The sequence below is a fragment of the Sinohyriopsis cumingii genome, chromosome 5 (genome assembly GCF_028554795.1).
Source record: "Sinohyriopsis cumingii isolate HCF-2022 chromosome 5, ASM2855479v2, whole genome shotgun sequence".
NCBI classification, from domain to species: Eukaryota; Metazoa; Mollusca; class Bivalvia; order Unionida; family Unionidae; genus Sinohyriopsis; species Sinohyriopsis cumingii.
Window position 1 is genome coordinate 29,903,128 of NC_142965.1, and position 72,089 is coordinate 29,975,216.

The 72,089-nt window shown below is 35.6% G+C and overlaps 2 protein-coding genes across 3 annotated transcripts in view; both read right to left on the minus strand.

Annotated features, from left to right (window-relative positions):
• Positions 1 to 9,451: 9,451 nt before the first annotated feature.
• LOC149798869 (uncharacterized) lies at positions 9,452 to 48,256 on the minus strand. Of its 2 annotated transcripts, XM_089957783.1 has the most exons (14): positions 48,144 to 48,256; positions 43,929 to 44,014; positions 43,585 to 43,632; positions 42,909 to 43,046; positions 42,286 to 42,416; positions 40,757 to 40,844; positions 38,321 to 38,411; positions 26,081 to 26,169; positions 23,723 to 23,779; positions 18,475 to 20,239; positions 17,115 to 18,098; positions 13,681 to 13,772; positions 11,006 to 11,095; positions 9,452 to 10,399 (listed from the first exon to the last, which is right to left on the minus strand). In XM_089957783.1, the coding sequence occupies exons 1-14, from the start codon at positions 48,208 to 48,210 to the stop codon at positions 10,040 to 10,042; spliced, it is 4,086 nt and encodes a 1,361-aa protein (XP_089813909.1). In that variant the 5' UTR covers positions 48,211 to 48,256; the 3' UTR covers positions 9,452 to 10,039. The 2 variants fall into 2 exon arrangements, with proteins under 2 accessions (XP_089813909.1, XP_089813910.1); XM_089957784.1 differs by lacking the exon at positions 43,585 to 43,632.
• Positions 48,257 to 70,222: 21,966 nt separating this feature from the next.
• The window catches only part of LOC149798870 (uncharacterized), a 6,317-nt gene continuing 4,450 nt past the window's right edge, over positions 70,223 to 72,089 (minus strand). Inside the window, exon 4 of the mRNA XM_089958098.1 lies at positions 70,223 to 70,231. Coding sequence (XP_089814224.1) covers positions 70,223 to 70,231 — 9 coding nt within the window. The remainder of the gene's footprint in view (positions 70,232 to 72,089) is intronic.

Below are 72,089 nucleotides of genomic sequence, written 5' to 3' on the forward strand. Positions count from 1 at the left end.
ACAGAAAGACTTAAAGTGAGACTCCCTTATATAATATGAATCACATACATGTACAGAAAGACTTCCAGAGAGACTCATTACTATAACATGAATCACAGACATGTACAGAAAGACTTCCAGTGAGACTCCCTTATATAATACGAATCACATGTACATAACGACTTGTGAGAATCTCATTAACAAGAATCACGGGCACACAGAAAGACTTCCAGTTAGGCTCCCTTCTCTAACAAAGATCTGAGCATTACAGAAAGATCCAGAAAAAATCCCTAAACAGTGCAAATATCTGTAAAAACTACTTTCAGCAAAATTATAATGCCTATTTCCCACGCTTTTTAGCTATACTAGTCGTAGACCAGAAGAGCTGATGTGATCATCTGTTGTCCGTTGTCCATGCGTATCCTGTCATCCATTCATCCGTTAGCACAAGTTTGTTATCGCAACTTCTAACTACTTGGAAGATTGCCATGATACTTTAAACACACTTGTCCCAATGTCTAGTTCTAAATAAAAATGATGCCGCTCGGACATTCATTATAGGCACCAGTGTGTCTATCTTGAAAACTCTGTAATCGCTGCTCTTTTTGAATAGATGGTTATATCAACATGGGATTTTCACTGGAAGACTTCACATGATGTCTAGTTGGGCCTAAATGAAAATGTTGCCAATATGATGACACATCTGGCCACCACAGTGGCCATCTTGAAAATCCTTCTGAATGAAAACTAATATTGTCATGAAGTTTTCACCAGAAGACTTCTAACGTATAGTTGGTCAAAAATGATGTCGATCTGATGTCCGATATGATCACTACAGTAACCATCTTGTCCGATATGGTCACTACAGTAACCATCTTGAAAATATTGTTAACACTACTCTTAAATGAATGTTTGTATCAGCATGAGTGTTTTTACTGAATAATTTCTTGTGCAGTCTACTCGGTCCTAATGATGCCATTCAGGCGTTAAATATGCCTGCCAGAGTTACCATCTTTAAAAGTTTGCTATCACTATTTCTCCAGAATGAATGGCCACATCAACATGGGGTTTTCACTCCTCATGGTATCTAGTGGATCAAGGCGAAATTTTGTCAATCTGACTTCAAATATAACTGCCACAATGGTCATCTTTAAAATCTTATTATCGCTGAAGAACAGAAAGATGCTTTCAACACTCCACAGCTAAAAGGAAGAAATAGTCTTATCTCGAATTCCTACAGATTCTTTTCAGCCAGTAGAGTGATTGTCCCTTCGAGGGACTCTTGCTTATTACTGCAGCCGAAAAGGAACGTCTTTGTACTTCATCGCAACATACCACACCATCATTACAACCACAATTGTCTCATGGGTCAAACCAAGGAATCTCAAAAGGATACTAGGTCTTTCCTTGACCAGAATACAGATGCACTGAATTCTTGTCATCACAAGCTTGCAAGAACAAAGATAGTAACTGAAGTTTTCTCTTATCTCATCAATTCTCCCTATTTGTCTCTGTTGATCTCGAGTGACTGATGACCCACAATCATAACTCAATTGACAACACAGACTATGACTCAATTTACTCAGTAACCCAGATTGAACACCCAGTCAACAACTCATTTGGCAACCCAGAAGGATGGCCCCATTGACAACTGTGACTCGGTGATCCAGAAGAACTACCTAGTGGACTACAAAGTTGGCGACCTAGGCGAAAACCCAGCAACTTAGTCTGCGACTCATAAGACAACCAAGTAAAGGACTCAGTGACCCATTTGACAGTGTAGTTGGCAACACAGTACATGACCAGTCTGCGACCAAGAAGACTGTCCAGGTGACAACTAGTTGGTGACAAGGCGGCAACAAGAAGCCAGGAATATGACTGTATCCTGCTTGTGCACAAACCTGTCACACAATGGAGTGCCATTCCTCAGGCAGATTCAGAGGAGTATCACTCCAATATAGAAACCTATCCAAAAGAACACGAGATAACGAGACTCAGGGTGTGCAGCCGAGTGAATTCCTCTACATTACTTTATCCCATTCTTTTCCCTGCCCTCCAATTGATTGTATCAACTGACTGTATCATACCAGTACTCCAGTTTCTTCATGGTTTATGTAAAAAAAAATTATTAAGACCAATCATTCAAAATTTAACTGTAGTGCTCGTGGATCAATGCGGCTTACTTAAGTGGAAGGGATTTTAGAAACGAGGCTATGTTATGTAAATGTCTGCACAATATGTAAGTAATGTAAGTAAAATGTACGGAATGTATATTTTCAGATTGGACAGGGTGAATACAAAAAGAACTATGCATTGCTAGCGATCCTACGGGCTGCTATTATTTCAAAGATTTTTGTCAGACAAGATACTATTCCATTATTCAAGGATGAATGAAACCAACAGTGGCAAAATGGAAACGTTTATATGGTCATTATGCCTAATATTGATTATATTCATTCCAATATATGTTAGCATCTAACCTCTTTCGATCAAAAATCACAATAACACACAATAAAATTTCACAACAAACTAGAAATGTGTTAACAACAGTATCTGAAAAATGACTTGACACAACAGTTAGCTGGGCAGATATGCAAAGAATTATAATACTTTAATGTCGTTACTACATTTGTGCTGGGATATAAAAATTAATAAGTAAAATATTTAAAATCTGATATGTTGTACATAAATATGCTTGCATTGACTTAATATGAGATCCTCAATGGTGAACAGTCTCTGACAAATTAAGTCACCCACTATATTATTATTACATTATATTTTATGTTGTTATTATTATCAGTATCATTATTATTATTATTACACGTATTATTATTAATACAGTATTTCTCCTCATATGATCCAGTAACTGCCATAACAAATGTTTACAAAGTTCGGATTGAGCTTATTAAAACACATATTTACTAAGCATTGGAGGGGCCCTGAGTGGTCTAAAGTGCTCTCCATTATGGATCACTGCCATCTCACCTCTTTCTGGGTCAGATCGAGTCTCAGGTTCAGTCAATGTGGGTATGTGAGAAAGCTTGCCATTAGCTTCTTGAGGGTCAGTGGTTCTTTCCAGGGTTTTCCTGGGTTCTTATTCCACCATTAATACTGGCCACCATGTATGGCCTATCATGTGCTGAAAAACGGCGTTAAACCCCACAACAACAAGTAGGCATTGGCCAACATTAAGCATATGTTTATCATAGTATAATTATGGTATCATTGTTATTATTATTATTATTATTATTATTATTATTATTATGCCACAACATGTACTGATGGACTGTTATTTGCACAAGACTGACAACCTTTCATAGGCTGTACTATAGACTTGGGAAATCATGCTTCCATTCTAATGTAATACCAGTCTTTCTTAATTTTGGAGAAGGTGGTATGGAAATTGTATGCAGTCATCTGGATTAACTGGTGAAGCATTAAAATCCTAAGTTTCCAGACAAATCTCATTCTAAGATTTGTGGATTTTATAAATTTGAGGTAAATTCAGCACCATTTCAAGTATATATTAGCAAATAAGTCACCAAGTATGGGGTGTTGGGTTGGCGGGAGTTGATGGTGGTTGGAAGCATCCATAGGCAGTGAAAATAGTAAAATATTTGCCTTTTAAAATATTAATGAAATCCAATATAGAAGCTTCAGATGGAGACAAGTTGATGTCATCAACATACAAAGCATAATCATATCAAAATTTATGACAATCTTATGTAAAGTGGATGAGTACTACACAAGATAGGTATTTGCTACACCTGTTGCATGGATGTCTATTGGCCATGTACATTTTGATATTTCATTACACTAACTGTTCATACCATTTTGACTTTGACTGTAGGTGAATTAAAAACTTAAAACCCAAACCTAATTGCTGCTGTTGCTGTCAGAATAGTGACTGCTATATTATTAACACTGGCTTGAAAAAGGGGTGGGGGATGGATGGCACACTAGTAAAGCACATCATTAGCATCTTTAAGTCAAAGTTCAATCCCAGGTGAACAAGACATGTACAACATTGAGTAATTGCTCATCAGTATTTTCCTTCTGAATTCACCAATTTCGTCCATCTTAACAACTACATCACACTATGATCTCTGCCACTGAGAAAACTGAACTTATATAATAAATGTAAACTAAAATTAAATTTATGTGACAATGCAAATTATGGCATGAAAATACCAACACAGCAGAAAACTTAATAACAGCTAGCATGGCAACAAACAAATAAGTTGTCAAAAATCATGGCATACATACGCATTTGTGTTCGCTCACACTGATGTGCCTACACACACACAAACACAAACACACACACAGCAACACAGTATTTACACAAATGATAATTTATTTCTTTTAATTCACCTTGCCATCAATAAAAATATAATGGCCACATAGTAAATATGTAATACACTTTCAATTACAAGAAAACAGGGACTTGCATCACAGTTATCTTTATTTCACTGACTTGATAATATTATCTTGGAATTAGTATACAAATGGTACACTAACGTGATGACACAGCTTTCTTGGAATCAGCAGCACAAATCATACACTGACTTAATGAAAAAGCTGCCTTGGAATTGGCAATACAAACAGTTCTTATCTGATAAAAATATCTGCATTTACCCATGAAATCAACACAAAACTAAAATTACATATGCTGTAAATTGTGACTACTTTTTTAAAAAAAGAAATCAAAAAAATCTACAACTAAATTCAAAATAATTCTGAAAGCAACCACATAATCCATTGAGAGGTAAGCATTTATTTTAGTACCATAGAATTGCACTTGAAAATTATCAAGAAGGGTACCTCTCCAAAGAACGGTTTTGTGTATCACAGTGCAAGACAATGTACATAAAACATAAACAAGTCATAATTCATTTGTATGACAGTATTTTCAAGAAAATTGTCAACATATATCAATCAAATCATCATTAGAAAATAACTACATGATTTCACAACTGTCTACTTGTAAAATGAAATATAACTTCACAATATATATAAATATATATATAATGTCACAAAAGTATAGTAAAGTTCAAATGGTAAAGTAATAATAATGGTTCATGGAAAAAACAGTTACTGCAGACGAATTGATCAACATTGTCACATCATGCAAGTAATTTAACAAGCACTAAATTTAGTGCATATTTACACTGTTTTATGAAGCAAAGGAACCATTTTGTTCAGTTTTTAATGCAATTTTTAAAAGTAAACCTAGCAAAATCACTAGATTTTCTTTAAATACTGTATCAAAAATGACCCCTAACAATTTAATAAATTTAGATTTTTTTATATATTATTTTTAACAAAAGAACAGTTGGTTGAAATTAGCCATTTACTTCCAGGCATTGTCTTTGAATACCATAGTTCAAAATCCATAATTTCATGAACACATGAATAGTTTTTTTCCCCACAAAAAAGTCAGTAATTTCATCAATTACAGTGAAGCTGTTGTATAGTTAATCTGATCCAGAAGAGATTTATGTTTTCATCTTTTTTAAAAATGTGTTCTTGTAATCCAAAGATGCATTAATGTCCATTTCTGCATACATAACTCCATTACGAATTTCTGAATTTTTTAAAACTTAATAGAAAAAGAGTCCTTCTTGATCTCCTATATTTGTATTGGCTTTCTTTGACACCTGTTTCCATGGAGTGAATTTAATTGTTCCAAAGTTGCATTTAACCTACACAGCCTATCAAATCTACAGTTCTTGTAAACATTATCTGCATGCCCTAGTACACATGCAGTTCTTGTAAACCTTGGTGGAAACAAAATGTCTCCAGATGACTATGCCAGGAATGAGTTTATGAATACTTAAAATGAACAAATAACTTTGTAATATAAAGTCACTTTCTTTAACATTAGTTTTTATGTTTGGAGAAAATAATGACAACATATCTTTTAGTATGAGCTAATGATACATGCAGCCATTATATATAAGCAAATGTTGATGGACAAGTGACTAGGAAGCACAATGACCTTGACCTTTGGACTGCAAAACTGAAGTGCTCCATCTTGATTATATGTGCAAGCATTCCACAAGGTTCATTAAGTACAGCTGGACAACTCTAAATCAGAATAGAAAGAGAAAAGAACAAAGGGAGAAACACCTATAAATGTATCCATTATCATACGTACAAGACACACAAAAAGTTTGGTAACTACAGCTGGTACACAACTCGAATTTGTGTGTAAAAACAAAATTGGTAACAGACAGATGAACAACATTGTAGCATAATATGATTTGTGGCAGACATAAAACTGAAATGAGACATGACAGAGTACGGAGAAATGTAGAAAAAATGGGTCATAGAGCAAAAGAAATTGAGAGAAAGAGAAAAGTACCAAAAGTGAGTGAAATGAAGATGTGAAAGAAAGAATTCCCTACAATTCAGCCGTAAGCAACTGATGTCGGGAGCAGGTAGGAAAGAACATGAAGAGATGTGAAAAATGGGATAGATGAGGAATGAATAACTGAAGGTAAGAGATGGGATAGATGAGGAATGAATAACTGAAGGTAAGAGATGGAAAAGAAGAAGAAAAAAGTAACATGGGATAGGGTTGGGAGAAATGTACAAGAACTGGGTAAGTGAGAGAGAAATTCAAGGAGACGAAGAGAGATAGGCAGAAGATGGGAATAAGAATGCATGGAAGAGAAAAGAACAAAGGAGGAAACAGATATGTGTTCATATGGCACTGATGTCCCAACCAATATAATGCAATATTGGGGTGTAGTTTTGAATTAAACAGGGCCATACTTCCATATAACTTTGGCAGAAAATGGATAAAATCAAATGTGACTTATAACTTCCTAATATAAAGCTTTGTACCAAATTTTGTCTTGTTTGACTTCAGAAAGATGAAATAACTGTTTACAAATTACACATCTGCCTGGACAATCCAATGAAAATGTGACTGACCTAATTTCAAACTGACATACACACCTGTGTAAACTGTAGATTATCCATATATCACAGTGTAGGTGAAACACGACTGTTGCAAAAGCAATGCTCACCCAATGGAACTGGTGTCATAAGAGATCAATGAAAATATAGGTGATTATGAAGCAAACTTTTAACACAAGGTTTTAAAGTTTTCGAAATCTGAAATGGAATTATGTATACCAGAAAGAACTTTAATGACAGTATTGATCGAATTGGACTGAAATGGAGTTATGCATGGCAGTATTCATTGATGGACTAAAATGAAGTTATGTATACCAATAAGAACTCTAAGGACAGTATTCATCAATGGACTGAAAGGGAGTGTTGTATACCAATAAGAACTCTAAGGACAGTATTCATCAATGGACTGAAAGGGAGTGTTGTATACCAATAAGAACTCTAAGGACAGTATTCATTGATTGACTGAAAGGGAGTGTTGTATACCAATAAGAACTCTAAGGACAGTATTCATCAATGGATTGAAAGGGAGTGTTGTATACCAATAAGGACAGTATTCATCAATGGACTGAAAGGGAGTGTTGTATACCAATAAGAACTCTAAGGACAGTATTCACTGATTGACTGAAAGGGAGTGTTGCATACCAATAAGAACTTCTAAGGACAGTATTCATCAGTGGACTGAAAGGGAGTGTTGTATACCAATAAGAACTCTAAGGACAGTATTCAATGATTGACTGAAAGGGAGTGTTGCATACCAGTAAGAACTTCTAAGGACAGTATTCATCAATGGACTGAAAGGGAGTGTTGTATATCAATAAGAACTCTAAGGACAGTATTCATTGATTGACTGAAAGGGAGTGTTGTATACCAATAAGAACTTCTAAGGACAGTATTCATCAATGGATTGAAAGGGTGTTGTATACCAATAAGAACTCTAAGGACAGTATTCATCAATGGATTGAAAGGGAGTGTTGTATACCAATAAGAACTTCTAAGGACAGTATTCATCAATGGACTGAAAGGGAGTTATGTATACCAATAAGAACTCTAAAGACAGTATTCATCAATGGACTGAAAGGGAGTTATGTATACCAATAAGAACTCTAAGGACAGTATTCATTGATTGACTGAAAGGGAGTAATGTATACCAATAAGAACTTTCATGACAGGATTCATCAATGGACTGAGTGAACATATTCTTTAAAAACAATTGCTTTGCTTTTTTAACCTCTATTCTCTCTCTTTATTGGCCTGCAAATGAACTGGGAGAATGCACTTTTATTTTCATTGCCTTTTGAAATTGCAAAATATACCCTATATACCTGCTTATAAGTCAAGTCCAACTGCTAACTGCACAGACTCAGATCTGCCAATACGTAATGAACCAGCATATCTAACTCCATGCAGTTTATTAGGAGCAATCAGCAAAACAAACCCCGATTTGATGGCACATTATGCAAAGAAGATCATGATCTATGTTGCTTGCTATTTGACTTGATTTATGGGCAACTATGAAGGGTAGTGAAGTGAAGATGAAATTCTAATGTCAGCAGTAATTGTTTGGTGTCGATGATGTATTTCCAATATTTTTCTCACGAATGTCCACATTTCGTTCTGAACTGATAATATATGTACAACATTTACTGACATGTCATCCTGACCTAAATGAAATTGAAAAACCACTCATGACTACCACGTGTTTACAAATGAAGTATAGACTTTTAAATAAACAGAATTATTGAAAATAGAGATTTTTAAATACACATAAACATTGAAAGCCTAGATTTTTAAATACATCTAATTATTGAAAGCATAGACTTTTAAATACACAGAATTACTGAAAGCATCAACTTTTAAATACAATGAATTATATTATTGAAAGCATAGACTTTTAAATACATAGAATTATTGAAAGCATAGAGTATTAAATACAAAGAATTATTAAAAGCACAGAGTTTAAAATACACAGAATTATTGAAAGCATAGACTTTTAAACACACTGAATTATATTATTAAAAGCATAGACTTTTAAATACATAGAATCATGGAAAGTTGTATGTACTTATTTTTAAAATCTGTGATGACTGTATGTTTATTTTTAAAATCTGTGAAAGTTGTATGTTTATTTCCATTAGGCATTTATTGTTAGGGAAAGATTTGGAGATAAAATTATTCCTAAAGTTTTGATATTTACACTTAGCAATTAATTTTGACATATTATTATTATTATTATTTGTTTTTGTTGGTTTTAACTGCATTTTTAACACATTACTGCAACATAAATGAATCCATCTTAATGAAGCTTAAGTCTATTTTTAATGCAAAATGCATCAACCTGACGATCTCAACTTAATCTGGATTTTAAACTCTGTATATAAGTACATGTACTGATTGAGTAACTGATGTTGTTGATCAAATCCTAAATCGACTGGTTGTTTGAGTAATTATATATATATATATATATATATATATATATATATATATATATATATATATATATATATATATATATATATATAATCAAGACCCAATATAAAGATGTGCTATAAGGAATTGTCCTTCCTTTAAAGTAAATAAATCAAATACTGTAAAATACAATAAAGGTACATGTAAATACTTGTCATTTACATTAATGAAAGCCAAATACACTTATCAGGACAAATCTCCAAAGTATAAAGAACAGACTGCTGATGTTTTTAACATATAAAATGAAACTTCAGGTCTTTTCATGAAATATTTCAACAAAGAACAATATCCAGTTATTTAAAAAAATGGATACTTTTTCTCTATTAGACAAGAAGGAATTTCAAAGAAATGAGATTACTTATTTTCATATATTACATATATACTTATATTTGCTACAGATATAAAAAGGCATATATGTACATATATTTTTCTAGGCTTATTTTTACATAGGTACCTGTTATCCTGATTTTACTGTAATTTCTTTGTTCCTGAGATAAAATGTGATGCTTATACACAATACAGCACATGCATAAAAAATTCTTTCTTAACAACTATAATTTTCTTTATTCCATAAAATCACATGAATAAAATAAGCAAAATTATAATACTTCATTATTAAACTAAACTAAAACATTCTATCATCAACAATCAACTAAATTCAATTGAATCTCTAATATATTCTTTCATAAAATAACATATATGCCTGTGCATGTTTGACAGTGGCTTCTGTTACTTTGCCAACATGGTCATCACTGATGTGGAACCACTGGCCTGGTGGTACCATGATCTCACTAACATTATCTTCTTCCATCTCTTCTACCATCTTATCACCCATTTGGAGGACATTCTCTGTGTACTGGTCGAGGTATTCCTTAACAGAAACCTGATTAGTATTGAGGAAGTTGGTCAGGGAGTTGATACTGGGCCGGACTTTAACATATGCTGTGTAGTGGCCACCCTTCAAACCTCCTTCGTGTTCAACCACACCGTAAAGAGAATACAAGATTTTCTTCTGGCCTGGTTTTACATTCTGCAAGAAGACACAGCCAGAGCTGAAATCCTACTTTTAAAATTGAAGGTTACAAGAATTTATGAAGCTATAAATGAACAAATCAAGGAAAGAGAAAAGATTTTTTTCTATGTTTATATGTATTTCATATGAGTGACATCTTTCAGAAAAAAAGAATTCTGCTGAGTTACATCATTTGTGCTCTGCTAGGCAAAACCTCTCAAAAGCCAAATAATATATAAACCTTCAGCTGGGATTTCCTTGTCTCGCTTTCATCTGTAAAAGAGATTCCAATAATCTTCCATATTTATACATGTGAAACAAAAATGTACAGCATTTGCCTAGGTCAAGTCATATTGGTAAACCCAGGCAAAGGTTTTGACCAGAATGTCTATGTATCAAATTCAAATAATTGATTCAAATAATGCAACAGTTATTTAAGTGGCTCAAATTGTTAAACATCTCACATAAATATGCACACAAATCCACATCAACTGGTTTTTACTTCAACATGTTAACTGGTTACTAGCATAAAAAGAATGTGTGAGAATGTGTATAAATGAACATTTTAAAATGCCTCTGCCATACTTGCAGTGAGGACATAAAAAGCCACAACCCCCTACTTACCTGGCAAAGAGCACTACAATATGGAGCCAGATCCAGGACAATAGGAAAATCCACATGGCAGTCCAGCTTGCTGAAGTTCTTGATTTCAAGCTACAATCACAAAATGATACAGGTATTGCTTAGAAACTGCCAAATAAACAAGACCTCTGCTGAGCACAATGTCTTGCCTTTATTTTTGTTTAACTAATAAGCTGATGCTGCCAGATCCACGAGCCCAGCACTAATGTATATATTTTGATAAACACAATATTTTAGCACCAATAAATTCGTGGCAAATCAGTAAACTGCAGAGTATTTAAATTAGTCATTTTCTCACTGGCAATACACAAACTGAATTTCTGAAGAAATAGAATGCATATTCAATCAACTTAGATATCGCTGAGTCAGCAAATACCCCCCTCTAATAATACTAAGCTGTATTGATAATTTGAATCTCAAGTGTGATACATTATTGTCTAAGTCCCATGTGTGTTACACTATTCTCATCATCTCAAGTGTGATACATTTTTGTCTAAGTCCCATGTGTGTTACACTATTATTAGAATCTCAAGTGTGATACATTATTGTCTATGTCCCATGTGTGTTACACTATTGTTGGAATTTCAAGTGTGATACACTGTTGTCTAAGTCCCATGTGTGTTACACTATTATTAGAATCTCAAGTGTGATACACTATTGTCTAAGTTCCATGTGTGTTACACTATTATTGGAATCTCAAGTGTGATACATTTTTGTCTAAGTCCCATGTGTGTTACACTATTCTCATCATCTCAAGTGTGATACACTATTATCCGAGTCTCAAGTGTGATAAACTACTGCATGAATCTCAAGTGTGATACACTATTATCCGAGTCTCAAGTGTGATACATTATTGTCTAAGTTCCATATGTGTTACACTGTTATTGGAATCTCAAGTGTGACACAATATTATCCGAGTCTCAAGTGTGATAAAACTACTGCCTGAATCTCAAGTGTGATAAACTACTGAGTCTCAAGTGTTATACACTATTGTCTGAGTCTCAAGTGTGATAAACTACTGTCTGAGTCTCACATGTGATACACTATTGTCTGAGTTTTAAGTGTGATACACGATTGTCTGAGTCTTAAATGTGATACACTATTGTCTGTCTCAAGTGTGATAAACTACTGCCTGAATCTCAGATGTGATACATTATTGTCTAAGTCTCATGTGTGTTACACTATTCTCATAATCTCAAGTGTGATACACTATTATCTGAGTCTCAAGTGTGATAAACTACTGCCTGAATCTCAAGTGTGATACACTATTTTCTGAGTCTCACATGTGATACACTATTGTCAGAGTCTGACTCTCAAGTGTGATACACTACTGTCTGATAAACTAATGTCTGAATCTCAAATATTATACACTATTATCTGAGTCTCAAGTGTGATAAACTATGAGTCTCAAATGTGATACACTACTGAGTCTCAAATGTGATGCACAATTGGCTGAGTCTCACATGTGATACACCATTTTCTGAGTCTTAAGTGTTATACAGTATTGTCTGAGTCTCAAATGTGATACACTGTCTGAGTCTCACATGTGATACACAATTGTCTGAGTCTTAAGTGTGATTCACTATTGTCTCGATCTCACATGTGAGACACTATTGTCTCAGTCTCAAGTGTGAAACACTACTGTCTCAGTCTCACATGTGATACACCACTGCCCATATCTCACATATGATACACTATTGTCTCAGTCTCAAGTGTGAAACACTACCGAGTCTCAAGTGTGATACACTATTATATGAGTCTCAAGTGTGATACACTATTATCTGAATCTCATATATAATACATTATTGTCTGAGTCTCACATGTGGTACATAATTGTCTGAGTCTCAAGTTTGATACACTATTGTCTGAGTCTCAAGTGTGATATGCTATTGTCTGAGTCTCAGATGTGATATAATATTGTCTGAGTCTCAAGTGTAATACACTTTTGTCTGAGTCTCAGATGATACACAACTGTTTGAGTCACACATGTGATGCACTATAGTCTAAGTCTAACGTGTGATACACTACTGTCTGAGTCTTAAGTGAAATTGACACAACACAATTCATATAGAATTGATTTACACATACTGGGCCTCTCACCACACAACAGGAATGTCACAAACTACCTCAAAATAAGAACAAGGTTTACCAACTTTAATCACCTCACATGCAGAAAATACATGTACTAATTTCTTCTAATCTTAACCCAAGTGCAAACCATCCACAAACTTTGGAAGAAGTCTGCAATGTAGAACTGACATTATTATACATAAGCCATTTTTCTTCTTTTGTAGCCTTTTGATGTTAAGATGATAAGGCTTTTTTCCAAACCCCAAATACAAGCCATTCACAAAGTCTGCACCAGGTCTGTGATATAAAACTATTATTAATGAAGAAACAACTTCTTTTCTTTCATCCTGTGACCTGGATTTGTTGACATTTTACCCCAAAACCAATATTATTCTTTCTTCATCAAGAAAAACTTTCCTGTTAACTTACACAGGTAGGTGCTGCATAACTTAAGCCATCATGTGAAAAAAGAAAAGTTAATGGACAGATGCATGGACATTCAGGTTCTGCCAAAAGCATGTGATAGAATGATGAATAGACAAAGGATTTTAAAATATCTCCACTGCCTTTTAGAGTCAGCAACCTACCTGTTCAAAGCGTTTCAAATGCAGGGTCAGTACAGCTGGTGGCTGGATTATTAGGTACTTCTTGCTGGCATCAGAGTAGACTGTTTTTATCTCTGTATAAAGAAAATTAAAAACGTCTTTGATCCAATTTTGAATAATCTAATTAAATTAATTCTTTTAAAAAATGGCATATAGTTTTGGGAAAAGTTAGCATGTAGTAGGAAGCAAGAGCAGCATGTCTGCATGCAATGGTAATCCTCATGATATTCAAATTATTTACAACACTTTCCTGACAACACAAGCATGGAATTTGTATTCATTTCAACCCCCTATACATCTGCCCTTTCATCATGGTGGAGAGTTTAAAATTACTGGAATATGGTGCACATCTACAAACATTTCCAAATATACCCCATGGGTACAACACACAATGTTGTTGCCTGCCCGCTGGTCCAATGCCAGCCAATTTCACAGCATATTGGTGCAAACAATGAGCAGCCAGTCTGTCTGTTGAAACGTTTAGGCATACCAAGTGAAAAATAAATAACAGTGAATTGTTTTTGAGGACCACTCATGAATCTTGGTGATATGAGAAAATAAATAACTCGTGTTTAATCTATGTTTGCTAGATGCTTATAACTCCAAATAAAGTCTCTTCTGCATCTATGTGATGTTTCATGACACCTTACTACTTTTAATTCGCTATGTGAACATGTTAAGGTATGCCTTGATGCTGACAGAGGCCAAAAGACCAAATAAAAACAAAGGGGAAAAAAATATTCAAAAGTAACAGAACACTGTGAAATGAAAACGATAGTTGAGTAACATAATTCACACGGAATATGTAAACAGAATGCATGTTGAATCCACAATAATATTATGGTTTGTTTACCTCAAGATCGCGAATGATATCTGAGACTGTAGCTCAATGAAGTTTCCTGCAAGTCTCTCTGAATGTAGCTAAAATTACCAGTTGTGTTTTGCACATGAATGATTTCAACACCATTTGTATTAACACACAGAAAAACACTTTTTGTTTAATGTATCCTAAAACAGAATGGTCTGTGTACATGTAATCAGCCATGTTGCTGCTGGAATTACAGAAATGTTCATTTACTGCTCAGGACTATCCAGTTATGGGAGCCATTGTATGCCACAGGTAAAATAACATGGCCTCTTATCAGACAAATTATATCACAAACATAATATTATGAAATAACAATGTAAATTAGTTTCAAGAAAATTAGATGATGCAGATGATGTCTGAATTAGATAAATTTATCTACATTTCAAGGCAATGATGTTAACTACAAACACAGATATCATTCAAGATGCTGAGTTAAACAAACCATAAGCTGCAGTCTACAGAATTGGATGCATTTAATACAGTTCCTCTTCCTGCAATATACTGCTGAAACATAGCTTTCCGCAGACCCAATTTCATGGGCAGCTGTACATTAAAAGGATGGGTCTAGTTCTGATAAATGTCCCCAATGACAAGTCAATAAAAGAGGATCCTGCTTTTTATTCGGACTATATTCAGACTGGCCATCAATGGTCAAATTCTGATGACTCTAAATAACTTGTGTATTGACCTACATCAGTTGGATAGTGAGCATCATCATCCTGGACAGTAAATAGTGGCCATGTTGTACTAATTTAATAAAATGTAATACATTTTATATACGATATCAATATTCTGTGTTTTTCATCATACTCCATGTTTCATTATATAAAGGTCCTTACTAAAGGCTAATATTCATGCCTACCTGAATTTACCATTGAGTCAGTGACTACACTGTCTGATGAAATGAAGGACCATGCAGTTACTTACTGAAAGGACCATTAGTATTTTCAGGTTACTGGTCCTGTGGGATTGCAGGATCTTTTGGCAAGTTTCATACACTGCATGGGTATCAAGTCTCTATATCCCATGGGTATCAGGTCTCTATATCCCATGGGTAACAAGTCTCTATATCCCATGGGCATCAAGTCCCTATATCCCATGGGTATCAAGTCTCTATATCCCATGGGCATCAGGTCTCTATATTCCATGGGTATCAAGTCTCTATATCCCATGGGTATCAAATCTCTATATCCCATGGGTATCAAGTCTCTATATCCCATGGGTATCAGGTCTCTATATCCTGTGGGCATCAAGTCTCTATATCCCATGGGTATCAAGTCTCTATATCCCATGTGTATCAAGTCTCTATATCCCATGGATATCTTGTCTCTATATCCTGTGGGCATCAAGTCTCTATATCCCATGGGTATCAGGTCTCTATATCCCATGGGTATCAAGTCTCTATATCCCATGGGTATTGAGTCTCTATATCCCTTGGGTATCAGGTTTCTGTATCTCATATGTATCAGGTTTCTATATCCCATATGTATGAGGTCTCTATATCACACATGTATCAGGTCTCTATATCCCATACATATCAGGTCTCTATATCCCATGGGTATCAAGTCTCTATATCCCATGGGTATTGAGTCTCTATATTCCTTGGGTATCAGGTTTCTGTATCTCATATGTATCAGGTTTCTATATCCCATATGTATGAGGTCTCTATATCACACATGTATCAGGTCTCTATATCCCATACATATCAGGTCTCTATATCCCATATGTATCAGGTATCTATACTGCATATGTATCAGGTCCTTCTATCCCATCCCATGGGTATCAAGTCTCCATATCTCACAGGTATCAGGTCTCTACATCCCATGGTTATCAAGTCTTCATATCCCATAAGTATCAGACCACTATCTCTGACAAATATCATGTCTCTAAGTTACTGAGTTAAGAAAACATGAAGTGATTTTATGTATGTATATGGACACCACAGACAGGTCATGATCACAAAGTCCCATGTTCTTTTTCAAAACTTACAACAAAGATGAAAGCTATCAAAAATGTCCAAATTTCTGAACTTTTTTACACACCCTTCCAACTACCACCCACTCCCACCCCACCTACCTGGGTGACATTCAAGGTTTTAATCCTTCAGTGTCATTTAATGATCCCCCTGAAACTCCATACCAACATCGTACCAGAATACATCACCCTCAATGAAGTGGTGTACATGAAGTTTAAGTTACAAGGCAAAGTGAATACTACCTCTGAGAATGTAACCTATGACACCATCCCCACCTATTTTAAAAGGTTGCATCCAGGATCTCATACCATCACTGTCACCTACTCAATCAGCCTTCCAAAGCATTCAACCAATCCATCTTCAACTGGTGTGAAAGAGTTCAGTTAGAAGGAGAAATGGGTAATGGACACTCCTCTGGATCTCTAATACAATAAACATTTGTAAACAACTCTGAATATGAAAAACTGGGGATGGGGTAAGGATAAAACAAGTACATTTATTTAAAAAAGGTGGAGATGGGAAATAAAAGAAAAGAAGACAAAATCTCATGGTAGGTGGGAGAAGAACACTTACCTGCATTAGGATTTAACTTCTTCTTAAGCTCTGTGCAATTCTTGCAGCCAAACTTATTGTTTCCAGTCAAAACTTCTGGAGAAGTGAACAGATTGAGACAAGACTCAAGTGAATATTCACTGGAAGTTGAGTGATATCTTGGTGCTAGAGTTGAGATAGATTTTCTCTGCCCCTCTCTCCAGATCTCTTTACGTGACCTTACTGGCTGTGGATCCTCAAACTCTGATGGTTTCATGTACTGCACATTGAATGAAGTAGATATATCTTCATCATTTCCAGCTTTAAGTGGAATTTCATTGTTTCCTACAGTGGCTGAGTCCATACTTCCAGTTCCTTGTGTAGATATTCCTGTATCATCTGAAACATTGGACTGACTAGAGTTGACTGGTACATCTAAATCTTTAACTTTCTCAGACTCTTCACTGGAATGGTACAGCATATTCTGAGACAAGTCTTGTGAAAAACCTGAAGAACCAGTCTCACTGACACTTGAGGTGTTAGTTCCAGATGTAACATCTGAAATGACCTGTTCCCCAGTACCTAAATGTTTGTAACTAGAAGAAGACAACAGAATGCTGCTGGCAGCTGCCTCCAGTTCCAGTGGCTCCTTGGAGCTTGTATCGCCACTTCCAAGATAACCATTGGCAATTGGTCCATTCATATATTCTACATGTACAGTAACTTTTGATTTATGCATCTCTCCATTAGCAACATGACTCTCCTTGCTTGACCCATCAGTATCCTCTGTCTCCCATACTGCAACACCACTGGGAATCAAGTTGTAGATTACACTTGCATCTTTTGTTGGTGTATTTTCAGCTAGTGCAGATAAGTTGATGTGAGGTGAAATGTGGACAGGACTTTGGGATGGTTCCACACCATTTTCTGCACTGCTAACCGATCCAGAATCACTGGTCATGGAAGCTTCAAGAGAATGGCTATACTTGTTTATGTCCCTCTCCAAGTTATCTTCTATATCAGCATCTGTTCAGATACAGAATAATGAAAACATGATACAAATATTGCCTGCAAACCATGAAGTGATGCATCATACAACAGTAAAACAAGCATTTAACATGAAAATTACACATTTTTATGATGACAAAACATGATAACATTGGCGAAAAGAAAGGGAGAATGCACTAAAGTTAGGTAAAAATAAAAGCATTTCCAAGTTACTTGGCACTCTATGACATCCTCTACCCACAGATAAAACCATTTCCAAGTTATCTGGCACTCTATGACATTCTCTTCCCACAGATAAAAGCATTGCCAAGTTACTTGGCACTCTGTGACATTTTCTACCCACATATAATAGCATTTCCATGTTATCTGGCACTCTATGGCATTCTCTACTCACCAGATGATGATTTTTCTTCCTTCATATCTTTGGTATCCTCCATATCTTCCTCCATGTTTCCTTCCTCCTCCTTGCCTAACTTCTCCCATTCCCGAGGGACCATATCCTCCTTCACATCCTCATCCATGTCTCCTTGCTCCTCCTTGCCTTCATACTCCCCTTCCACATGGACAATATCCTCCCTCATATATTCCTCCCAGTCTACTTCCTCCTCCTCATATTCCCTCTCAACTTCCATAGGGACAATATCCTCTTTCACATCCTCATCCCTGTCTCCTTCCTCTTTGCCTTCCTTCTTCCTTTCTGCTGGGACCATTTGCTCCTTCACATCCTCCCCCATGTGTCCTTCCTCCTCCTCAACTTCCCTCTCACCTTCCACAGGAACCAGATCCTCCCTCATATCTTCCTCCCTATTTCCTTTCTCCTCCTCACCTACATACTCCAGTACAACTGGGACAATATCCTCCCTGATTTCTTCCATGTCTCCTTTCTCCTCCTCACCTTCCTTCTCCCATTCCACAGGGACCATATCCTCCATCACATCCTCATCCATGTCTCCTTCCTCCTCCTTGCTTTCATGCTCCCCTTCCAAAGGGACTATATCCACTTTCACATTCTCCTCCCTGTCTCCTTCCTCCATGCCTTCCTTCTCCCCTTCCACAGGGACCACATCCTCATTTAAATCCTCCACTTTGTCTCCTTCCTCCTCCTTGCTTTCATAGTCCCCTTTCAAAGGGACAATATCCACTTTCACATTCTCCTCCCTCCTGTCTCCTTCATTCTTGCCTTCCTTCTCCCCTTCCTTAGGGACCATATCTTCATTCAGATCATCTACTTTGTCTCCTTCTTCCTCATCTTCCTTCTCCCATTCCACAGGGACCATATCCTCTATCACATCCTCCTTCCTGTCTCCTTCCTCCTTCTTGCCTTCTTTCTCCCCTTCCACAGGGACTATATCTTCATTCAGACAATCCACCTTGTCTCCTTTCTCCTTATCACCTACATACTCCCCTTCCACAAAGACAATATCCTCCCTCATAACTTCCTCCCTGTGTCTTTCCTCCTCCTTGCCATTCTTCTCCTCTTCCAAAGTGACAATGTCATTTTTCACATTCTCCTCCCTGTCTTCTTCTTTTATGCCTTCTGTCTCCTCTTCTTTAGGGACCATATCCTTATTTTGATCCTCCACCTTGTCTCCTTCTTCATTCTCATCTTCCTTCTCCCATTCCACAGGGAGAATATCTTCCTTCACATCTTCCTCCCTGTCTCCTTCCTCTTCCTTGCCTTCCATTTCCCATTCCACAGGGACCACATATTCCTTCACAGCCTCTTCCCTGTCTCCTTCCTCCATTCCTTCCTTCTCCCCTTCCACAGGGGCCACATCCTCATTTAAATCCTCCACTTTGTCTCCTTCTTCCTCATTTTCCTTCTCCCATTCCACTGGGACTATATCCTCTATCACATCTGCCTTCCTGTTTCCTTCCTCCTCCTCCTTGCCTTCATAATCTCCTTCCTCAAGGACTTTATCCTCATTCAGATCATCCACATTGTCTCCTTCCTCCTCTGTGACTATCTTCTCCACTTCCTCTGGGACCATATTCTCATTCAGATCATCTACTTTGTCTCCTTCCTCCTCATCTTCCTTCTCCCATTCCACAGGGACCACCTCCTCCATCACATCTGCCTCCCTGTCTCCTTCCTCCTCATTGCCTTCCTTCTCCCCTTCCACAGGGACTATATTATAAAGAGATGCTATACTAGATCTCTGAAATGAAAAAGCAAAGCTTAATACTAATGTACTGTCAGTGGGACTAAGAAAACAGCAGAGCATAACCTCAGTATTTTCTCTGCTTTACACAGAAATTAGCAAGAGAAGATTCAAATGAATATAATCAATACTAGTGTAGTCATATTACATGGCTTCCAGAACCAACATACATGTATTGCATTCCAAATGAAAGATCATTTTATTTAGTTAAATATGTTTCTCCAAGAATACATACCTGATCACACTAACATGGTCTCTGCATGATAGATCTAAAGGTTGACCATGCATAACAGCTAATAGTTTCTATTAAATCTCTGAATTGTAATGGGATTTCTCTGAGAAGATCTATCATAAGACTGAAAATATCATTCTCCCATAAGTTGTCTATGACTTGTTCATCTGAGAGAGGTTACCAGAATAACTTTGCAAGTCTAGTTCCTGATTTTCTGAATAACTCTGAATCAGAACAGGTGAAGGGAAATTGTAGGCCCTAATCCCATTGCAGCTGACTGCTAGAGAATCCATGGCTCAAGCCTCTGGATATGGGACTGGAGAGAAAAAGGTTAGCAGCTTGTCCCCAAAGTGCATAAATAAACTGAAGGAGTTACAGCTAAAGTGATCTATTGACTGGCAACATCTGACCTCTTCCTGAGAAAGAATTGACCAAAACATTCAGTTTGCCCAGAATGTGTCTTATCTAGACTAGATCCTGTGCAAGAAACACCAGCATAAAAACCTCCTTGACCAAGATACTTATATTGGACTATTTGGTCATCCTCCCCCCACCCCAAACTGAGGTGGTCAGCAACTATTACATTACCAAGATCAATTTCCCACACAGGCGATCACTGCAGCAATGATTGGCTTTCATTACAGCCTTCATTTTTAAAAGGTCTATATGAAGTGCTTTCTCCTCTGGGCTCCAGTTGTCACTTACCATTGTCAAGTGAAGCAACAGGTGTCCCCCCCCCCATCCATTTCTGCCAGCTGAATGAACTGATGTTCATACAAACCATACCATCAGATTTAGGCTTCTCCAGAAGAATTCCAACGATATGACATTACATGTCTTACCACTGTCGCCAGAATTATTTTATTTTTGGTCAGGTCCTGGATGGCCAAGTCGTCAAAAGTGCTAGCCTTTATCAATTGCCGATATCTCACCTATGTAAATGTGGATTAGTCTCAGGCTAGGCCAATGTGGGGATGTGAAAAATCTTGCCAGTAGCTTCCACTTAGTTGTTGGCTGTTACCAACATTTTCCAGGTGTAACAGCCAATTCTTTCCCTGCTACAAGGGGTAAATTTGGCTACTACACCAGGTTCCTCCACCACCAGTTATACTGGGCACCATGTATAGCCTATTTTGTGCAGAGAAATGGCATTAAATCTAAAAACAACAACAGCAAAACTGTTGGTCAAGATCAGAATGTGCTTATCTAAAAGTCCAGAAAAGGAAGGCCAGCATTGCTATTGGGAGAGGGCACAAGAGAAATCATATCTGCCACTGCTTTTAGTAAACCAAGGTACTACAGAAATATCTCACAAAAACCCACTTCCTGTTTGAGATCAGAAATAAAAGCTCTATAATCCATGCAATTCATATTTGAGGGATACAAATGACATTTAGAAGGGTTAGTAATTCCATACCCACAGAGTATGGTACAACTTAACATTTAAAAAAACTGAAGATCACAAACTTTGAAAAATATGAAAAATTATTCACTAAATAAAAAACAAAGGTTACCATTCCTTTTACAGAAACTTTAAAACACAATTTTATACCACACTTATTGATGAATAGATTAAAATGAAGATCTTTTAGGAACTTTATAGGCAATGTAGGACAATTTTATGGATAGGTTTAAATGGCAAAGAAAATGTGGATGAGTAACCACCTTATGGTTGTAAGTTGAGGGATTAGGTGAGAGTTTTTTCCTTTCTGTACATGACATTTATATGGGGAAGAAAAAAGTTTTTTTTTTTCAAAGACTGTTGGATTTGAGACATGGCAGAGTTTATTTCCTAAGAATAATGTTATTTGGAATGTATTCAAAGGAGAAATATCACTAATGGTATGCAGTAAACATTGATTTGTTATAGTCAAGGCAGAATGTTATATTCAACACTGATAGACCAAAATAATGTGCTTAGTAATATGTTCAATATTTCATGAAATCTGGCTGAATTAAAAACAGTGTTTACTGTATTAAGGCAAAACAGCAGATTCAAAAACAGCAGTAAGTGTAGCTTTCACATTTAAATGTATAATGGTTATACTTGAATGATACAACATAAAGTTGCTGCATTATGCAAAATGAATATAACAGGTGTAAACAAAAGGAAAGATAGAAACATGTTATGTAAGTCATATACAGTTGTTAAATTATTCAGAATCATTACTGTTAAAGAAGGAGGAGAGCAAGAAAAAGTGCAAACTAAGTAGAGTGACTATTTTAAGTAAATAGAGAGTACCAAGGTAAGAGAAGGACGAAAGATAGGTGAAGCTAAGCAAGCACTGCACAAGAGAGCCATATCTGATACCTTCACCAGCTTTTTGCTTGCCTCCTCTTTCTCCTGTCCAATTATATCCACTGGCAAATGATTTTCAAATTCTATCCAAGTTAATTGAAGCTGACTGGACAGCAAGTTCTTGCTAGCTGTATGATTATACTTGCAACTGTATAATTACACTTGCAACAGCTCAGCTGTTGGCCCAATTTGGTCTATGGATACAGAAAGTAAAATGAGGAATATTGGATTTCGAAGCCAAGTGGCTACCATCCAGATTCTACATAATTCATTTAACTGTAAAGGATCTTTTTAACATATTGAATACATTGGACCTTTAACCAAATAAATGTCAATCAGCAAAGCTAATGAGACTCTGGTATCTCACACACATTTACCCTGTGCATGACTTACAAATACTTGAACACCGAATATTAACACTGTTGACACCATTATGGCCATGAAAGAAGAGATTACTTGTGTCCCATTATGCTTGCACAGGCGAGACAAATATGAGGATCTCAATAATAAGATTACTCTTGAGTGTAATAAAAAATTCTTTTTATAATTTTAAGTTTTTGAAAAGGAATTAAAAAGATTCATTAACCATGTCAAATTCTATACTAAAAATTCATTTAATATATTTTTGCATCAATCTTCTTCACATTTATCCCAAATATGTCATTTTTTTGTAGTTCATAAATTTGTGGATTTGGTGTAGATTCATATTGTTTTGAAAGACGGATCACTGTTTGCTAAGTCCTCAAATTCATATTTTCTAGCAACTATAAATTACAAATAAAAATTGGTTCTCCATGAAAAACAGTGAATTACAAGAAAATTGGTTCTCCATGAAAAATAGTGAATTACAAGAAAATTTTTACTGTATGAAAAATAGTGAATTTAAAGAAAATTGGTTCTCCATTAAAAATAGTGAATTAACTGCAGTTTTTACTGTAACAAATCTCACCTTTTCTTCCTGAACAGGTAAAGACAAATCCAGAAATGGTTCTAAAGTCTGGGAGATCTAGAAAACAAAACAAAGTTACAAAGATTTTAAAAAATTCAACTTCAGAAGAAATACAACTACATTTATATGCAGCTGCCTGAAGAATTGGGACTCCACTGGTAAACATGATAAAATTAATTAATGAGAAAATCCAGGGTAAGAATGTATTTAAAAAAATTATTGGATAGAGTTCACATTATTACATATAAACAATCTGAGTACAGTTGGTCCACCAGTTTAGGAGAAAATCAACTTTTAATACCTCAATTTTCCAGACAAAGCAGACAGTTTTGCCATTCTCTTGCATTTGGCACTGTGTAATGACATTAAAGCAGCACTTTCAGCAATTTCTCTGTTATCATCCTCTGTACTGAACTCAAACTAAGATAGGTATTGCTGTGATAGTGTCGTCCTCTGTGTTGAACTCAACCTGCCTTCGAGAGATATTGCTGTGTTCACATCCTCCTCCCTGACTCCTTCTTTCTCCTTTACTTGTATACTTTTATTAAGGTTTGTAAAGTGGTGTGAATTTATCGTTATTTTCTAATCTGACCTGTTTTTAAGTTTGATAAGGTTCATCTGCTCAAACATTTCCTGTCAAATAATATCCACAACTGACATTGTAAACATTTCACTTAACATCTGGCGCCATTTTCTTTAAAAGTACAGACTGGTTCACAATGTCCCTAGCTTATCAGTAAAATGAATCTGTGAAGGAAAGTTCACATTTGAAGAAACCCATCTGTTTTCTTGGAAATGGTCATATACAGTTGCTCTATACAGTTGCTATAAAGAGCAAATAAGGAAAGTACTTTTATATCAGTGGAATTAAAGAGATGATAATAAAAATGACAAAAACAACTTTTTTATTGCCAAAAGCGTAATGGTTGGCATGTAAGCTAGAGCAAGAAATATGTAAATACCATAAATCAATTTAGTTTACTTTAAAGCTGATGCAATGCATGTCATGAGCTTCCAATAAAAAGACATTCTTTTTTCAATGATCACAACCAGCAGTACTTTCTACCCCTAAAAAGCTGTTATATTAGCCAAACAAGAGTCCCATGAAGGGACTAATGCTCTACTCTCTGAAATGAATGTCCATGTATCCTAGATAAAACTGTTTCTTCTGTTTAACTGTAAAGTGCTGAAATGATCTCTGATATTCTTCTGTGAAAACAAGATTTGCAAGATGGCCACTGTGGTGGCCACATGAGATGTAAAATTGGCCCGATTTTCATTTAGGACCAACTGTTCATCATAAGAGGTTTTTGGTGTAATCCCATGTCAGTATGACCATTCATTTATGAGGAATAGCAATACCAAGATTTTCATTGTGGCAGCCATTTTGGAATGTAAGATTGGAACCATGTTGATTGAGGAAAATCTAGACATCTTAAGAGTTAATTGTCAATATGATCATCCAGTCTGGGAAAGTAACGATAACAAGATTTTCAACATGGTCACTGTGGTCATATTGGATGTCATGTCAGCATAATTTTCATTAATGATCAACTAGTGAAAACACCATGTTCAGATAACTTTCTTTTTAGTAGGTGTAGCACTATTATCGGCATGACTGAACTGTGGCTATATTAAACGTCAGATCATTTAGGACTAACCAGACATCATATGAAGTGAAAAACCCTTGTCAATATGACCTGCATCAAGACACTTTAAGTTGCACTAACAACATTTTCATGATGGCCATTATTGTGGCCATATTGGAAGTCAAATCAAGATATTTTTATTTAGGAGCTCAAGACCTCAAAAAAGCATTTTGATGAAAACCTAAAGTTGATGTAACCATAAATGCAGGTGTAGCAACAACAAGATTTTCAAGATGGCCACAAATGCAGCTATCGTGGAGATCAGATCAACATTTTTAATTTACAAACAACTTGATAGATTCTTAAATCTTCGGGTGAAAACTTCATACTGAAAGTTTAGTGACAACAAGAGTTTTTGATAGACTGTTGCAATGTTAGCCATTTTAGATCTCAGATCAGCCCCATCTTCATTTGGAAACAACTAGACATTATACAAAGTATTTTGGTCAATGAAAACCATGTCAAGGAGAAGTAACAGTAACAAAATATTCAAGATGGTCACTATCATGGTGACTGTAGTGTGGTACCATTTTACTTTAGGACCAGCTTATACCATGGGATGAATGTGTGTGTATAGTTTTCATGGCAACCCTCCATGTGGTTCAGGAGTTGCTATAACAAACTTGTGCTAACAGAAGGTCAGTCAAATGACCATGAATAACCATAAGCTTTTCTAGTCTATGACCAGTAAAGCTAAATATATACTTACATACTGGCATTCTTCACACATTACAGTGCTAACAAGACAGCCTCCAAACAAAGCATCCACAAATGTGTAATTAACCTGACGACCATATTCTGCAATAGAAAACAGATTAGGTACATTTATATACTGTATTGAATCAATTTTGTCCGGAATATACAGGTGTGCAACTCAGACCAGTAATGTAGCTTTTAAATGTTGGCTAAAATTATTTTAGCAGTTAGAAAGCCAGAGTAAATTATGTAAGGTCACAAATTTTTATGGAATTTATTTTTACATTCTCATTCATCACAAACATCTCTCTACCACTAAAAGCCCTCCTTATACAGTATATGAATTTATATACCACTAAAAATAACCCCTATACAGTGTATGATTTTATATCCACTAAAAATGACCCCTATACAGTATATGATTTCATGTCCACTAAAAATGTCCCCTATACAGTGTGTGATTTTAAACCACTAAAAATGTCCCCAATAGAGTATGTGATTTTATATGTAACTAAAAATGCCCCCTATACAGTATGTGATTTTATATACCACTAAAAATGCTCCCTATACAGTGTATGATTTTATAACCACTAAGAATGCCCCCTATACAGTATGTGATTTTATAACCATTAAAATGCCCCTATACAGTATGTGATTTTAAACCACTAAAAATGACCCCTATACAGTATATGATTTTATAACCATTAAAAATGCCCCATATACAGTATGTGATTTTAAACCACTAAAAATGACCCCTATACAGTATGTGATTTTATAACCATTAAAAATGCCCCTATACAGCATGTGATTTTAAACCACTAAAAATTACCCCTATGCAGTAAATTATAACCATTAAAAATTACCCCTATACAATATGTGATTTATCACCACTAAAAATGACCCCTATACAGTATATTATTGTATATACCACTAAAAATAACCCCTATACAGTATGTGATTTTATAACCATTAAAACTGACCCCTATGTAGTACATTATCACCATTAAAAATTCCCCCCCATACTGTATGTGATTTATCACAACTAAAAATGCCTCCCTATACAGTATGATTTATTATCATTGGCATTATTTACAACAAGTAATCAAATGTGAACTGTACCAGCCTCGACAAATGATACATTGTCAATGGGGCCATGGTAGCTCAATTGGAACAGTGTTGTTGAGCTTGTATTCAATGCGCTGGATACTCTTCCAAGTCAACTATCTCAAAGAACTTTGGGAAAGGCACATAGATCACATTTCCTTGGCATTTAATAGCCAATAATGTGTTTAAAAGTACCTCAGAAAACAACTGGCCAATATTTGTCAAACATTCTATAATTGAAACCATAAAAACATTTCTCCCTATAATCTTCGACATATATTTTCTACTAATTCAAGTCAAAATTTGGTTGCCAATTTCTAAGGATATCATGAAATGAAAGATTATATTGGAAACAGATGCTGATGCAGAAGGCATTTCTCAATCAAAATATGAAAATGTCCATGTTTACACAAAATATGACGTCATCTCATCATCACAGTATTGTATCACATTATCTCATTTCATCACCAAATCAAATCGCTTTTTCATCAACCAATCAAATTACTTTTCCAAATTTTGGGAAAACCTTGCTTTGGTATTACAAGGAAAGATCACCTTTTTTAACAAGACCTCTGTTTGGCAAATATCTCAAGGAGCAAACATAAGATCTGGTTGAAAGAGACCATTGAATTTCAAAGAGCAACATGTCTGATCTGGTTGAAAGAGACCATTGAATTTCAAAGAGCAACATGTCAGATCTGGTTGAATGAGACTAATGAATTTCAAAGAGCAACATGTCAGATCTGGTTGAATGAGACCAATGAATTTCAAAGAGCAACATGTCAGATCTGGTTGAATGAGACCAATGAATTTCAAAGAGCAACATGTCAGATCTGGTTGAATGAGACCAATGAATTTCAAAGAGCAACATGTCAGATCTGGTTGAATGAGACCAATGAATTTCAAAGAGCAACAAGAGATCTGGTTAAATGAGACTACTGAAGCTCAAAAGGCAACACATGAGATCTTGCTGAACAGGACTATTGAATCTCAAGGAGTGACACATAACAGAGCCTCATCTGCTGGTGCATTATGCAATGGCAGATCTGGATCTATGCTGTTTGTTACAACCAGTTGCAAGTACAGTATGGTCAACATGGATCTCTGATGGAGCATATCTGCTCTTTCATTTCTAATTTAAGACACATGAATTCGATACAAGGTATCATAGGAGATAGTCCATTTCACAAAGATCCTTGATAAATGGAGTACTGCACCCTATCCAAATTTTAACAATGATGATATTGTAATACACAATTAAAAAAATTAAAAATGGGCTAGAATTAATTATATAAATGGGCATCAACTGTAAATTTACATGAAGTAGAAATTCATCAGAATGTAATAATACCTTATTAAAATACTGTTTATAAAATATAAGTCAAGCAGGTTTTAGTAATTATAACCAAATAGATATCATATAAATTCTATTGATTAAAATCCATGTTGATAAGACTAACAATATAGAAGGAGTATTGATAAAATGATTTTCAGATGGCTGCCACTGTGCCGTATAAGAAGTCAGATCAGCACCATTTGCATTTAGCACCAACTGGACACTATAATAAGTCTTATGGTGAAATGTTCATCTGACAGATTTTCCATTTAGAAGGAGTATCAACAAGATTTTCAAGATGGCTGCCATTGGAACTATTTTCATTTATAACCACATATATATCATAAAAAGTTTTTGGTGTGTGTGTGTGTGTGTGTGTGTGAATTGGATTTTTAACGTAACTTTAAAAATGGTTTAGTCATATTGCTATGATGTCTGCAGTGTGGCAGGTTATAGTAATATCTAGCACTGGGGCTTGATGCCGCAGACATGTAGCATCATGTCCCACCCAGTCATATTGTCCTGACACCAGGCTGATCAGTCCTAACACTCACCTCTTAATATTGAGAGCAAAGTGAGACAGCTGCAGGTACCATTTTTATAAGTCTTGGGTATGATTCAGCTGGGGTTCAAACCTGCAAATACCCACATCTAAGGCAGATGCTCTAACCACTTAGGCCACTGGAGTTGTCTCAGTCTTTTGGTAAAAAGCCATGTTGATATGACTATCAGTTTAGAAGGAGTATTGATAAAAAGATTTTCAGATGCCTGCCACTGTTGCCATACTATCAGTTTACAAGGAGTATTGATAAAAAGATTTTAAGATGCCTGCCACTGTTGCCATACTAGAAGTTTAGAAGGAGTATTGATAAAAAGATTTTCAGATGCCTGCCACTGTTGCCATACTATCAGTTTACAAGGAGTATTGATAAAAAGATTTTCAGATGCCTGCCACTGTTGCCATACTATCAGTTTACAAGGAGTATTGATAAAAAGATTTTCAGATGCCTGCCACTGTTGCCATACTAGAAGTTTAAAAGGAGTTATGATAAAAAGATTTTCAGATGCCTGCCACTGTTGCCATACTATCAGTTTACAAGGAGTACTGGTAAAAAGATTTCAGATCCCTGCCACTGTTGCCATACTATCAGTTTACAAGGAGTATTGATAAAAAGATTTTCAGATGCCTGCCACTGTTGCCATACTATCAGTTTACAAGGAGTATTGATAAAAAGATTTTCAGATGCCTGTCACTGTTGCCAGACTATCAGTTTACAAGGGGTATTGATAAAAAGATTTTCAGATGCCTGCCACTGTTGCCATACTATCAGTTTAGAAGGAGTACTGGTAAAAAGATTTTCAGATGCCTGCCACTGTTGCCATACTAGAAGTTTACAAGGAGTATTGATAAAAAGATTTTCAGATGCCTGCCACTGTTGCCATACTATCAGTTTACAAGGAGTATTGATAAAAAGATTTTCAGATGCCTGCCACTGTTGCCATACTAGAAGTTTACAAGGAGTATTGATAAAAAGATTTTCAGATGCCTGCCACTGTTGCCATACTATCAGTTTACAAGGAGTACCGATAAAAAGATTTCCAGATGCCTGCCACTGTTGCCATACTATCAGTTTACAAGGAGTATTGATAAAAAGATTTTCAGATGCCTGCCACTGTTGCCATACTAGAAGTTTACAAGGAGTACTGATAAAAAGATTTCGAGATGCCTGCTACTGTTGCCATACTATCAGTTTAGAAGGAGTATTGATAAAAATATTTCCAGATGCCTGCTACTGTTGCCATACTAGAAGTTTAGAAGGAGTATTGATAAAAAGATTTTCAGATGCCTGCCACTGTTGCCATACTATCAGTTTACAAGGAGTATTGATAAAAAGATTTTCAGATGCCTGCCACTATTGCCATACTAGAAGTTTACAAGGAGTACTGATAAAAAGATTTCCAGATGCCTGCTACTGTTGCCATACTAGAAGTTTAGAAGCAGTATTGATAAAATGATTTTCAGATGCCTGCCACTGTTGCCATACTATCACTTTTAAAGCAGTATTGATAAAAAGATTTTCAGATGCATGCTACTGTTGCCATACTATCAGTTTACAAGGAGTATTGATAAAAAGATTTTCAGATGCCTGCCACTGTTGCCATACTAGAAGTTTAGAAGTACTGATAACAAGATTTTCAGATGCCTACCACTGTTACCATACTAGAAGTTTAGAAGTACTGATAAAAAGATTTTCAGATGCCTGCCACTGTTGCCATGCTATTAGTTTACAAGAAGTACTGGTAAAAAGATTTTCAGATGCCTGCCACTGTTGCCATACTATCAGTTTACAAGGAGTATTGATAAAAAGATTTTCAGATGCCTGCCACTGTTGCCATACTAGAAGTTTAAAAGGAGTATTGATAAAAAGATTTTCAGATACCTGCCACTGTTGCCATACTATCAGTTTACAAGGAGTATTGATAAAAAGATTTTCAGATGCCTGTCATTGTTGCCATACTAGAAGTTTACAAGGAGTATTGATAAAAAGATTTTCAGATGCCTGCCACTGTTGCCATACTAGAAGTTTACAAGGAGTATTGATAAAAGGATTTTCAGATGCCTGCCACTGTTGCCATACTAGAAGTTTACAAGGAGTATTGATAAAAAGATTTTCAGATGCCTGTCACTGTTGCCAGACTATCAGTTTACAAGGAGTATTGATAAAAAGATTTTTAGATGCCTGCCACTGTTGCCATACTAGAAGTTTACAAGGAGTATTGATAAAAAGATTTCCAGATGCCTGCCACTGTTGCCATACTAGAAGTTTAAAAGGAGTTATGATAAAAAGATTTTCAGATGCCTGCCACTGTTGCCATACTATTAGTTTACAAGAAGTACTGGTAAAAAGATTTTCAGATGCCTGCCACTGTTGCCATACTATCAGTTTACAAGGAGTATTGATAAAAAGATTTTCAGATGCCTGCCACTGTTGCCATACTAGAAGTTTAAAAGGAGTATTAATAAAAAGATTTTCAGATACCTGCCACTGTTGCCATACTAGAAGTTTACAAGGAGTATTGATAAAAAGATTTTCAGATGCCTGTCATTGTTGCCATACTATCAGTTTACAAGGAGTATTGATAAAAAGATTTTCAGATGCCTGTCATTGTTGCCATACTATCAGTTTACAAGGAGTATTGATAAAAAGATTTTCAGATGCCTGCCACTGTTGCCATACTATCAGTTTACAAGGAGTACTGGTAAAAAGATTTTCAGATGCCTGCCACTGTTGCCATACTATCAGTTTACAAGGAGTATTGATAAAAGGATTTTCAGATGCCTGCCACTGTTGCCATACTATCAGTTTACAAGGAGTATTGATAAAAAGATTTTCAGATGCCTGTCACTGTTGCCAGACTATCAGTTTACAAGGAGTATTGATAAAAAGATTTTCAGATGCCTGCCACTGTTGCCATACTAGAAGTTTACAAGGAGTATTGATAAAAAGATTTCCAGATGCCTGCCACTGTTGCCATACTAGAAGTTTACAAGGAGTATTGATAAAAGGATTTTCAGATGCCTGCCACTGTTGCCATACTAGAAGTTTACAAGGAGTATTGATAAAAAGATTTTCAGATGCCTGTCACTGTTGCCAGACTATCAGTTTACAAGGAGTATTGATAAAAAGATTTTCAGATGCCTGCCACTGTTGCCATACTAGAAGTTTACAAGGAGTATTGATAAAAAGATTTCCAGATGCCTGCCACTGTTGCCATACTAGAAGTTTAAAAGGAGTTATGATAAAAAGATTTTCAGATGCCTGCCACTGTTGCCATACTATTAGTTTACAAGAAGTACTGGTAAAAAGATTTTCAGATGCCTGCCACTGTTGCCATACTATCAGTTTACAAGGAGTATTGATAAAAAGATTTTCAGATGCCTGCCACTGTTGCCATACTAGAAGTTTAAAAGGAGTATTAATAAAAAGATTTTCAGATACCTGCCACTGTTGCCATACTAGAAGTTTACAAGGAGTATTGATAAAAAGATTTTCAGATGCCTGTCATTGTTGCCATACTATCAGTTTACAAGGAGTATTGATAAAAAGATTTTCAGATGCCTGTCATTGTTGCCATACTATCAGTTTACAAGGAGTATTGATAAAAAGATTTTCAGATGCCTGCCACTGTTGCCATACTATCAGTTTACAAGGAGTACTGATAAAAAGATTTCCAGATGCCTGCTACTGTTGCCATACTATCAGTTTACAAGGAGTATTGATAAAAATATTTTCAGATGCCTGCCACTGTTGCCATACTAGAAGTCAGATCAGCATCATATACATGATAAGAAGTCTTCTTGTGAAAATCCAATGTCAATATGACTTCCCATCAAGAGGAAGTAGTGATAACAAGGTATTTAAGATGGCCATTGTCAGAGCTGTACAATTTTCATTTAAAATTAACCACCAGAACTAGAACAATTAAGTGTTATGACACTCTCTCAAATCAAAGGCACACAGTTTACAGCTTTGTAATTTTATTCTTTGTCACTTAAAATAAATCACTTCTTTTATAGCACTACAATAGCAACCTACATGAAAATAATGCAACTTCAAAATACAAATATTTGGAGCAAAATGTTTCTTGAATAACACTTACCTGATCATAATACATTAGGAGTATAGTCACTATCTTGCAATCCAGCCCTCCAAGGTCAGGTTTAGCAAATGAAGTGCTCAAATGTAACCTGACTGCCAAGGTGGAAGTCAGACAAGAGTGGTCTCCCCTGAGATATGGGACCAGATCACATACATTTCTCACTGTCTATTAATGGCAGCAATGGTCTGCTGCTGCTGAGATATAGAGGGTATTTAAAAAGTTCTGAAAGTTTCATTAAAACCTTTTTAGTTTCCAAAACCCATCAATAAATTTGATGCAGATCAATAGACAAAATAATGGTCTTTAAAATCATCTGCTGTTGCATGCATGTTATGCAACATATTTAACAGCAACATTAAAATGTCAGATACAGAAAACAATTTTTCTACTGAACAAAGTGCATACTATAAAATCTGGGTGTTCTTAGGCTACTCATCTCTGAAAACAAGGCCAACTTGAATAAAGTTTATGAATGCAGTTCTCTCCATTATATTCTACAATTCAGAGGTTGTTGTTGTTGATGTTCTAGGGTTTAATGCCATTTTTCAGAACAAGATAGGCTATACATGGCGGCCAGTATAACTGGTGGAGGAAGAACCCTGGAAAACCCAGGGAAGAACCACTGACCCACAAGAAGCTAATGGCAGGCTTTCCCATATACCCACGCTAGCCGAGACTGAGACTTGAACTCACGCAGGCAGAGGTGAGATGGCAGTGATCTGGAACAGTGAGCACTTTAGACCACTCAGCCACTCTGGGCCCCGCAATTCTGAGGTAGAAGAAGATGACCCACATTCTGGAAGATCACTGTCAGTGACTGGTGAGAGAGAAATGGCAGTTGTCAAAGGGCATGAGTACAAGGTGGAAGATATTACTATTTTCAAAAGGTATCTTTAATATACTGAAGAATCAATTGAAGCTCCATGAAGTTTGCACAAGATGGGTCCAGTATTTGTTGATGGCTCATCGAAATAGGCTCAGGCTGAAATTGCCAAACAGCTACTCATCAAACACAAGAGAGTGACAAGAGACATTTGAATGAGATTGTCACAAGTTATGTAACTTGGGATTACATTTCTGTATCTGACTCAAGAGAAAATAAATAAAGTCTGGATGGAAGAAAATCAACAGTGACCACAAACTGCATCACATACTCGGACTGTCAAGAAAGTTTCATAAAAAAATATTTTTTATACAAAACGCCTGGTCATACAAGTACCAGTGCCAGACATTGCTAGTATCACAGGACAATTTTGTGTCTCCAAAGTGATGCCAAAAGTTGTGGAACACTAGTGAACAACCTGCCCATGCAACAGTATCCATCTGCTCCATGACAACATAAGCAAGCCAACATAACAGGCTTCCTAAAGGAATACAGCATCCAAATTTTTCCACTTCTTTTATACAGCCATAATTTAGATTCAAATGTTTTATGGCTGAATTCTGTTAAGAAAGATTTGCCAAGGAGGAGACAATTTGAATGCTATCATGTGGTTGGAAGTACAGTTTTCTAGTGTATGAATACCATACCAACAGGTGAATGTCATTTATAATAATTAGATATTCAGACAGAGAAAGTGTTTAGAGGTACATGGGGAGTAATTTGAGGAGATTCACTGATATCCTGACCTGTTGCCCTGTAGTCCCTGCTGTCAACAGAAACAATGAAGGCCTGGAACTGCCAAACTCACACTTGCAAGTCAGCTGCTCATGTGAACATAGCCCAAACCCTTATTGTCCAGAACCCCACTGACACTCACACCTGGAAGTGAGTCACTCACGTGAAGATAGCCCAAACCCTTATGTCCAGAATCCCACTGACACTCACACCTGGAAGTAAGTCACTCATGAAGATAGCCCAAACCCTTATGTCCAGAACCCCACTGACACTCACACCTGGAAGTAAGTCACTCATGTGAACATAGCCCAAACCCTTATTGTCCAGAACCCCACTGACACTCACACCTGGAAGTGAGTCACTCATGTGAACATAGCCCAAACCCTTATGTCCAGAACCCCATTGACACTCACACCTGGAAGTAAGTCACTCATGTGAACATAGCCCAAACCCTTATGTCCAGAACCCCATTGACACTCACACCTGGAAGTAAGTCACTCATGTGAACATAGCCCAAACCCTTATGTCCAGAATCCCACTGACATTCACAACTGGAAGTGAGTCACTCATGTGAACATAGCCCAAACCCTTATGTCCAGAATCCCATTGACACTCACACCTGGAAGTGAGTCACTCATGTGAACATAGCCCAAACCCTTATGTCCAGAACCCCATTGACACTCACACCTGGAAGTGAGTCACTCATGTGAACATAGCCCAAACCCTTATGTCCAGAACCCCATTGACACTCACACCTGGAAGTAAGTCACTCATGTGAAGATAGCCCAAACCCTTATGTCCAGAATCCCACTGACACTCACACCTGGAAGTGAGTCACTCATGTGAACATAGCCCAAACCCTTATGTCCAGAATCCCACTGGCACTTACACCTGGAAGTGAGTCACTCATGTGAACATAGCCCAAACCCTAATGTCCAGAACCCCATTGACACTCACACCTGGAAGTGAGTCACTCATGTGAACATAGCCCAAACCCTTATTGTCCAGAACCCCATTGACACTCACACCTGGAAGTAAGTCACTCATGTGAAGATAGCCCAAACCATTATGTCCAGAACCCCATTGACACTCACACCTGGAAGTAAGCCACTTATGTGAACATAGCCCAAACCCTTATTGTCCAGAACCCCACTGACACTCACACCTGGAAGTAAGTCACTCATGTGAACATAGCCCAAACCCTTTTTGTCCAGAAACCCACTGACACTCACACCTGGAAGTAAGTCACAAATGTGAACATAGCCCAAACCCTTATTGTCCAGAACCCCACTGACACGCACACCTGGAAGCAAGTCACTCATGTGAACATAGCCCAAACCCTTATCTCCAGAACCCCATTGATACTCATGCTAGGAAGTCAGTCTCTCATGTGGCTCATAGGCTGAGAGAACAGCTCAACATTTATTCACCCAGTGTCATCCATTAATCTCCACCTGGAAGAAAAAGATGCAATTCTCTCCCCATCCTGGGAAAACCACAACAAAACCCACCAAAAAAGTCAACCTCAAGGGCCCAACCCAGAAATGTCCTCTCATTTCCTTGGGTGGGTAATTGAAATGGTCCTGGCAGGCTTATCTTATGATGAAGCTAGTCAAATGAAGTACTAAATATCAATGATGAAGATAGAATGAGAAATACTGTTGTATTATTTATTTTTGTTGGGCTCAATTTTCGTTGTTTTCTATAATAAAACAAGGCATTTTCATGGGTACTTAAATTCAAGGTTTTGCCTGTCAAAGTCTGTGTATTATCAGGTATTTAATTTCATCGTTTAACCTCTACAAATACCCAAAATAAAGAATACAAAAAAATAAAACTATGCCAACGCAAGCAGCTGTCACTTTAATGTTTAAAGCAATACTACCACCTGTATGAGCACAAATCAAAGACCTGGCAAGTTCAATACTTACACCATGTTTTCCACCAAGTGAATAACATCAGTCAAAGCTGACGCAGCCAACAACACTAAAACAATACTTCCATCTCTATGAGCACAAATAAAACACCTGTCAAGATTAATCACTTTTTGCCATGTTTTCATTTGAGTACTGAACATCAAAGGAAGCCAATGCAGCCAACAACATCAGGCCAATTGGTTAGTAAAGAAGAATTAAAATGACACTTCGATGAGTGTTATGCTAAACAGGTCATGGACACCATTATGAAAAAAGATGTTACTGGTGATGATCAGTGCACAGTATTAGTAAACCTTGCAACCTTATTAATCAAGCCAATTCACGCTGAATGGATAATTGCAGCTCACACGACAATAAGTGAAAGATTGGACCTAATTATCAGTGGTCTTGAGAAAGCTGGACTTGTTTAATTCAGCAATTTGGGGATTATTTACCCGAGAAGCATCTGTGAGTACCATGAGACTTGATTGACAAGATGTTGATACAGTGGCTTTGTCCAAAAATCTGTAAAGTGTGAGCTTTAATACTCTGTTGTAATTAGTGTATATACGTAGTGTTTCATTAATAATAGTGTTCAAGAAATAGTTATAATATTTTACAGGATTGTTGTTCTTTTGGATTAAAAATTAATGGATAAAACGAAATGTGATTTCAGAAGGATTTATATGTTTCAACAACAGCTGTACTCGAATGAAGGCTCAATTTCAATAAGTATTAAATTTAATTTTCATATACTGTTATTTTTGTTATTTTGTATTATTTTTTCTTTCATTTTCAGTAGTACTAATGCTTTTTCTCTATTCTCTATCTGTACTTACCTCATATATCGATTTAAGGCAATGGGTGTAAAATTACAGCTATCAGATACCTTACTGAACGTGTGCATTGAAACAATATAAAATGATTTATAATTCTTGTTTCATAAGGTTAAAATATATATTTAAAAAAACAAATGTAGAAGCTAATATTTAATTATGAGGTTACAGTATTGAACTTGATTTATCAAATACCAGCAGCTGTGTTAATCTCTAGGAATGAAACACTGTAGTAAAACAAGGGGGGGGGGGTCATCCTACGTGGCTCATTTTTTGTTGGGGATATATTTTAATTCGTGGTTTGGGGCAACAATGAAAAACATGAGAATTGGTACCCCAGAAAAACTGATGATACTACAGTATATAGAAATATAGATAGAAATATAATTCTCTGGCATGAAATTAACTCCACAGAATTGATGAATTAATATATATATAAAAGTTTATGTATTTGTGATAGGCCTCAAGAGAGAGTGTGCTGTCTACACAAATGGAAGTATTCATGATCATTCTCATCTGACATGAACTTGGACAAGCCAAGCTGTTATCACTTCTCCTGCTAAATCAAGCCCGTGAGGGTTGGATGTACAAGTTGTTATCAGACGTGCATGAAATATCTGAGTAAACTAGAAAAGCATGATAATCAACCACAAAAAAGATTCATACATATAAGTACACTATAATATATATATATATATATATATATATATATATATATATATATATATATATATATATATATATATATAGTGAGAGAGAGAGAGAGATGAGAGATACTTACTCCTGACTTTCATCCTGATATCATGATCAACTGTTTGGGGATTGGAGTTTACTACCAGCTCGAAATATTTCAACACTGCAACCTGACCTCTCTGGAAGACATAATTTGCATTTCAAAATCAAATTTGATTGGAATGAGCAGTATCATTTATCTAATTTTGATGGTCATCAAGCTAATTTTGATGGTCATCAAGATACTATTTTATATAAGACCATAACAAAGAACATAACTCTAGAGAAATTGTTAACCTAATACATGAAAAAAAATCTTTATATTTTCTTAATTTTCTTTTCTTTGTGTCACTAGAGAATTTATAATAATATGTACAACATTAGTTGCTAAATTAATGTTATTTTCCTTTAATACCATTTTCTATTATTAAAACAATGGAACAATATAGAAGGGAGGTAACTATCGCTGGGTATCATCATTTGAGTTGTCTCCCTTGCCACATAATTGACATGACCGTTCAGAGGATCAATACTTTCTTACTAAGTTTAATACATCCATAAAGTTTGTAACTGTTACTATAATGGAATATTTTCAAGCTTAAATTCTTCATGAATCAATTTTTCATGTCCATGACATTAAACTTTAACAAAACAACAAAAACAAATGAAGGGCAGATTTTGGCATAAAGGGTGTAATGAATCTGATTGATGAAACAAGGGTTGTTTCAATTAATGTTGATCTGCACTGTAACATTATATATCTGCCTCAGGTTTAGTAGTCCTCTGTGTAGGCATTCTTAGGGCATGGTTGACTCTCTACATTACTGACCAAAGAGTCATAATTATCTCAGCTTTTGGTCAAGGTATGCTGGCTTGAATTAAACTTAATGAGCAGAAGTCATTATTTTCATATCCGACATATCATAATCATGACCTTTGATCTTTAAACCCCATAATCTAAAGGGTTTATTTTACTACCCTAAGTGCAAATCATATAACACCACCAGCATTTCGACAGGGGAACATAGGCAAGCTGTGACAATATTTCAGTATGCACCAACTAGAAAAAATGGGCAAGCTGTGACAATATTTCGGTTTGCACCAAAGGAAAATGGGCAAGCTCACAATATTTTGGTTTGCAACAACAAGGGAAAATGGGCAAACTGTGACAATATTTAAGTTTGCATAAACTCAGCTGTATGGCACAATAAGTAATACTGCACTTGTTCAACCTAATCCTAGCTGTATGGTACAATAAGTACTGGACTTGCCCAACCTAATCCTAGCTGTATGGCACAATAAGTAGCACACTTATTCAACCTAATCCAAGCTGTATAACATATTAAGTACTGGACTTGTTCAACCTAATTCTAGCTGTAAGCTACAATAAGAACTGGACTCAACCTAATCCTAGCTATATGGTGCAATAAGTACTGCACTCAATCTAATCCTAGCTGTATGGCACAATAGGTACTGCACTTGCTCAACTTAATCCTAGCTTTATCTGTTGCAATGAATAATGATGCCAAAGACTGCAAAGGAATCATTCCAAATACATCTTTCCTAGATTTCTTCAGAATCTTTTTCCTCTTCCACTGACACATGTTGTAAATAACCAGCAAAAGTCACTGCAACACAAAAAGTAGGTCACCATGACCTTTTGCTTTAAATGAACATTACCCTCCATGATTAATACAACCATCAAATGTCACGACTGTACATGCAATAGTATCAGACACAGAACAACATGTAAAAGCTGAATGTGGGTGGCTATGCAAACAATGACATTGATGTTGGAAACTTACACACTTTCTTACCTAATCAAACCACAACATTACTGTTGGAAAAATATAAATATGTCTTACCTATTCAAACAACAACAAAATAATACTTATCTCTTGTCTATTCAAACAAAAACAAAGATGCTGGAGAAATATAACAATGTCTTGCCTATGCAAACAACAACATTGCTGTTGGAAAAGTATACCTATCTTGCCAATGCAAACAACAGCATTGCTGTTGGAAAAGTATAACAATGTTTTGCCTATGCAAACAACAACATTGCTGTTTGAAATATATACATGTCTTGCTTATGCAAATAACAAAGATGGAGAAATATAACGATGTCTTGCCTATGCAAACAACAACATCACTGTTGGAAAAATATAACAATGTTTGTCTTGCCTATGCAAACAACATTGCTGTTGGAAAAATATAACAATGTCTTGTGTATGCAAACAACAACATTGCTGTTGAAAAAGTATACTCGTCTTGCCTCTGCAAACAAAAACATTGCTGTTGGAAAAATATAACAATATCTTGTGTATGCAAACAACAACATTGCTGTTGGAAAAATATAACAATGTCTTGCCTATGCAAACAACAACATTGCTGTTGGAAAAGAATACCTGTCTTGTGTGTGCTTTATAGGCTGGAAAAAAATAATTCTCGTCTAAAACCAATTATCAAAGGAAGGTGTATTTACCTTGATTTCTTCCGATCGCAGGATGTCCAGCATGTGAGTTAGAAGCTCATGGCTATCATGTTGCTGGTTGCCTCTGAACATCGGGGCCCTGAGGAAAAAGGAAAGCACATTAAAGTGACCGACTCAAGATTTGCAAGTAGTAGTCTTCCCTCCTGCAATAAAAGCAAGTGTTACATGCTCTAGGGAAAGACAAAGAAAGTCAAATTAAATGAACCTAACCATAACCCATTTTTTCTGTATATTCACTGCACAAGCAAATCTTTAAGAAAATAATGTATCCATCATTTCCCTTTGAGACAAGAGACAAGAAATACAAGCCACACTGAAAGATGTAAGAAAAAACTGACAATACTCCATGACTTCAATCCAGGCTCTTGAACTGTGAACATTACATACAGAGTATTTAAACACTGTCGAGTATCATGCATGATTGTAATGGACTAATGTAGTAAAGGTAATGGACTTGTAGTACAGATAATGGACTTGTAGTAAAGGTAATGGACTTGTAGTAAAGGTAATGGACTTGTAGTACAGATAATGGACTTATAGTAAGGGTAATGGACTTGTAGTAAAGGTAATGGACTTGTAGTAAAGGTAATGGACTTGTAGTAAAGGTAATGGACTTGTAGTACAGATAATGGACTTATAGTAAGGGTAATGCACTTGTAGTAAAGGTAATGGATTTGTAGTAAAGGTAATGGACTTGTAGTAAGGGTAATGGACTTATAGTAAAGGTAATGGACTTATAGTAAAGGTAATGAGATTATAGTAAAGGTAATGGACTTGTAGTAAAGGTAATGGGTTTGTATTAAAGGTAATGGACTTGTAGTAAAGGTAATGGACTTGTAGTACAGGTAATGGGCTTATAGTAAAGGTAATGGACTTGTAGTAAGGGTAATGGACTTATAGTAAAGGTAATGGACTTAAGTAAAGGTAATGGGATTATAGTAAAGGTAATGGGGTAACGTTGTAGTAAAGGTAATGGACTTATAGTAAAGGTAATGGGCTTGTAGTACAGGTAATGGACCTATAGTAAAGGTAATGGACTTGTAGTACAGGTAATGGGCCTATAGTAAAGGTAATGGACTTGTAGTAAAGGTAATGGACTTATAGTAAATGTAATGGGATTATAGTAAAGGTAATGGGGTCATAGTAAAGGTAATGGGCTTGTAGTAAAGGTAATGGACTTATAGTAAAGGTAATGGACTTGTAGTACAGGTAATGGGCTTATAGTAAAGGTAACAGACTTGTAGTAAAGGTATTAAATGTATCTCATTCCTCAGACGTTTCTTTTGATGAGGTCAGTGTTTTATGTGGAGCATTTGTATTTACTGATGTGACTGATAGGACCTGTTCAGCTAATTTCTCATTTTATACATTTAAAAAAAAAAAAAGGTAATGCTACACACATAGATGCTGAGTCTCTCACAATTAAAGAGTCTCTCATTACATAAACACTTTGAAGAAATGTTTACAGATATCTTAGACTTCATTATTGCAAGAGAACACTGATGTGAAACTTGGATTACTCTTTGCAGACTTGTCCAAAGAGGGCACTAGGGTTGACAACATTGGTTTGAGTCGAGTTGATCTCCTGAAGGAAGTTTGCTAGTGTCATGGTAAAGGGTCTGGCTTTACTAAGGCTGATCCTAATGCTGGGCTGCAACAACAAAAAAGACATACTGAGTAAATCATTCATTACACAACCTTCAACAGCTAATTCCTACGAAATATACATGCATAAAGTCATGATTTTTAGCAGACTGGAAGCAAAACATCATTAAATGATGGAATATGCAAGAATAATGTACTTTAAGAAAAACAATGGTAATAATATCCACTTGTACAGATAACAGAATAACTAGCACCCCACATCAGAAATACCCCATGAGGTCAAGCTAATTATATATTCGAATAGTAAAAAGTGTTCTGTCCAACACAGTGTCTCACCTTCATCCCTATGAAGATGTATATCTGACTCATAAAAATTAAGTTGATGATGAGACCATGACAATATGACACCCATGTCTTATCATACTTTCACATGTAACACAATAAAAACTGTCAACTTAGTAGAAATCCTTCATAGAAGACAAAATGAGGATACGTAGAACAATTCATGCATTTAAAATATAACCTTTAAGAACCATACCAAATCCATAATATAATCATCCTCATCGCTACTGCTGGAGTTGTCACTGATGCATGTCTTGCCAGGCAGAAAGAGTGGTCCCCCTTCTATGCTCCTTTCCGTCAAGAGGTTCTCCAGACTGTACGTCTGAATCAAATTCTGAAAACAAAATGTCAGCAACAAATAATTGAATGGATTTCATGATTCTCTCTTTAGAATAGATTAGAGATATGCAAATGAGTCGGTATGAACAAAAAGTAAAAATCATCTCTTTAGACAAGTCATTTACATGTCACTGCAGCCTACTTTGCTGCTGAATACTTACAAATTGTACCAGAGGAAATTTAATTAATGAATTCTGATAAAGACGCCATACCTAAAAGATGGTGGTACATAATCAACTCAGACAACATTTATAGCATAAACTTTGAGTCTAAGATTTTGTTACTGCTCAAAATGAATTTATAAAGATTACGTCAAACAGAATAAATCCTTCTGAATAAGGACAGACTTCAACACAGATTAATATGGACAGAATTTATAACAGTGGGGGGGTGAGAGAAAAAAAAGAGAGATAATGATCAATGGATCAAGGCAAATTAAGTTTTACTCAAAAAAATGCATTAATCAACAGTAGTAAAGTTAAGGAAAATATATTAGTCTGTTGTTTCTTTTTGTTCTTGTATATATTACTCACCTGCATGGCTGCATTGAAGAAACATGTGTTCCCCACATTACGCAAACCCTGCAAGTATTCAAGTTAATAGATTTCAGTAAACAGTTTGTAGTGTTTCATCAGACAATTTAGCTCTAAAATAAAATATCCAATAATTACTACCCATCACTTGTTATTTTTAGGAGTGTATAAAAACATTTTTAATTAGCTTTGCAATTTCACAAATATTTTTACATCTGCTCTTCACACTCATTGATTTGGTGCAAACATTTTTATGATAAAAAAACTGCATGTTAGCAGAAGACAAACAATGTTCTTCTTGTTCAAAAAAGAGGTTCTTTAATGAAATAAATTTAGTTCCATACCATTACTTTCTGGCCTGATGGGCCCTTGTTCTCCTGTGTCACAGAATCAACACTGAAGGATGCAGCAGGAACCACTGCAGTATGGGCTGGAAATGGGAAAACAGAAAAAGCAATATAAAAGGCTGGTTACTGATCAACTGCACAACTAATATACATCTCTCTGTCTCTGTCTCTGTCTGTCTGTCTGTCTGTCTGTCTGTCTGTCTCTCTCTCTCTCTCTCTCTCTCTCTCTCTCTCTCTCTATATATATATATATATATATATATATATATATATATATATATATATATATATATAAACCCACTGATCTCAACCTCAGTTATCTCAAGAACCTGTGTATGTTGAGCGTTTCAGTCCGGTCTCAAACAAATCCTTTTCTGTTATGCAATTTTTCTCTGCTTATCTCAACACCTGTTAAGTCGATAACTCCATTATATCAGGCAAATGTTTCAGTCCGAAGTAACACATAGACCCAATTAATTCGATGAAATGCAACTTTTAATGTCCAGCTCAGAGCAATTTTACAAGAAATGATCTGGACTTTCCGCTACATCTGGTACCTTGTTGGAAAAAGTCGGTACAAGATTAAATTTTACTGGTACAAATGGTAACCAAACAATGTCATCAATGCATGGTTTATCACTTGCATAGAGTGGAGAAAATTATTTTGTAAACAATACTTCAGAGTAAGGAAACTGAATGAATGAGTTTCTGACCTTTACAGAAGCTGCATTCATAATGGACATTATCATATGTCAACACCACGACAATATACTAGTTCATTCCAGACAGCATTGCAAATTTGATCTTATATGTAACTCAGAAAATGTTCTGGTTAATAACATCATTAAATGTATCTAAAAATAGCTAATTTGTTTTACATAATATATTTGAAACAAATTGGTAATAGTTAAAGTGTCTCCATGTTTTGTGTAATCATTCAACATCACATGGCCAGATCATGTGATTCACATTAATCTATAAATAGAAACCTGCAAACTTCCAAATGAAGCTGCCCCTCCAACCCACTTTGTTATTAAATTGTTTCGAACAAGAGTAAATAAAAGCACCAATAAAAATTCCATAGTACCCAATATCTTTTTTTTAAATGAAGTTGCTGATGCTGTGCCATGACTAAATATTTTTCAACATAAATGGAGAGTGAGTGATAGGAGTTAATGTCTATTAAACAGAATGAGAAGTGCTTTCATTTGTATAGTTTTTATCTTGAATATCAAAGTCTTGCAATCCATCCAAGAGATCAGATGACTCTCTTTCTGGTGCTGTGTTCTTGCAGACGATCACTGATCAAAGTCGGGAGGGATATGGGACTACAACTGTATGAATAGAATAAATTGGCTTCTTACTGAATTTGATGTTGAGACAGTTAACTTTAAAGACTTAAAACATACTTTAGAGTCTGTCGGTATATGAATATTGACAACCTCATCTTTTTCCAGTAGAGAGGCAAATGTTATCAGTAAAAACTGGAATACCAGCATCTCATAACACTGACCATGTAACCAACAAAAACTCCACAACAGGATCCAACGAGCGATCAGATCCTATGAAGACCTCTTGACCACTGTAAAAAAGCAAAAACTGAAGTGGTACGGTCATGTCTCAAGATGATCTGGACTGGCAAAAACAATCTTCCAAGGCAATGTGCGAGGATGCAGAAGAAGAGGCAGACAGAAAAAGAGGTGGGAGGACAACATTAAGAGTGGACAGGCATGGGATTTGGAGATTCCCAAAGAGCAGCAGAAAAATGGGAAAGATGGAGAGAATTGGTTTTGAAGTCAACTGTGGTGCCTGAATGACCTCTTGGGTTAATGGTTTGATGATGATGATGATGATGATACTGGTGTCAAGGTACCTCTGATGATCAACAAAAACAACCAATTTTCATGCACAATATTAGTAGGTACATTCTGCTGCTAGTCACAAGTCAACACTAAAAAAAAGAAAATGTTTTTAACAAAAATATAGGCCTACATGTACATGTACTTAAATTGGCCAAAATTTCGGACAGCATGAGAAACTAATTGTCTTCTTCAGGCTACCAAAGGGATGAGGCTACTCACAGGGAAATTTAAAACAAACTTTAAACCACTGACATTGTTGTAGTAACGTAAGTGTTTTTAAAACTGTGTGACTTGTTACTAAATCTCATGTAAAAGACCTCCAGTCTTTTTTTCTGCAAAGACTGAATTATATTTTTATTGTGCATTAGAAATGCCATTTGTTTTCAGAAACAAAACTCCTCATTTTTGGTACTTCCAAAACTCCTCATTTTTGGTACTTCAGTTGCATAATCATTGTTCTGTAGTAGATTTATGAACTAAAACCTGATATCTCTGGACCTGGTTATGTCAACGTTTTAAGACACCCCCGACACAATCAAGATAACTGGGTTTGGCTCTGTGTGTGTGTGTGCGTGTGTGCGTGCGTGCATGCGTGTGTGGGTCCAATTGTGCTCAAATTTTACAGATGTAACAAATAAAGTGACAGTTAAATACACGAAGACATGTTTTGGGTAGAAGTTCTTGTGGAAATTAAATGATTCATCAAAAGAAAGAAGTCAGAAAAACCAACTGCATCCAAATCTAACGGCCTTAGGCAGTTTTATTTGTAATAATAATAATAATAATAATGGTGACTTTGTATAGTGCCCAATCTTTAGAAGCTCTAAGCACTTTACAACATTAGATAACACCTAAAACATATATGATGATATGATTACGAAAAACAAACACCATGAAATTAGAAACCAAAAATCATGCTCAAAATAGTTATGGTGTTAACTTCCTTTGATGAAGGTTGTAGCCAGCTTGCTTTGATGAAGAGTGCATGTGTTATTAAAGTTGCCACCAAGGCCAATGCTCGTTTGTTTTTTGTGGTGGCAATGAAACTGAACAGGTCATCAAAAGAAAGAAACCAGGAAAACTAGACTATAGTTTAACTATACATTCCCGTTTGTTTGTATCCCCCTACTGATTTCAATAAGGAAAACATTTAATGTGATAAAAAGTACACAAACCTAAGTGAATTGAATCACTGATTTGATTTGTAATTTATAACCTGACCGTGACCAGAATGGCACTAATACTGGCATCCCCTGCACCTTTCATGCTTAATGGACTTTACATACGAACATGGCACCATATTGCATACACTATGGGCTACTTTATTTCCATCAGACAACATAATGACGTAGTTCATCCTATTCAGCAACTGCTACATAATTCCATAAATTACCATAATGGTGAGAGTTTGGAATTATATCCCTTTGCACACATGAGCATAGAAATTAAACTGCTTGTTAAATCCATGTGAAAGGCAAATTTGTTTTTGTCATTCTTTTTCTTTGCCTGATTCGACATTGTAAAGATCAGAAGCAATGTATGTACAACTGTAGTCATGCACACACCCCTTTGCTAAAAACAGACTTGTCCAGGAACTGGAAATGGATCTCGAGCGTGTCTGTCTATTATATTGGAAACTTTCGTTAAGCATGAAACGCACAGATGATGACAGTGTTAGGGCCACTCTACTCACTGTCAGGTTAGAAATTATAAATCAATAAATGAATTCACTAAGTTCCTTGTACTTTTTATCACATTAAAGGTTTCCATTATTGAAATTTAAGGGGGTACAAACACACGGGTTGGAATAGTCAGACTATACATCCAAATCTAACAACCTTGGACAATTTTATTTGTGATTATGGAACGAAATTAAAATTCTGGGGTATATTTCAATTTTCAAAGTCTTTTAAAGACCTGAGGGTAATCTGCTTGATTTTCCCAAACTTTCAAGGCCTTGAAAATGCTACCTCATTTTTCCCAAACTCTCAAAAACCTTCAAAGATCATATGCAGCCTGCTATATAACCTGTAATGTGATGATGCACCATAAAAATACCTACATATCTAACTCCCCTACATACCTATTCTAACAGGCCATTTAAGACAAAAGAAAGCTAAAATAAAAAAGAAATTCTTTTCAAATAAAAGTGTAAGTGCTAAATGGACTTAAAAAACGCTGAAATTAATGTTGTTTTTGTAATATTTTATTTTAAAAAATCATTCTTTTATAATCTGTTTGACAAGCTACTACCATCCCTAGAAGCCACATTTTACTGGAAGAAGTTCATACGATTTGAGTACCCTTAAAGCAACAACCAGCAGGACAAAGTTCATGCATCAATAATTACCTTGATTTGCCACTACAACTGAGGCCTTGCAGGAGCATGCAGTATAGACATCACCAATCCATGCCATAACTTTCCGAGTTAACGAGCCATTTCTGCTCTTTAAGGAATCAACATATGGGACTGCAAATGGGAAGAGAGTAAAAAAGTAAAAGGCTGCTTACTAATTGAACCTTTAAAGATTTTTTTCTTCTATTTATTCTTTATTATCCATAGTAAGCTTAATGGCTGAATGTGTAGAATAAAATTAATCAGAGTGAAAATCCCACTCTTGTTATCATTATATTAATCCTCATTAAATTCTGCACCTCTGTATGAATACACAATTTTGTGGCTACCTGCATCATGATGATATCAGCTGAAAATTTAACTTTCACTGGACTGTATCATGTTGGTTTCTCCCTCCATCTGCTCCAAGATGAATCAAATGAAGTCCCTTCCTCTTCTGCTGATCTCATACTGACACATCTTGCTGGAGATAATTGTTGGGATGTCAACTTTTCATTCAAATCACACTCCTCAAACTTCAAGACCATTAGCAATCAAGTTTTACGCTAGAAGGCAAGCTCAAATTTGCAGTTACAATAGTTACAATTACTTACTTTTTACATCATGTTTGGTATTTTATAAAACCACATCAGTGCGTTTGCAAGTGAAAATCCATCATGCTCTATTATATTCACCAGTGGTACATATATACATACAAGCTTTCTTTTTTTCTCTTGCGCACACACAACAGTTGGGTCAAGTTCAATAGACCTAGCAGTATTACTGCAATGTCAGCAAGTCATAGGACACTATATGTCTTGGGACACCCTCAATTATTTTCAAAAGCAATTTTTTATGACCTATACAAATTTGGACAAGACATTTTTACAGTATATGGTAGTCTGCTCTTATGTAAGCAGCCCTTAATAAGTATATGTTTACGGGCCTGGATTTCTATCAGAAAACATGAGGCAAATAAACCAACTATAATCAAAAGCAGATGAAACAATGAGCTCACCCAAGTCAAAAGTGAAATTAATAATATGTGGAAAATTACAATTAAGGTTAAGCCAAAACACAAAACAAAAATGAATTAATGTGGAAAGGTAATTTATGTGGCTCCCAATCACTAATGACCCTGTCAATGGTGTGACTATATGTAGACACCCCAACAGTACAAGCTAGTGTGAACTAATGGTAATTTCCAGTTGGGACTCATCAATACAATGTGCAAACATTTATATGTAATAGTAACAAAACATAGTGTAGACCTTTCTTCAGTAACATCAATACACAGTACAGACCTTTACATACAACATTATCAATGCATACTACAGACCTTTACATGTAATAGTTTACCAGATATGCTGATGGATGGTGTAATAATCCACAAGACTGACTTAAAATCCCTGTGACATATTAGATAGGATGGATCTTGTATCAGCAAAAGCAAAAAACTGGTAAACAATCATAGCCACCTAGCACTGTTCAAGGGAGGTAAAAGCAAGGGTTGGGAAGAATTTCTTCCCTTTGTTTTTGACAATTTTCTTTTTTCTTCCTCTTCTTCCTCTTCTTGTGATTGCTGGATTGGATAGCTAACAGAGCATCTTCCATATGTTAATGTCATCAGGTAATGTATTCAAAAGAGAAATTGAGATCTTAGTGGATGATTTACCCTAAACTGGTAGGCCAATAGTGTTCATAATTTACAGATTAATAACGTGAACACTACTGACTGAGTTCCCGCTATAATTTGGACTAGATTATCTCTGTAAGGGATTGCATGAAGGCATGTGATGGGAAGAAGTAATTTATAATAATGATTCTTCTTTACCTCTTGCTAACTTCTGAAGATGTTTCGTGCATTTTTCCAGCCGCTTGCTTTGGACAACTTTGATGTCTTTTTTGCATTCAAGGCACCTGAAAGTTTATGCTTCAAGTTTTAAATTCTGACAGAAGTAAAGTCAATATATGTTTTCATAATAAAGATAAATCCTAACATTTGCTCACCCAAACGGTTTTTTAAGTGGGTTAATAGGTATTTGTTTGCTTAGAGTTTAGGATCTTCAGAAATAAACATTATTCTATGGATTTTATTAGCCCAAGTTTAAATTTTTAAAAATTCCAATACCAAGTTTGACTGACATAGAATCAAATTTTATAGTCAGGCCCCACAATACAATCCAAATATGTAAATCCAACTTTCTTGTATTCTTGACAAATTTCTGTAAACTTAGTTTCAAAAACTCATAATTAAAAACATTTTATTGCCAAAGTAAAGAGTCCACAATTTCTTTTATTGTTAAATCTCAGTAATCATTAATAATATCCTGGTGAGGTAAGGAAATTTAAGCATTTATTACAACTTCGGACATACACAAACTGTTTTTGAGACACAAATAAATTTCTTACGAAACCATCCATGTAGTCATATTGATGACCAGAGCATGAGAGGTGGAGCCTGCAGTAACAACATGTCTCAATGCATGATTTCTTGGGGAGTTAATGCCACAACCCTGTTAGAGATAACAGAAAATGTTCATTAGAGTGAAATATATTTTTCAATAATAATTACCCATTCACATAACAATCTCACAAATCTCTCCCTCCCAAGTTAAAACAAAATGTCAGTCATGTCTTTGGCTCATTTTACCATCAGAAGTGATAAAAAGTAACATGATTTCTGAGGTAAGTTGAAACAAGAGTTTGGATAGAGGGACTAGTGCCCAAATAAAATAAACTGTCAATTATTACTGAAGCCACTGTTTACTCTAAGTTGCACTTCAAAGCCAAGATTGGGTTCTCTTGATGCCTAAGGACAAATGTCCAAAGAAGAAAGCTGAAGGACTATATCCCAATGAATGGGAACCTGTTCTTGAAAATCAAAGCAAGATTAATCACAAGTGAAACCAAACCACTCTGGTCAAAATGCCCATAGTCTGAACAACCAAGGAGGTGTATTATCTCAATGTATCAGAAAACGAAAATAGCTAGGAACCAATTTTTGTACCAGAGAGGGGTCACTGCAGCTACAGGCAGTGGAATGAAGGGTGACTTGCAGCCACATCAGAAGCCATATGAAAGTTCACATGATGTCTATGTCTGAAATCATAGAACAGTACCTCTGAACTGCAATGGGAGCTAACTAGAGCCATATCAAGAAGTAGTTATTTCTGGTACTGAGGCTTTTAACTACAGATGTGTTTATGTTCCCAACACTATTAGAAAACTCTCCATTTCTCTTCACAGGTTTTCAGTGTGCTAGGCTTTTTTGCCTGACCAAGTCTGTTCACCTCTAGTTCTAAGAATTTCTTTCTGAGAGTTTGCTTGATGTGAGCCATACAGGTTCAGCATCTCTTGGATTGGATACAAAAACTGTATTCACAATTGTCTGACCTGGTGAGGAGAAAACTGGATCTTCTGGACCATGACTTTCCTCACTTCAGGGGAGCTATTAGGATTAGATGACATTCAAATTCAACAAATAATTTATTTCCCTAGAATACAAAGTGAAAATGAAATTATTACAGACAAATGTCCTAATAATTAAAAGTTTTAAATAAACTTTCGCAAATATCCAAACCGAGTCCAATGCTGAAGTGTTGATGTCTTTGGTGTCCTGTATAATGCTGATGTGCCAAAAGTCTTTTGCTGAAACACTGTAATATTATTCCAGTTTGAATTTACTATAAATCCCTGTGAATGTATATATCCAAGAATAATATTTTTTATATTTCCTGAGAAAAGAAAATCACTGAATTAAATAATTTGTAGAAAAAATTCCAGCCCAAATGAACACTGAGCACAATAGTACTACAAACTGATTCTGCTAAAACCTTAAGCACGATTGAATATTCTTTCCAGCAACAAGATTATATAGTCTTCTACTTGACCTCAGGTCACAATTAGCATTTTTTAAATTAAAAAACAAAAAACAGTACCTAATTGAAAATAACCTTCTAGAAAGTTTTAAAATGTTAGTTACTATTATGAAGTCTGTTACTAAAATTATAATATATAATTTAGACAATATCAGGTACACCTGGTAAATTGTTGGAGAATGCCAAAAAGCTAGACCCAGATCCAAATACACATATTTACTTCTATTAATAATGATCCTGATATTAACAACATACACACAGAGAATATGCTAGCTATGTATTAGTTGTTTACAGAATAAAATATGAAAATGGTAAAAAATAAAAACAAAATACTTCAGGTCAAGTAGAAAAGAAACTTGATTTTGGATAAGGTTAAGTCCAGCATGCAATGTTACATTACAATAGCATATAATGAAATTTAAAATAATAATAATAAAAAAATAATAAAAGCAACAAACAAAACATGCTGCTGTTATCATTTATTTAGGAGAATTATTGCAACTATAATTGATATAAACCAAAGGGGACATAGGGGAAAATGGACAATCCAAAGTCTCAATGAATTCTGTCCAGTGGAAACAGCAGATTCATATACTGTAATTACTTCACTAGGTTATAATAATTTAGCATCATTTTGTAGTAATTACTTCGCTAGGTTATAATAAATTTAGCATCATTTTGTAGTAATTACTTCACTAGGTTATAATAATTTAGCATCATTTTGTAGTAATTACTTCACTAGGTTATAATAATTTAGCATCCTTTTGTAGTAATTACTTCACTAGGTTATAATAATTTAGCATCATTTTGTAGTAATTACTTCACTAGGTTATACTAATTTAGTTTCATTTTTATAGCAATTACCTGATATCCACTCCATTAGGTCATAATAATTTAGTATCATTCTGTAGTAATTATGGATATCCACTCCACTAGGTCATTATAACTTAGTATCAATTTATAGTAATTACCTGCAGATAGCCACTCCATTAGGTCATAATAATTTAGCATCATTTTGTAGTAATTACTGATATGCACTCCACTAGGTCATAATAACTTAGTATCAATTTATAATGATTACCTGATATCCACTCCATTAGGTCATAGTAGTTTAGCATAATTTTGTAGTAATTACCTGACATCCACATTGCAGACAGACATATATGGTGGTGGTCTCTGACATATAAAGCAAATTGTCCGACCCAGTGTCCTCATTTGTGATGTCATTACAGACCAGGCCAGTCTTCAAGGAGCTTAATATTTCATTGGCACATCCCTGTAATAGCAAAAGAAACTATATCTGATTTGTACACTGCAAAAGCATTTACACAGCTATGCAACTGGGGATAACCATTCCAATTTTGATCAATTAGCACTGAAAGGATGATGTAAAGTAAACTGTCAAACAATGCTACCAAAAACTTTGGCTAAAAGCATGAAATTTAGCTTGCTCAACATATGAATTATAATTGCCCAGGCTAGCATATTGTATTCCCAGAAGCATGGAACTTTATGTATACTGTACAATTTGCCTTATCAAAGACTTGAGACACATGGCTTCAGATATTGGCTTGACAATTAAACCCTTCAGGGCAGAGTTGGTGCCTTCTACATGGAGCCAAAAATCAACATAAGCATTGTTAATGCCTTCTACATGGAGCCACCAATCAACATAAGCATAATTGATGCCTTCTACATGCAGCCACCAATCAAAATAAGCAGAGTTAATGCCTTCTACAAGCAGCTACCAATCAACATAAGCATTGTTAATGCCTTCTACATGGAGCCACCAATTAATGTAAGCAGAGTTGATGCCTTCTACATGCAGCCACCAATCAACATGAACATTGTTAATGCCTTCTACATAAAGCAACCAGTCAACATAAGCATTATTAATGCCTTCGAAATGAAGCCACCAATCAGCATAAGCAGAGTTGATGCCTTCTGAGTGAGTATTACATGTTATTAATGGCATACATATAAAGAGACCAATTACATTAGATTTCACATTTCAAACTTTCAGTATTTACCTCTCATCTCTTATACTGACAGACCACTTCAGTGGCCTTGTGGCTAGAGCATCCACCTCAGATGTGGGAGGTTGCAGGTTCAAACCCCAGCCAAGTCATACCAAAGACTTACAAAAATGGTACTTACAGCTGCCTTGCTAGGTGCTCAGGTTTAAGAGGTTAGTGTTTGGACTAGTTGGCCTGGTGTCAGGATAATGTGAATGGGTGGGACATCATGCTATATGTCTGCAGCATGATGTCCCAGTGCTAGACATCACCATAAACTGCCACATTACAGACATCATAGTGATATGACTGAATTTTTTTTAAAGCTACGTCGAGAATCCAAATCACACACACACACACACACTTATGCTCATACATGTATTTTTTGGGATGAAAGTGATCACACATTCCATAAATGACAAAAGTATTTATCAGACAAAAATATATTCCCATCTACATGTGGCATCTTATGTTACAGGGCTGACATATAAATAGGTATCAGGTGTAAGCATAACATGCAGATAAGTAGAAAGATCAAGGCTTACAATTGGTTCAATTAAATGGCATCATTTTGGTTACTGTATAATGTGTGAACATTGCAGCCTTAACAAAGAATTTACCACATGGAACATTTCCACAATGATTTTATGTCTACTTAAAGAATCCTCTTACAATCAAGTTCCAGTTCAAGTGCACTTTATCTTTTACTTGTGTCCCCTCAAGTCATCACTCAAGTGACAGCTTTTCTCAGTTATTTCAGTATGTAATTAAGATAATCAACAATAATTACCCACATACATGGATCCTATCTTTTGTACTTTGCTTGGCTCAATGCTGGTATTCAATCTTTGATGATGGTACAGTCTTTGCAATGACATAGTCTCATAACTGATCTGTGATGATGGAGATTACTTGGTAGTGTGTGTTACCAGTTCAATAAGTGACACATATTACTTTTGAAGACAGTAATCTTTAACATGGATTCAATAAAATGGAGACACCACCATAAAAATATGTAAAGTTAACCAGAATCTGGCCAGCTCAAGTTTTGCCTTAGAAGATCAGCTGCACAGCTAGCAGACTGCAATTCAAGTAGCATGGTTTCTCAAATGACAGAAACAAAGACTGAACAAATGAAGAGCAAAAATGACTGGACAGCTTCAACACTGATAATGTAGATCTGCGGTAAAACTAATTTTAATTATGTATGTAATACTTGACAGTTGCTATTGCACAACTAGTACTTTTCCAGGAGGAAAACCACTCTGGCGGCCTAGTGGCTAGAGTGTCCGCCTTTGATGCGGGAGGTCATGGGTTTGATCCGCGGCCGAGTCATACCAAAGACTTACAAAATGGTACCACCAGCTGCCTTGCTTGACACTCAGCATTAAGAGGTTAGTTTTAGGATTGGTCAGCCTGGTGTCAGGATAATGTGATAGACATCACTATAAACTGCCACACTGCAGACATCATAGTGATATGACTGAAAAATTGTTAAAGCTATGTTAAAAATCCAAATCACAACCAGGAGGAAAATACCCAACCCAAATGATGAAAATGTTGTCCTTCCATTACAGTGAACCAGAAGCTTCCAGAACACTGGACCACCCCTGCCTGAGAATCCCACACATACTTAGCATGCATTATGGTTTATTTTTATTATTTTGAGGGAGCATCCTAACTTAGTGGGACATCAGTGCAGGATGAAAAGAGGAAATCTGGCAATAGCAGCAGGTAAATGTTATAGCATTAAAATCAGTTTTATTCCCCAAAAACTACATTTTAATATCAGTAATAACATAGCTTTTGTTATTGCATAGCTGAATTTGTCCATTTGGTGGGTGACTAAAGTTCCCACATTTGGCAAATAAACACACCCTCACAGAAGAACAGGAGATTACTTCAGGATGGAATCCGCATAAGCCAATCTTTGAGCAATGGCAAGTGAGCCCAGTGATAAACTGCGTACACTTTGGTGGGCTAACAAGCAATGGCAAAAGGAGGAGAAAGTGTGATAAAAACACACCTTACATTACATCCTCCAAAGATGTATGAGAGTGTGATAGTATCAAAACACACCTTACATTACATCCTCCAAAGATGTATGAGAGTGTGATAGTATCAAAACACACCTTACATTACATCCTCCAAAGATGTATGAGAGTGTGATAGTATCAAAACACACCTTACATTACATCCTCCAAAGATGTATGAGACAGATAGGCCCATGAGGCAGCAATGCAATCTCATTTAATTTAAAAATGAAAGACAGGTCCCTATCAGTAAGGGAGTGTTAAGCTCTCATGATAGTTAATCTCAATCAGGAGTGGTGCAAGTGAAGGTAGCTGGGGTTTTCCTAAACAACCTGGTTGGCAAAGAAGAGAAACTGACATAAAATACCCACTGAACCCGACACAGCCCTTCTCTATGGACAGGGCATGACACTTGCTCGTTTGTCTCACAAACAATAAGGTGAGCAAGCATGATCAGGATACGGTTCTCAAAGGAAACTTCACCCAAAGGTACATGGGGGGGGGCAGTATTTAGAAACCACAAGACATAAGAGAGATTCCATTTAAACACTAGAGAGCAAAACAATGCTCTTTGAAATTCAATATACTTGTTGTTGTGGGGTTTAACGCCATTTTTCAGCACACGATAGGCTATACATGGCGGCCAGTATTAATGGTGGAGGAAGAACCCGGGAAAACCCCGGAAAGAACCACCGACCCACGAGAAGCTACTGGCAAGCTTTCTCACATACCCACATTGGCTGAATCTTAGACTCGAACTGCCGCAGACAGAGGTGAGATGGCAGTGATCCGTAACGAAGAGCGCTTTAGACCACTCGGCCACTCGGGGCCCCAATTCAATATACATGATCAGGTCTATTATGGGAGAATCAGTCCTGATGGCAGGGCCTTTTGAAAATTATGGAGTGTTGGAAAGGGCTGCTCAATAGCCCATACTAGTATAAACTGTGCAGTTTCCTACTAAAACTGATCACAAAAGATTCTCCATAAGGCATCACACACCTCAGACATTGACATTCACCTTGACTGAATGATGCACTTGGTAACTCTGACTGACAACTTTTCTTTGCTGAGAGATTGTCTGAGATGAGTTAAACATAAAGGTGGAGAATCTGTGGGCTGTTGTGTAGTAAAGAGCCCATGTTATGATGTGTTTGACCCATCAAACAGGAAAGAAAATGACAAGCAGAAGACAATGCAGGTTTTCAGGATAAAAGACACAGCCTGGCCACTATGGATCAACAGCAAGACATGTCTGGTCTGACGGACTCTAGACTGCCATGTTGGATCAACCAATCAGTCAAAATATTGGAGGATTGGGATACCTAATGATCTAAACTTGGCTTCTGCTACTCTCATGACCTTGGTAAAAACTCTGGGTACCAAGGTTAGGCTAAACAGCAGAGATGAAAACTGGAAGACCTCCCCTTCCAGGCAAAGCTGGAGGTGCTTCATGTGTAGAGGAAAGTTAGGGATGTGACATTACACATCCTGAAGATCAATAGTGACTGCCCAATGACCAGGTCATATGACAAAAACTGGACTAACCAAAACTGCTATGCCTGATCAAGCCTGCAAAATGAGGTTTAGTCTGGCACAAGTGAGAACCAAGGGAAATGGTATGCTCTGCAGAAGAGGAAGCAAGTACCTAAGGCTGTCCACCATTGCCATTAGGAAAGGGCAAAGGGCCTGTGAACTTCCCTGGGCCTTTGCAGTGCACCTTTCTAGGGCCTGCCTACCATGGGGTAGCTCTAAATTTGGATTGCTGCTATGACTGGGGCTGTGTGGCTTTAAAGAATTTACATGATGGGCCCTGAGGGTGATCATGGTGATTTCGCTTCTTAGTTTCGAACGGCCAGAAGTGGATGCAAGGCACTAGTGTTGATGATCTCTCAAATCCTAAGACGTCACAGAGGAGACAAGCCCTTGGGAGGAAGTCTCCACCTTTAGGTGCAGTCCTCAAAAGGTTCTTAATGTACTCTAGTAAAATCTTCAAAGTGTCCTGAGAAATATCCCAATGGAGGTGGAGAAGCTTTAATGATAAGGCCGTGGACAAGGACAATGCATTCCTATAAGTTTTTGCACTGTTTCCAATCAATAATGGAAAGCCAGTGATGACAGTGATTCCTCTTTCAACAGGATGAATGAAGCTGCTGAAAAGATATCAGAATGCAAGACTACAGTTATTACTGGCCTAGCCTCTTGTTCCAAGGATTCCAATGTTTTCACTGGAAGGCAAGCTCAGGTCCCCATAGAAATACCCACTTGAGCCAAGGAGTATAAGCCTTGTCACTATAAGTACCTAACAAGGGTCACAACATAGCAGGAGGGGGCATACCACTCCTACATTGCTGAGTAATAGTTTGGCCCTTGCTAAATCTTTGAGAGAGCTCCTTGATTGAAAGCAAGTGAGGAATGAGAAAAAGATCTGGTCAAGAATTTGCCTCCTCCAGTACCTCTTTAAATAAAACAATGAGAAGGGGCAGGGACCTGAAATGGAGGGGACATACATACATACATACATACATACATACATACATAGAGAGAGAGTCTATGCCCTTAGCATAAGTCTCAGAAAAGTGTGAAAAGCAACAAGCTTTGTAAAATTCAGCAAATAATTTAGTTCCCTAGAGTACAAAGAGTAAATGAAAACATAGAACTTATGGTATTCGTAAACAAAATCCCCAAATAATCCTAGAATTACTGACATGCATCCTAATAATTTAAAGTACTGAATAAACTTTAGTAGAAATCCAAATTAAGTCCTACACTGAAAGAGCTGACGTGTCTATGAGAACCTGTATAATGCTGATGTGCCAACAGTATTTTTCGGATCACAATAATAGTCTGAGAATATATCCTTTTTATCTGTATTTCACTATAAACCCAAGTCTCTATTTCCAAGAATGTTGTCAGAGCACTTTTGTATTTCCAGAGAAAAATCACTTAAATAAATTGAAGAAATAAATTCCATCAAAAAAGAACTAATGGTCACAACAATATTACAAACTGATTCTGCTGTATCTTAAAGCATGAATGAATAATCTTCCCAGTAACAAGATCATATAGTTTTCTAATTGACCTCAGGTCACAATTAACATTTTCTAAAAAAAATATATTACCTAATGGAAAAGAACTGTCTAGAAAGTTTTTAATGTTTACAGAATAAAATGTTAGTTATTATTATAAAGTCTGTTAATAAAATTGCAATATATCACCTGGACTATATCAGGTACACCAGGTAAATAAAAGGGGAATTCCAAAAACCTAGTCCCAGACCCAAATAAACATATTTATTTCTATTAATAATGATCCTGATATTAAACCAATACACACAGAGAATAATTTAGCTATGTATTACTTGTTTACAGAATTAAAACAAAATAAAAAATTCAGGTCAAGTAGAAAATAAACTTGATTTTGGACAAGGTTAACATGAGCATATATAATAAAAAGCTAACAAACAATGCAAATTATATATATATATATATATATATATATATATATATATATATATATATATATATATATATATATATGGGGGCCCCGAGTGGCTGAGTGGTCTAAAGCGCTCGCCGTTACAGATCACTGCCATCTCACCTCTGTCTGCGTGGGTTCGAGTCTCGGATTCAGCCAATGTGGGTATGTGAGAAAGCTTGCCAGTAGCTTCTCGTGGGTCGGTGGTTCTTTCTGGGGTTTTCCCGGGTTCTTCCTCCACCATTAATACTGGCCGCCATGTATAACCTATCGTGTGCTGAAAAATGGCATTAAACCCTACAACAACAACAATATATATATATATATATATATATATATATATATATATATATATATATATATATATAAGGAAGGGAAGGGCACATATTCCTCTTTTCCTGTGACTCAATTATAAATCAGCACATATTTCAAACTACACCTAATGTAGCATAACATGTGGTATGCATATTATTTTCAGGTAAATTCTAAGCACCAGTACAAGTGCATGTACACAAGCCACCAAAACTGCTCGTATTTTCTTTTTCAAATCAAAGCATTAAAATACCAATTTCTTCCAGTAGTCAATAGTTGTGGGTTCAGATCCTACCATCAGATCAGTCTGGTTCAGCTACTCTGATGTGACCTTGGGCAAGGCACTTTACTCTAATTGCCTAGCATTAAATAATCTTCTTGTGTTGCAGTGCCATAAAGCACCAAACCAAAACAAACAAATATTATCTAGTGCTAGTATCCATTCTACTGCTATGTTGGCATGATTGCTAAATTTGCTGCATGGGAGAAATTGAATCCAGTTATGATCTCAAAGCAGCTGGAATGGGGCAGTCCATGAAACATCTGCTTCACTTTATTCAGAAACAAATTTAACCAAAACATAAAGCGCCTACTACATGAGTGTACATGATCTGTTTACAAATCAAAAGTGCTGGCATCTGTGTCTATTGTTTGTTTACAATAGAAAGTGTTCCTTTATGCACGTTAATGCAATATGAAGGTGTGCAATATCGTAAAATATTGAATGGTCATGACAATGTAAAGTTAACGGAAAATAAAATGAGCATATAATAACTTGTTATACTTTTATTTTCATGAAAAGCTGTTATTATTATTTGACCACACTGCTCATTTTCTTGTGTATAAATAAAAACAATAAGATTCATAATTTATTGCTCAGTTTGTCAAGATTTAAGACAGGTAAACACAACACAAATGAATATTTAAGAATAGTGTGTACAATGCAAAAAGTGTTGAAATATAATGGAATACAAATAAAAGTTACCATTGTTTTATATGGAAAAAGTATTTTATAGTTGAATTTAAAGAGAGACACTTTGCATTCATGAATATAGAGCACTTTTAAACTGAATGTGTGAATAATGCAATGTAATGATATACATTAACATTTCCAAATTGTCATGTATAAAAAGTGGCAGATCACTGACATTAAAGAATGATTTTTAACTACTAGCAGATACCACTCAAAGAGAAGTGAGATGTCACATTGAGATGAAGACTTTCATGTCTCATGAAAATATTTAAGTACCTATATCTTTAGGTCTTAATTCATCATCTGTATCAGTGCACCTGTCTGTACCAGTTTCAGTCTGTTTGTGATGTTTTGCCATTCATGTTCATTCATTCACTGTCCTTTTTCTTTTACCAGGTTTCTTTTCCCTGCTCTTAGGTGCCACAATTGTAGTTCATTTTTATGGATGAATTTTCAAATCTCTGCATTATATTTTTCACATTCATCATTTGTTTTGGCTGACCACACAGATTAGATATTAGGAAATGTCTGACTAGTCTGTATTGTCCAGTATTTACAAGAGCCCTTTGTAGGCCTTTAAACTGAGCGTCTACCTTTTATTCATGTCATGTATAAAGTCAAACAGATTTCCAGTCTCCTCTTTGTTTTAACACATGGTTGTCAAATTCAATTATTGTTTGTCAATCAGTTTGAATTGGTCTCACTTAACAGCATTTATCTTAGAATTAGTTTGCTCTTTGAGAATTTTATCACAATATTTTTGAAATTTATCGGAAACTTGCTATTTCTTCTGTCATGATGTCAAAACAAATGGTCTCATTGGTATTTACGAGCATTTGTTTTGACAAGTCCATCATCTCCAAAATTTACAACTCCGTCTTCTCCAAAAGGGTATTTATAAGTCCGTCATCTCCAAAATGGTATTTACAAGTCCATCATCTCCAAAATTTACAAGTCCATCATCTCCAAAATGGTATTTACAAGTCCAACATCTCCAAAATGGTATTTATAAGTCTGTCATCTCCAAAATGGTATTTACAAGTCCGTCATCTCCAAAATGGTATTTATAAGTCCGTCATCTCCAAAATGGTATTTACAAGTCCGTCATCTCCAAAAGGGTATTTGTAAGTCCGTCATCTCCAAAATGGTATTTACAAGTCTGTCATCTCCAAAATGGTATTTACAAGTCCATCATCTCCAAAATTTACAAGCTCGTCATCTCCAAAATGGTATTTACAAGTCCGTCATCTCCAAAATGGTATTTACAAGTCCATCATCTCCAAAAAGCTTACTCAGAATCAGAAGTACTGATATGAAATTTTCTTAACATTAATCTTTTGCTGCTGTAAAAAAAGGGAAAAAAAAGACATAAAAGAAGATAATCGCTGCTCTCAGATAAAAATAGGAAATCAAATAATCACAAGAATATACTGTTATACTGAACACTTAAAATGCTGCTATAAACTGATGTAGAAAAGGATGACAACTTAGATATATTTTGCTATTATTTCTTGAAACATACAGAAGACAAAACTATAAAACTTCTGTGTAAAGACTGTTGCTTTAGCAGATTTATGGCATGTTTGTTTCGTAATATCTTATTAATGCTCCATCAAAAGTTCAGTATATATAATTCTATCTGTCTTGAGCGAAAAACCACATGACCTGTGGACAGTTTTATTATGCATGTGTGCCTGTTTAGAATAAACAAAAATAATCATGACACCAAAGTACTTTGAGATAAATCATACTTAATAAAAACAATAAAATAATGAGCATGTTCGACAATTTATCTATTTTGTTCAAGTATGTTTGGTTTCTTCTGAAAGTTTCAGTTTGTTCTTTTTTTTCTTCTGTATTATATAAAATCAGTTTAAAGTTTTAAAAAAAAGAACGAGTTGGACGATCGGGGGAATTGTAGTCCTAAAAACATGAATATCAGGGTAGACGTCTTATACCGTAGCACTAGGGGGAAATGTAGCAATATTGACTCTGGGATTTTTTTAACTATTGTTATGGTAAAAGTAACATGGGTCATGCATACGCATTTACACAGTTAAAATAAATATAAATTGTTCTTTTAAAATTTAACACTAATTTTCTTTAACCAATGTCTATTCAATCCCAACTATTGAATGCTCTGTATGAATTTATTTATCAATACGCGTAGCTTTCATTGTGACATCACAGTGCGCGACATTCAATCCAGATTATGCTGGATAAAACCTTTAGGTTCAATTCGTCCAAAAATGTCTACATGCCGGTACTTAAATATTGATTTTACCATATGCACTTCACAGGGTGTCTAAATAATGACATTCCAAAGAAATGTGGATGTATACTCCAACACTGTATTATTGCTGGCTCTATATTATCGCAGGAAATGGGATTTTCCAAATAATTTTAGATACACGCCATCTAGTGATTGTTTACAAATGTAAATCTGTAGCCAGTAAGGACACAACTATCTTATAGCACAAATTCCTCTAAAACATTTGAATAAGTTTACTTTGAGAAAAAAAATGAATATCACCTTTTTGTAAAGTCCGTGCAATTCAATTGATCATCACATAGAAAACTCTGGTTGAACTTGCTATACCTGCGTTGGCTGTGATTATGAAATAAACTCAGTTTATTGTCTGATATTTGATGATTATAGATCATATACCGATGATGGCATATATGTCCTTACAAGGTTAAGCTTGGAATTTCATTACATGGTAGCCAATATGGACCAAAATTTACAAAACATTGCTTATGATCATACTTCTCATACATAAATAAGAATACAATAACAGTTAAACTTTCTTTAAATCAGTAATATTTCATTAATAATATTAATAAATAATTTATGTACATTTATATTTACCCACATTGCATTTAAAATTCACATAAAGTTAAATAATATTGTTTTTAATTTGAACTGTTGTTATTCATGGATTTCCACCTTAATTACATTTGTGTGTTTGATCTGACCATTGGATCCTTTCATTTTTTGTGGAAATATTCTGCCAGTACAAAGGTGGACATTCCGTCTAATATGTAGGTTGCAAATCATGTTTATTATACTACCATACCTAAGTTAGGTGGCAGGGGATAGTTTTGCATATTGGCCCCTGGCAAATTTCTTAACTATATTTCCTTCTTTTGTATTTTTTTGCCCAGTTTCTAAGTTAGCTAGGCCATGGTGTACCCCCTGCCCATATCAGAATCACTAGAGCAAGAATACCAGGTTAGGAATTTGTGTCTGTGTGTCAGACTAAAATTACTTTTAAAGTACACAATAACTGTAAATGTCTGGTGACATTTTTCTTGCATTGTACTCTTTTGCAAAAAAAATATTCAACAAATATTTGCATCCAGATTAAAGAAGTTCTTCACTGATAACTAAAGGAGCAATAACATTATTATTTTTGTATGAAATAGAATTTCCTTCATACCATTAGGCTAGATAATGTATAAACATGTGATATGTACAAAACTTTTGATAGAAATTATTTTGCACAAAATGTTTAAGGTGGCAAGGGATAGTTTTACATATTGGCTCCTGGCAAATTTCGTAACTTGAGGGTATGGTGTGACTTCTTAAGCTACTATTGTGTAATAATTGAAGATATGGACATATTTGTGAATTTGGTCTTTCCGACTCGTGTTGTTCTTGAAACTGATTTTATAGGCATGTACACCTCATGTAGTCACTGCATGGTATGCAGCCAGAGCTAACTGCTTATAGCAGTAGACATATGGGTTCAAGACAAGTAGAATATCTCAAAAACTGATTTGATGACAACAATTTTGAATAGCAACAAACTGTTTTTCAAAAATATGACCCAGGGAAAGGGCTTGTGTTTGCACCACATGTTCTCAAAAATGGCCTTTCGACATGAAAAATGCATGTATACAGTTGGAGGTGGGTGAAAAAAAAATTTTATTCTATGAATTTCCATAGACTTGTCAGATCAAGTGAATAATATTCTTATGTGTTGCTTTATTATACTTATTCAACAATACAGACCTTTTTGACCTCACTCATGTATGTTATTTTTTAATGAACTTTTCTATGAGACAGGTGTATGCAACATTAAATTTGTTCATAAATCTTTACCCTGCACGCTTCGGTGAATACTGCAAGAGGTGTTCCCTCATGGTATGTTAATCTGGGTCAGCCACCAAATATTTTCGGTGGCAGGGTCCAGTTTTGTAAATTGGCCCCTCTCAAATTTCTTAACTTAAGGCTATGGTGCGACTTTTTCAGCTATTAGTTTACTAGTTGAAGATATGGCTATATTTGTGAACTAGGTGTTTCGGGCTTGTGTTGTTCTTGAAACTAATGTCAGGCATGTACACCTTCCATAGTTACCCTGCAGTATATTGATAGTGAATACCAATAGTCGGCTAGGAAGAAGAGCTAGCCTCCCATAGCAGTAAACAAATGGGTTTCGGGCAAGTAGAATATCTCAAAAATGGCTTGGATGACAACTATTTTCAGTTGCATCATCCTGTTTAGTACACACTGTTTTGCAGAATTTTCATCTAGGAAAAGGGCTTGTGTTTGCACTGTGAGCATCACATGGTGTCTAAAATGGCCTTCGGACATGAAAATTGTAGATAGAAATTTGGGGTTGGGGTGCATAAACTTCTTCTGCTTTGAACTGCCATTGACTTCTTTGGTCAAATGGATAACATTCTTAGGCTTTGTTTTAATATAGGTATCCAAAAATATGGACTTTTTTGACCTCACTTGTGTATTTGATTTTTTATGATTTTTTATACTAGGTCGCTAATTGCGGCATTAAATTTGTACATAAAAACTGGACCCCGCCCCCTTTATTACAATTATGCGCTTCGATTGACAAAGATTTTTTTTATAGGAACAAAAAGAGTGAGAGTCATAGAAACTTTATAATTTATAAGTAAGTAGCAATAGCAAAATAGTTTTATTATGTACCAATAAAAACATTAAGTACCATGATAACAGCAGCTGCACAATTCACCCAAAACTACCCAAATCTACCCAAAACCTGCCCAAATCAACAACAAAAATGGTGAAAATTTAACTAATTATACTCAAACCTACAAGAAAACATTGGAAACAGTATTATTTTCCAGAAACAGACGACAAAATAGGCTGCATTGAAACAAGGGAGACAGATGTTACTATATGCATCACCAGTCAGAAATGAACTCTATTCTGGACAAAATCAAATACAGTAAACAAAAATACATTAGCGTAGCATGTAATGGAATTAAAAAAAATATAAAACTAACAGACCAGCAATTAAATTAATTATTCATAACAGATTGAAAACAATAATATATACACGACACCGTACATGTTCTTGTCCTTATTAGCAATTGGTTGAATTGGTTGTTGCTATGGGCTTATGATCTATTGTATTTCTTCGTTGCATTTTATTAAAATTCTCCATTTTAGAATCATCTTAAGTAAATAACTGCCTATCAGTGCCATAACTATCAAATGAGATTAACACAATATTACAAAACAACGAATAACTGAAAGTACCAAATAATTTCTTTATAATCGATTTCAGATTTCAATCAAATACGGCATGTCTCACCGCTAATTAAAACATGAAATAAAGTGTATCAACCGTAAACTAATGAAGTTAAGTTCAAATCAACTGTATTTTGCATATCTGAAAGCAAAGCATTAATAATATCAACATAATACAAGTAATGTTTGCAACCTGTATTGTAGGTAACTAAAAATTCATAAAATTTTATAAAAATTAAAAACATTGCAAAGATTTTTTTACATAAAACCAGTTCAAAAACTGGCACAGTGGAAATGGGTAGCCATGTCTCCACATTACACAAGTGTATTTCTAATTCAATTTGCACATCCTAGGTCAATGGTCGCTATTATCACCATTTCATTTGCGATGTTCGTTCCACCTTTGCACGCTTTCTTTGCCCAGGTTTTTGTCCCACATCTATTTTCAGCTGGATGCATTGGAAATTTCCATTGGATGAATGTATGTACTTCGAAGTATTGGAATCTAGTTGCTTTTGTAATTTATTTTATGAAGATTCTTGTCTTTTCTACTGATGTTTTTGTGCACCAAATGGTTTCATCAATTACATATGAAGAGGAAGGACCAAATAATATATTAATTGCCATGGTTTCATCAATTACACATGAAGAGGAAAGGTCAAATAATTTATAACTGCCATGGTTTCATAAATTAGATATAAAGAGGAAGGGCCAAATAATTTATAATTGCCAGAGCCATATAGTGTGCGAAGCAAATCTATGAACTGAGCTCGAGTTACACTATATAAGCTGGTGATTAATTCAGGTATCTTGTGTTGTTTCCAATCAGCAACCTGCTTAAGTTTATTATTTATAGATTTTTAGTTGTTGTTGATCCAAAGACTCGTGACATTTTTGTTTTTTAGTGGTTTATACACAAACATTTAAATTTTTTGACAGATGAACTTTTTGAAGTACTGTGAGAAATTGGGATATTGTTTTAAATACATTGCCAGATCATCTCGTTTGCAAACTCAGTGTCATCTTGACTGAATATTCGGCAACTGTCTTCATTGAAGAGCATACAAAGTATTGATTCTGTGACAAGATCGTCACATCCATGTGTAGACAAAGAGTGCCAAATGTTGTCTTTAATATGCTTAATGTAGTATAAATATTCTGCATTAAAAAAATTGGATCTTAGAGCTTTTGTCAGAGCTTTTTCATCGTCCGTACCAAATATAAACTTGCCATCTTCAATTTTTTTGCAAATGTGCGAAAAGAATTTGCAATATGTGTTTTCATCTGACTTCCAATGAAGACATAGCGGACCTAAGAAAATAGGGTATTGATCAGTTTTCCTGTTTACAATACTTATATTTTTGTATGATATTGCAGTTACAAAAACCTTACCCAAGTAAAAAGTTTGGTCTATTCCAATAATGCTTTTATCCTTTCCTGAACAATTTTTGATCAAGTCAATAATTTGTTCTGTAGTATACAGTACAATGACCAGGCTTTCTCTTTTTGTCAGAATCACTTCCTGGACATTTGTGTGAAGTTCACCTAAAATTTCTATTAAATCATCGGCTAGATTTTTATTTCCTGGTTCAGATGTTTTAATTTTCTTTTCTCAATAAATTTTGCCTTGAATTTGCCTCAAAGATTTTGGCACAGTAAAGCTGTCTTCCTTATTCATCTGTAAATATCTATCCAAAGCCTTTGTTTCCCCTATACCATTTACAGCTTCTCTTAGAATGTTTGGATTTGTTTGCCGATAGGCTCATTACGCTTACTGTTTCCAAGTGTTTGGTTAATTTTTAAAGACCTTTCCCCATAGTATTCTACCACAGCACGTTTTTGGATAAAATTGATTTGACTGGGTGCCCTGATAATTGTTGTTACACGTTTTGTTTTTAACGTTTCATCTCCTTTAAGCTTTGTGTATTATCTATGGAATGAAAGTACCTCTTCAAGTTGTGGTTCAATTGAATATATGTAATATTCTTATTTAGTTTACTTGTTTCATACATATAAAAAAAAAATTTTGTATAAACCAGACGCAGTCTATTTTCCGATTCAAGCAAAATCGTCTGGTTGACAGTAGTTCCCGCATGCGTGTCATGTACACCACAATCGTCGGAAAATTCATGTTTGCCTTTATGGCTATTAAAAGTTATGTTTAGTACGACATAAACATTATTTGGAAGCTCAAGTGGTATATAAGTTGGGCAATCGTTGGTGTTAGTGAGAACTGATAAAATATCTTCGTTGCTTAAAAATATGTCATTAACATAACAGCGTTCCGGGCTATAAGAATCCAAATGACTTGAATACTTGCCACTTAGCCGAATGATATGATGAATCAATTCTGACAAAATTTCACATATGACTGAAATAGTCGCTGTTGAATGCGTACATGACCTGTGTGACTTTCACTAGAGCTGAAGTTGTATGTAGTCAACATTTTGACAGTTGTCGAAATTAGGGAGCTAATTTTACTTGTATATATCTTCCCATAAATATTCATTCTGCATGATACGTAGTCAATGTGTTCGCACTATATTGTGTAAAGTTCTTACGTATCATTCCGCTTAATTTTAGTTACTTTCTTTATTTGTTAACTTAGCAGCACGTTCATGTTGACTTTGTTAATCATGCGGTCCATTTTGAAGTTTCGAGTGCATAACGATTAGCCGAAATCATTCGTAATATCTTCAAACTTTTCCATACAATCTAGGAAAAACTCCGAACTCTCACTCGCGGCAACTATTTGGAACTACTGCTCTTGTGGGCTAAAGGTCACAATGGTACCGTAGTGATACTTTCCAAAGGGTTATTGTTGTTGTTGCAGGGTTTAACGCAATTTTTCAGCACAAGATAGGCGATACATTGCGAGCAGTATAACTGGTGGAGGAAGAACCCTGGAAGAACCACCGACCCACGAGAAGCTACTGACAAGCTTTCTCACGTATCCACGTTAGCCGAGCCTGAGATCAGAACCCGTGCAGACAGGTGGAATTACATCACAATTAATACTTCCAGTTCAGTACCCAACGAATGTAGTTCTAGTCTGTTTTTAGAACATTTGTTCCTCTCTCATTTTGGTGGTAATAGAAGAGTTTTATTTATGCATTTTTGGTAGGGATTTAAAGGTAACTGCTTATTCTTGATATTATGAGCTCAGGGTGTTGTTGTCTGTATGTATTTTGGCGACAGTGCACAGTGAGTAATAAGGCCTTGGTGATGATCCGGAAGTGAAATATGTGTTCTGTTTACATGCTGTTATGTTGACAGTCAATCATCTAAAAAAAGAGCAGGTCAACCTTTGACAAGAACTTCACCGTGAAGTCATTTTGAAGGTATTTTAGATTAACATATGATTTGCATTGATTGTCACACAGTGGAAAGGTCAGTACTGAGAAACAAATGTAGAGAACATATAGAAAAATTAATTGTGTACTATGTCCAGGTGAGATGGCAATGAATATGAACGGTGAGCGCTTTAGACCACTCGGCCATTCGGGACCCCCTTTTCAAAGAGTTATATTTTTTGGTAGATAAACGTGTGAAAAGAAAATACATTTATAAAACATTATTGAAAAAACAAACAGTTAATAACGTTCAACAATCAACGAAATTCCATAACTTTTATTTCAGATGTTATTCCTGCAAGTTTGAAATGACAAAACGTAAGAAATCATTCGGTTTCAAAAACCTGAAACCATTGCTTACAATGTTAGTGATGACACGGCATCTATAGTCATTCTGACGTCATGGAGTTATTATGGCCTAATAAGAACAATGGGCTTAGGGCAGTTCAAAATGCTAATCGAAAGCCGAGAACCAACCTTGTGGATTACGGGCATGGTTATGTAGTATGCTCTTTCAGAACTGATTTAGAAAATATCATTTAACCTGTGAATAGGAAAGTAACCCCTGTAATCAATATGGATTAATTCGTGTATCGTTGGCCTTTTCCATCGCTCGTTAAAAAAAATAATAATAAGAAGCTCCAATAAAATATAAATAACGACCATACATTAAACAATTTGTGATATTGTTACAGGTCCCTTGATTTATTGACGGATACTCCTAATTTTCTTTGGAACGTACCCCTGTGACTACATTGGTAACTTGGTGGTCAATCCTTCGGATCGTGCCTTTCATGTACGCTGAGAGATGCCACTGGAAACACCTCTGATAAGTATTAAACAAGAATCGACCGAGAAGTTACAAATGCATCGAAGAAAAATTTACTTTCCAATTTGTAGGTCAATTCTACAATGAGCAAAATGTATGATTTTTCTGTAAATTACTGCATCGAGATAAATTCTATGTATAGTGAAATAACCGATGTGGTCCGAATGAAATGAATTCGAGAGAGAGAGAGAGCACGCACAAAAACACGCGAGAATATATGAGAACGCGTTCTTAGTGTCTGACGTAAATCGCAGAACAATGATCGAATGTGAGGGTGGAGTGGGCGAATCAACTGCTATATTTCCTAGAGAATGTTTTCTTTTCAGTTAGAGGTTAGAATGATGCAATGGAAACGCTTAAAATGCATGAACTTTCGAGAGCTCCACCCCCTGGGCTCCTACCATGGGTTCCATTCTCCAGACCCCTTGCATACTTGTTTACGTTTCCCCTAAACAATATTCCTGGATGTGACCGTGAGAAAAGGTTACTCACAGATGGCCTGTGAGTTATCCACGTCGACATTCTCTTAATTCAATTCAATGTTATAGGTCACTGGCACCTATATTGTACATACGTGTGATATTATTATAGTCATTAAAAACACATTTGTTATACATGCACACCATAAAAATGTTTAATTAGACTTAAAAATCCCCGTTATTTAAATGAAAAAATGAATCCGCAATCTCCGTAATAAATCTATAGTTTCCGCGTGCCAAAACGGATATGACGTACATTTATCCCTTCTAGTCAACGTAGCCATTCACGTGTTTCATGTGATATATCGTACGATCGTGCGTTTGTAAATATGGGGCACTGCGTTGTATATAGATGTAACCAGAAGAGTGATGATGGGACAAAAATGTTTTCTTTTTCCGAAAGACCCTGTTTTCCAGGAAGAAAGAAAAAAAATTATGCTGTGGGATCGAATAGGGCGAGGGATGGGAAAGGCCTAAATCATCCTCAATCCCGTAGAAAGCTCTATGGTGCATATGAGAAGAGGGATAGAAAGAGCATAAGTAAACTATATCAAATAATGGATTACAGTACAGTAATGTTACTGCAGATGTAAAATATTAATGTTTAAACTAATCATAATACTTTTTTTGAACATACTGTGTGTACACTTTGATCAAACTCTTTATTTAGCATTATTATAACCAATATGAACTCAAAAGACTTTTAAAAAAAAGAAATATGAGGTATTACTCTGGGAAGTTTATCATTTATAGGTGTAGAATCATTAATTAATTAATATATATATATATATATATATATATATATATATATATATATATATATATATATATATATATATATATATATATATATATATATATATAAGCAGTATTATTTTTCCTGTCCCAGAACTTATGGTGAAACATTTTTCATCATGGTATATGTCCCAAGACTTAAGAAACGAAAGAGCTTTGTGTTGAATTTTTACCCCACCCCCCGCACAGTACAATAAAATAGATAACCAAAACTCTTATTAAAAAATAAAATGAAAGAAACGAACCTTGTATTGTTATAGTATCATTTATTCCTTCTTTTTTCATCATGCGAAATTTAT

Bases quoted from the DNA above. Each gene is read 5' to 3' on its own strand.
- LOC149798869 (XM_089957783.1), bottom strand. From the start codon at position 48,210: ATGGCATGGATTGGTGATGTCTATACTGCATGCTCCTGCAAGGCCTCA. The intron at 23,780-26,080 runs GTAAGTATATAT...TTTGTTTTCTAG, and splicing joins TGTGTGAAGAATGCCAGTAT to ATCTCCCAGACTTTAGAACC. The intron at 11,096-13,680 runs GTAGGTTGCTGA...TTGTGATTGTAG, and splicing joins ATTTGAAACGCTTTGAACAG to CTTGAAATCAAGAACTTCAG.